This window comes from Pelecanus crispus, chromosome 1, assembly GCF_030463565.1.
Source record: "Pelecanus crispus isolate bPelCri1 chromosome 1, bPelCri1.pri, whole genome shotgun sequence".
Classification (NCBI taxonomy): domain Eukaryota; kingdom Metazoa; phylum Chordata; class Aves; order Pelecaniformes; family Pelecanidae; genus Pelecanus; species Pelecanus crispus.
Genome location: NC_134643.1, coordinates 83816673 through 83877620, shown reverse-complemented (window position 1 = coordinate 83877620; position 60948 = coordinate 83816673). Strand labels below are relative to the sequence as shown.

The window sequence follows — 60948 nt, the reverse complement described above, 5'->3', positions numbered from 1 at the left end:
AGGAGTAAGAGTGAGAAACACTCCTGGGTTGAGATAAGAACAGATTAATAATTGAAATAAAGTAAAATAGTAATGATAATAGTAACAGTATAATAATGATAATAATAATAATGATATATGAAGCAAGTGATGCACAATGCAGTTGCTCACCACCTGCCGACCAATAACCAGACAGCTCCCAAGCAGCGATCGCTGCTCCCCGGCCAACCCCCCCCAGTTTCTATACTGAGCATGATGTCATGTGGTATGGAATAGCCCTTTGGTCAGTTTGGATCAACTATTCTGGCTGTTCCCCCTCCCAGTTTCTTGTGCACCTGGCAGAGCATGGGAAGCTGAAAAGTCCTTGACTAGCATAAGCAGTACTCAGCAACAACTAAAAACATCAGCGTGTTATCAACATTCTTCTCCTACTAAATCCAAAACACAGCACTATGCCTGCTATTAGGAAGAAAATTAACTCTATCCCAGCTGAAACCAGGACACACAGTTTTGATCCTGCATTCAGGGTAGCTATTGCTGTCTTGGAACTCTTTCCTTATTTCCCCCCTTCTCAAAAAAACAACAAAAAAAATCAGCTGGCCTTTCAGTTACCAACAATAGTCTCTCCCTTCTTGCTGCTGCTCTCTACTTCCTCTCTTTCAGCATGCGATGTCAACTCTGGCTCTGTTTGGTGGTTCTGGTATGAACTCTGGTCTGGTGGTGTAACTCCCTTTTGTTTTCCAGTATGTGGCATAGATCCCAGTGTTGTTCCCAGTGTTGTTCCATTGGGCACTTGAAGAAAATATGGAGAGGAGGGCAGGCAAGGCGGCTGAGTGTAGGAAATCTGCTCTGTGAAGTACTGTCCTCCTGCTGTGCTAGAAAGTGGCATGCACGAGCGCAACTGATTTGAGACTGCAACTCCCTGCATGTAGAAATCATTCCAGGGGACAGCCTGATAGGCAGTGACACCTGTTGAGGAAAAAGCAAGCAAGAAAGGACAGAACAATGAAAATAAGGAAAGGAGGATTCAAAGCATGCGTATGTAACAATGTGCATGTTGTGCTTAAGAGAGCATGCTCAGTGCAAATACAGTATTACAGTTATGCCTTAATGGTTACTGTAATACAGCACACATCACACACATATGAAGGTTAACTTTGTTGTTTACATTGCAGGGTATTTATCCAGAACATAGTTATTAGGAGGAAAAACGTAAGAAGTACATAGCATTGTTATAATCTAAAAAACATGATGTCACTTCAGCAAAGATCCTGAGTGTATGTAATGATATTGGACATACACGCCCTCCCCCAATTTTTTTTCCTCCATTCCTATTTTCCAAGTTAGCTCTGCAGAGCATAAATGAAAGTGAAGATTAAGCATCCAGCTTATTAAAGCTGCAATACAGGAAGCAGGAATGTTTTTTAATTAATATCTATAATTCAACTAAACTGCTCACTTGCTTACATGCTGAAGTAAGAATTATGGGTGTCTATACTGACAGATTGACTCCCTCCCCGTTGCATTTCTGGAAGCCTAGGCCCTGGTCGTCCACACTGTGTAACAGCCATAGGACCCCTTCCTTGAACAGAAGTATGGAACAAGAGACCGTCAACTCTGCCTCTGTTCCTTCAACAATCCTCCAACTTTATCAGTCCCAACAAGGCTTGCACCTTTACACTTCCCTTTATGCTTGCATGACGTGCCCCAAGGCATGCAACACACACTGCTGGCATCATGCTATAAAAACTTTAGTTTGGTGTGCTGGGATACAGCCCTCTCATTACTTCTGGCACTTCAAACTGAAAAACCACAGAAAGTAATAATTAAGCCTTACAACCAGAGAGGAGAACCAGGCCAAGGGTGCTAGATAGCATGGGCACTGCCAACCTGTTCTGGAGAATGTTAGCCACGAACAGTGTGAACATGAGCCAGCTTGCACCCATCAGCCTATGAGTCAGACTTCTCTCCCTGACAAGGTCCACAAAAATGGTACAAAACCAGGAGCAGCATCTGTGGTCTGAAAACTCTATTCTCTTATGTGATAAGAACAGAGATGTGTTTTTTAGACTATGACCTTAATTCAACAAACCTGACAGTCCAAAGAATTAAACTGCAATAGTTTATCTTTTGGTTGTACTTGGGCTTGAACAACTTCAAAATACAAATCCCTGACACAAACCAAGAAGATTGACAATGCCATTTTTACCTAGTTACTTTTTAGAAAATTATGCTGAAGTGCTTTAATCTAAGTAGTGTTGCAAATTTACATCAGAGGAAGAAAAAGAAAGAAGCTATATCCATACTCTGTTGGTCTCTCACTCTAATTCTCTTCTTTTGCATTACCCTAAGACACATAACATTCTTTCAGAATGGTTTCTGCAGAAGCCCAGCAGAGTTAGAAGCCTGCTTTTCTTGCTGTCTCCAACTATTCCATTGGCTGTAGCACCTTTTTCACTTCACACCCTTGACCACCACCCACATACACTGAAGGCATGTTAGTTTGCACAACACCACACTCCTGAAAAAGAAAAGTTAGCTCTCCATTCCAAACCATTGCACTACCTGACATATTCACATAGTAACACTCTCTCTGACATGCAGCCTACGTAGTAACTTTCAATTCAGATTAATGGGTTAAATTAACTCATGGGTCAATTAAATTAACAATGGGTCAAATTAACTCAGCACTTTAAAAAACAGCATACAAGGAAATTACAAAAAAGATGGGCAGCATATATATATATGTATATTTGTGCTTGTATATGCACATTTCTTCTTTCTGTCCCAGTTACCAGTAAAACCACTGCTCACCCTGAATGTTTCAGGGTATGTAGTTACTCCAGAGGAGTGGGATGTCAGAAGATTTCAGAAATTTACCTGAGTTTTCACTTGGCTGCTGTAACAAGAGCTGTCCCCCCATGTGGTTTTGTACGTAGCCTTGCGTGGCTGCTGCTGCCCCATAGGTTACGACTCCAGTGTTGCCAGGTAAGGATAGGAAAGCTGTATGGGACTCAGCGGGTGGTGTAGGAGTGAGGCGGACACTGGAGAGCACATTGCTGGCCAGGTGACCTGGCAGATGGTGGAACTGGGAGAGCTGGTGCTGCTGGGGATATTGGGGCAGCTGGTAAATTCCAACCTGGCTGCTGTACTGACAGTACGTGGTCTCTAGGTTGCCTGCTGACTCTAGCTGCTCAGGGTAATCAGAGGAAACTGGTGAACTGAAACTGCAGAGATCAAGGAGGCAATTCAGAGATTAAAGTAGGGTCAACAGCTGCAGCAATGTGTACAATAAACAACTGGTTTATCTTCCCCTTGACAGCTGCTCCAACCCTGATCTGACTCCAACCCTTCCGTCCAAATGCCAGGCACAGGACAAGAGCAACAGAAACCACTTGAGCCAAGCGCTTTCACAGCAGGTTTCTTTAACAATGCGTGGTAGTAGGGATTACCTTTCCTTCAGTTCTTCCCACTCTCTGAATCACACCCATCCTCTCTCAATGATTCCTTTTCACTGTGCTTCTGAACCCCACTTCCACTTGACAGGCATGCAATTCTGAAAGCACTCTGACTGAAGGTATCACTTCTCTGATAGCAGATGCCCTGTCCTACTACGCACATTATACACTTCTCCGTGCTCCATTTAAAGGACATTCTCACTCCCACATCTAACTTCTCATTTATGCTCCCACCTATTTCCTTGTCCCATGTCCCACCTTCACCCTCCCAAGGCTTCTCCCAGGGTTCACTTTTTTCATCTCACTCAAAGACAATCTCATCTGTTCCTACCCTTGATTCTGGATGCTGTAAGTAAAGGCCTCCCTGCAGCCATTTTCCTGACTGGACAAGCTGCATTCACTGTTGGGAGTGTCCAGCATCAAGGGAACAATATGACTGTGGGTGTGGAATGACAGAGTGAGAGGTAGGCTGGCCCTGCGGATGGGTGGAGGGCTGGGAAGACTAGGGAAGCACTCCGTTCTGCTGGAACTGAAGTTGAGCTGCGGTAACATCTTTGTCTGAACTGCTTCACAAGATGCCACCATTCCTGCCACTGAAGAGACTGTGAATAAAAAGAGAGACTGTCATAGTATGCTGTCATACCGAAAATTAAAAGGAGCAAGCAGAGGGAATGACAAGAGCGGCAGAACAAAAAAAGCAAGATGCCAGTGAAAGAGTGGAGGTTAACTGATGGGAATAAAAAGTAAACAAGTACCAGCATTGCTGCTGGGAAGCAAAAGGGAGTAGTAGCAAGCTCTCTGGAACAGAGGATTATGTTTACTGGTTAAATAATATTACCTTCATGATTTCAGTCTCTGCATACTGGATTTATTCAGCTCTCAAGGCGGCAGCCAAATGAAGCAAAGTACTTCCTGGAAAAAAGCCAGGAACAATCCCCCAGCCATCTTCCATCTCTACCATCCTCTGGGAAGAGTGTGCTGCACAGATTACCCTTTTGAAAAATTTAACTGTGGTTTGAAAGAAACAAAAACGTGCCTTTAAAGATCCACTGTCTAGGCCATTTTTTAACCAAATTTTCATTCCTGGTTTGGCCTCTGATGAGTCATGCCAAAAAAAAAAAAAAAAAAAAAAGCAGAGATGTCAGCTGAAGGGCCTTGGGAAAAAGAAGCTGGGAGATGGAAAAGGAAACCAACACCATTTGGTTGCTAGAATCTTGTTTGGTGACCTGTCTCCTCAGTCACTGCTGGAAAAGGAGAGAGGAACAGTTTCCTACAGAACAGCCTCTGTGGAAAGAGGACAATATAGGAAATGAAAAGGTCAGAATCATGTATGCTGGTGATCCAGAGTACCAAGTATACACAGAAGTTCAAGATGCTTGCACATGGTGCAAGAGAACAAAATTCTCTTTTATTATGACAAACAGCAAATTATTTCTCTCTTGCAAACTGTAACCATCAGGTGTGCATGACACAATTTGAAATTATTTTTCAAGTCTAGGTAGGCTGAACCGGCACAAGGATGAGGCAGATAAGAGAACATATCACTGACTGTTCAGGTAAAGTTGGTCTACTCCCACACATCATAAAGTATCCAGGGAAAGCTAGGAGCATGGATAGTTTACAGCTGTACTTCACCCTTGCAGGCATCCAGTGTAACATCAAATGCACTCTACCAGGTGTGAATCAAAAGCCTTAAACATAAAACCTAAACATAAAGGTGCCACAGCAAACATTAGAGAATTTTGGTATGCATGCCCAGAGAGCTGATAAGGAGATTCCATTTCAACACCTTGCAGCACCATATCTCAGATTCCCCTGTGTGCTGTGCAATTGTGCCTATCATTACATCTTCCCACATTCAATTTTTTTCAACCTCTGCAACTGTGGAAAGAGGGAGTCCTGATGTTTCAATGAAAACTTGCATAGCCCCTATTTTGGGCTCATTTAGAAAACTAGAGCAAAATCTAGGATGGCATCTCTAAAGCATTCACATGCCCAGGCAATTCTCAGTGGTTTATTTTTTCTATTTGAACATACTACTTCTACATGTCAGGCAGCATCTGTGATGTACCTGTCACATTCCTGGGTTTTGACACAGCACAGATCTAGTCCCACATAAGAAAGCACTAGTCAAGACATTTAGTTTCCTCGCAAGTCAAAATGTCTTAGCCAGAAACAAAGCTGAAGATCTCTTCTGATCTTTTAATACCTTCATTTGCACTGGTTCTCCTAACCATTCTGTCCCAGAATGTAGCAGTTCACACAAACATTATGAAACAGCAGCCATGTGGGGCACAACTTACCTGAAAAACAGTCTACATTCTGATAAAGCTTCAGCTCAATAATGACAGTAGGATTAGCTATTCTGCAGATGGCTTTAGTCTTGCTAAGGATGAATACAAGCAGTGTTAACAACAAAGCCCAGGAAATCACTTCTAAACCCACTTTCACACCTACTAAGAATTGAGTTCTGTTTTCTGAAATATTTGCAACACTTAGAATCATAGAATGCTTTGGGTTGGAAGGGACCTTTAGAGGTCATCTAGCCCAACCCCCCCGCACTGAGCAGGGACAGCTTCAACTAGATAAGGTTGCTCAGAGCCCTGTCCAACCTGACCTGGAATGTTTCCAGGGATGGGGCCTCCACTGCCTCTCTGGGCAACCTGTTCCAGTGCTTCACCACCCTCATTGTAAAAAATTTCTTCCTTGTATCTAGTCTAAATCTATTCTTCTTTAGTTTAAAACCATTATTCCTTGACCTGTCACAACAGGCCTTGCTAAAAAGATTGTCCCCATCCTTCCTATAGGCCCCCTTTAAGTACTGAAAGGCTGCAATAAGGTGTCCCCGCAGCCTTCTCTTCTCCAGGCTGAACAACCCCAACTCCCTCAGCCTGGCCTTGTAGGAGAGGTGCTCCAGCCCTCGGATCATTTTTGTGGCCCTCCTCTGGACCCTCTCCAGCAGGTCCATGTCCTTCTTGTGCTGAGGGCTCCAGAGCTGGACGCAGTACTGCAGGTGAGGTCTCACCAGAGCAGAGCAGAGGGGCAGAATCACCTCCCTCGACCTGCTGGCCACACTTCTTTTGATGCAACTTAGTGCAGAAAATCTTAGGGGATCATGGCAACAGGACCCACAGGCAATGAGATCATGAATACAGCACACTCGGCCTCCAAAGAGTTGGTTCAGCCTTTTCTAAGATTTCCTCTATTTCTTAGTCCTTTCAAAGAAAGACACTGAATTTCTATCTTCTGAATAAAGCTACAAATGCAGTAAGAATAAACAATTCCTAAAGAAGTAATATCTGCTAAATCTGATACTATATTTATAGAAGATTACAGCATCTTGTTCAATGACGAATTCTGATCACTGGCTTGAGATAATACTTACATTTTACAATTCTGTTGCTTTTCCTGATATTGATGTAGAAATAAGATATCCTCAGAAGGCTTTCCAGTGAACACGGGAATGTAACAGTAGGATTTTTTGTTTATCACTTCCACTATTTCTGGGTTTTCAGTCCATAAGACAACCTTGGGAATTTTTGGAGAGCAATTTAATAATTTGCAGCTTCAGATCTCTGAACCGGTCCTGGCCCTGGCGCTACACTTGTTTTAACTCAAGAATAGTTATTCTAAGTCTTCAGCTACACAGCTGTCTTCTCCCTAATGTAGCTGCTGCTTCCTCAACATCCTAGCAGAGTTGAGACCCATTCTTTAATGCAAATAGCTTCCAGTGAATAGGACAGTCTTAAATTAACAAAAATGGATGTGTATATTTCTGTCGGGATGACTGTGATTTCAGTCTTGAAGGAGACTGAGGCCTATTCTGGAGAGGTGCCCATGAACTTACAACAGGGCATGGTTTCAACTGTGGTTTCAACTGTGAAAACATGGGTTTCAAATGTTCTGGGAAGCTGCTTTCACTGTTGTTAACAGACCAGATAACATGCACAAGATTTGTTACCCGAGTGACACCTATTTGCATTGGAGCCCTTCGTTTTGACATCAGCCATTACATGACTTTCTTAGTCAAGCACTTATTATGTTGACTCCAAAAGGCCTTGGCATGAGACGCCTGCAATGATTCAGGCGGTAACTATGCAGCTGCTTGCAGACTGTTTGGAAGGCCGGAGACCATGATTATAACTGTTTAACAAGCCCAGTGTTGGGCACAATGCAGCTGATGTTGTTTACAGGCTGAGCAATCAGTCTAACCTCAGATGGTCTACTTGCTAGTGCTGCTTTCTCAAGCATCAAATCAAGAGCTCAGCAAAAGGCTCTATAACTATGAGTCTCTATGTCATACACTATCTGATCTAGTTTCTTTTAACGAAACATGCCTGTGTAATTGCAGGATTTACTGGAACACTAAGGGCCACACAAAGCTTTTCACAGATACATCCTCTTCTTGAAATTATGAGAAAACACATCTCTCTTGTAAATGACATTTTGAAAGTAGATAAAATATTCACCAAACTTCAGAGCAACGGCATTCTTCATTTAATGGACTGAAGATCAGTAAACCAACTTCAGTCTCTAACTGCATTGCTTTGTGAAGTGTGTCAGTCTGATCCGCTTCTGGATTTTCAGTAGGCCAGAACCTACCATTTGTTTAAAGGTATGACTCTTGCTTGCCATGTCAGCTACACATCATCAGCTTTGAAGTAATTTGTTCGAAACCCAGAATCCTATAAGTGAAATCATTAGAGCCTGTTGTTTATTTACCATTCTTTGACAGGTTGTGTCCAATGTCATCCAGTTGCTCCCAAGACTTCCATTACAATCCCATCTCTGCCACTGAATAATTCTCTTGCTATCTGCATAAGCCATACCAGCATAGGCTGGGCTCCTGACATGTGTCCTCTGCAAGACAGCCACATGAAACAAAGTATTTCCTGCAAAAGCACCAGTGGGGCAGAAAAATCTCCTCCCACAAACCAGAAGTGTAGAAAGTAACTTTTATTTCTAAAGGGTCAACTCTAAAGAAAACATAAGCCAATGTTTTATGTCAATGAATCACAGATATGTATCTGTAAGAAATCTTAGACAAACAAGAAAAACTTCAAATAACTGCAAATGTCAAAAAAACCCGCCATTAATTTAAAGCAAGCTATCTGTCTAGCAAAAGTAGTAAGAAAACAATTCTAAGATCAAAGCGAGCTCAAGACTGAATTTTTGAAGCACAAAAGGCTCTTATGGCAAGTAGTGTGGCTAATACCAAAACCAGAAGCCATAACTGCCAGCAAGGTTACATCTCAAATACAACTTGCTGGCATTTTTAATCAGCTGCTTTGGAGAACTGTACAAAACAGTGGGATGCAAAAAGAAAAAAAACAAACCACAAACCAACAGACAGTCAGAACTACTGGCTAGAGCAAGTAAAAACAATGGCAAAGGCGGCACTGAACACTCTCCAAAGGTGTCAGGTAACAGATCGTACTGTTCTCATGCACTTAAGTCATTTGCTTGTCCTGCTGGAAGTGGTTAAACACACTGCTAACAAGGAAAGCACCTGGAATAGCCACACAATTAGGCCACAATCTCTGGGTACAAGTGCACAGGTCACAGATTATTTTGCTGAAACCCATCATAAGCTGTTTCCACAAGGACCACTTTTACTAAGCAATTGGTTTTGCCTTATAAATTTATGACCTTTTTATTCATTTGTTCCTTCTTTTATTTTGCTTCCGCTACTTTCGATTTTATCCTATCCAGGTTTTATGTCCTTAATTTTCTGAGATATTCTAATAAAGAAAACCGGTGGACCCTGGATGGCCCTATTTATTGATAAGCTTTTTTTCTGAACAAGGAGGCTGAATGAATTTGAAAGTCACACTTTCATTTTTCTTCTTTTTCTGCTTTCATTCTTAAATAGAAAAGTCTGCCTACGCAATGCTAAACAACAAAAAAAAAAAAAAAAAAGCAAGTTTCATTCCCCATGGCAGTGTTATCCCGCATCTAGTAAGGCAAAACTGTGACTGAAGTTCTTCCTGCGACTGTGCCATGCAGATCTCTCTCCCATGAGGACTCACACCTCAAGCCTAGGACTACACCTAGTAACAGTCTTTTCCCTCAGAGGGAGCACTAACTTAGGTCTCTACTCTGTCCAGGCATCAATTTTCCCATGACTTGTAGGAATGTAATTTTTTAAGACTTCCACCTTCTGTCAAATTTTATTAAACAAATTTGGAGGGCAGGGTGGGTTTCATAAACAAAGAGAGCACGTGGCTCATTACACACACCATATTCCTCCCTTCCCTCAGGAAACCAGGTAAAAACCAATCATCAAACATCACGGTTTGTGTGAGTTAGCAAAGCATGCCTCTTCTCTGCAGAGTGATTTACAAAAGATACTTTTTTTTCCAAACAGATCTGTGTCTGGAAAGTATTTACCAGCCTTAGATGACACAGATTTCATTACTTCTTGCCCAGCATGATTTAAAGAGAATGAGGGGAAACTTGTTCCCTCACATAGATGTAGCAGAATGAAGTACATTCTCATCTTCACACATCCTTAACGCTGAAGATACAGGGATTTCAGACAAGCAAAGGAAGCATGTGTTTCATAAAAGCTAGATGCATACACAGTAAATGCAACAGGTGGCAGTCAGCACCAAGTTCAAAGGATTCAAGCAGTAAAAACCCAGCTATCTTTTATCACTCATTTTCTCACATGCGCAGTCCACTCTCAGGGACATTCACTTGCCCTTTTTCTTCCTTACACATTGTACAAAGAAATCAGAGAGCACATTTCCTTCCTATCAGGAAGATTGATTGTGTTTTCCACATGGAGAATTGCATCCCAGTGTGCAGATTCCCCAGAAAGAAATTGCTCAATACAGACAGATGACAAGATCACATCCCTGATGAAACTTTATTTCTCTAACAAATATATTATCTCTTGACTAGATAGCATGCCTGCAGATGTACTTTAGGAACCAGGAGAGTTCTGAATACAAGTGTAAAAATATGAGGATGTTTGGTTTGTTTCTTTTAAATGAATCATTTTGCAAAATATTGGTCTTTATCTAATTAAATACAGGACTCGGACTGCACCACTTCATCATTCTGTGAAACAGTGAATTATTCAAACACTTTGACCATATTCATTCTACTGGAAGTGGAAAAACTGGAATTAACTGAACTACAGTCATGTTGGTTAAACAGCTCATAGAATTGACTAAAGTAGTCCTTGCCTTGAGACTATGACAGGCACATTCAAATGGCAGAAGTGCTAAATTACGGTATCAAGAAAGTATCTCAATTAAATACTTTTCTTAAATACATATCTATTTATTAGCATTCTAAGCTTACGGATACAATCTTATAATTGCTTTCTATAGTACCAAAATACTTTTAAGGTATCAGCACTACTAAAAATACATTAAAGTCTTCAGGCCATTATTAGAAAATGATTTGCACAGAACTGCCCTTAATACTGATAACCCTGTATATTTAGAATACAATGAGGAAGCAGAAATGATGGCATGAAGTTCAAAAGAATGAATTACACAGGGAAGCTGGAAAATACACACAACTGTACCACATGTCAGCACATCTATTGCTTGGGATATCCGTCCCTAAGGAAGTGGTGAAGTCCTCATCACTTTGGAAATATTTTCAAGTCGTGCCAACTTGGAAACGTAAAAATGTATAGGAAATGCTTTAGGGAACATTCCTGACTCTTGGGAACGCTCTGATACTCCACACCTGAATACACAACTGAACAAATCCTCTCTTTTTGGTTGCCAGGTAGAAAACTGGTCCAACAGCACACCCCATCGACTTTCAACAACACTGCAGCAGCAATTAAATTAAGCTACATGCTTAAGAACTCAGCTAGTCTCACTCCCTCAAGGTCTTGCACAAAATGGAAAATTACACTGGCCGGAGAAGTCAAGGAACCTCCTTTGCAGATTTAAAGGTATGGAGTACCTGAGGGAGGCTCTACAACCCCAATAGTTTATACAGTGCACCTTCCTCACACAGCTCATTTGACTACACGTTGTAGCTAGAACGTTACAGTCTAAACCAGAATATGAGATGTGTGTATCTGCCATGAAGAGCATAATAACCAGAATAATACTTTCATCATCATTCAGAGAAGCAGTACCAGTGTCAAACAGCTATTATGGAAGAATGCCCCAATCACATATACTTATGAAGTCATATTCAGAATTCCTTGCTGGCTTGTGCCAGGACATGAATAAGGACTGCAAATTTGGCTCTAGTGTTAGCACAGAGGCACCACCATGCTGGTACATACTTGATTAGCAGAGAGCTGTTAAACCTGGTGTCACTTTTTGGACTGATGGCATAGGACTCTCAAATGACCTTCCCTAAAGTGTTTGGGAACCTACCAGCACCACCAGCTAATGCTGCAGCTATGCAAAATACTTGCGCTGATAGGGATCTCACCTGAGGAGGAGGCAAGCGGTGCAGGATGTCCACTGAGCAGGCTAGAGTAGTTCCCAGCTGTAGTGTCTACACCCAGTGTGGCAGACTGGTCATGAGCAATGTCAGGCAATGGAGGCATGGGCAGAAGAGGTGCCCTGGAGGTACATACAAAGGGTATGAGCATGGACCAGAAACAAGACATTACAACAAAGTATACACTCTTCTAACTATGCTACAATGGGCAAATCCTACATCACTAGCAGGTGGAAAGGGAAAGTACTTGCTCACTTATAAGCGCAAGGAGAAACAGTGCAAGGGACACTGTATCAACAGTATTTGGGGAAGCAGCCCCAGGTCACTAGCGTGGAAAGGACAGGCAGCAGGGACAGTGCAATGAAATCAGTCAGGTGGTCTCCAATCTTTCACTTAATTTTTCTCTTCTCATTCTGTTTTCTTCACATGAAGACTCTCGCTCCAGATTGTCATAAATATCTCTCTGTGGACACTAACTTCCTCCCTCCCGCACTCACCCACCCACTCCCCCTTGCAAGACCATCTATCCTCTCACATACTCCCTTCCCCCACCCCCCAATAAATGTCCCCTGCTCACCTATGAAAGGCACTAGCTTGCATTTCTTCAAAGAAGCCCATGACTTTGTAAGACTGATCTAAGCAAGCAGCATTTCCATCGCCAAGTGAAAATCCATGGAAATGGAAAGCAATTGTGGACTGGGATAAGAAAATTCCCAAGTGCACACAAAGCACCTGGCCAACACATTCACAGAAACTAAAAATGAAGGGGTGATTCCACAGACCTTTCTATCTCATCCCTTGCTCTCTACCTGACTTCAGCCCGAGCAATTTCAACAGTTTTATTTCAAAACAGTGCTACAGGTTAATCAAAAGTGCTTTTAAGAGGGTCTACTACAATTTGCCCAGAAATCTGACAGGCTACTGAGGTCCCACTCAATGGCCAGCTCTCCATAGCTTAACTGTAAAGGGGAAATGGCAAAGGAAAATATTTAATTCATTAGATATCTATTGTGGAGAAATAAGAAAACAGAGTAAGTCCCTCACCCATAACCATCTGACCCAAAGGGGACTGACAGAGCTGATGATGTTGGATACTTTTTGTTGCCTTTTACACTCAACTTCTCTGATTTCCGCCACTTTGCCCTGCGATTCTGAAACCAGACCTGATAAATGGAAAGAAAGGATGCATTCAGAGAGGAAACCATCTACACGTGGGGACACAGGCAATGAATCAGCAATGACTGCCTCTACTCATCACCAGGTGAGGCCAGAAACCTTTCTTCCAGAGAAAGGAACCTCAAGAAAACTTTCTTCCAGAGAATCTGCAAGATTCATTGCAAACAGAAAGAGAAGAATGACAGCAGAAAGATACCCCCAAACACCAGTTTCCTTTGTTGCCCATGATCTTCAAGATAAAAGAGATTAACTCCAATCTCCTTAGCCTCTTCTACCTACCCATTACGTGTCTCATCTTAGGAAACAGGAAGAGACGGAGTACACAACCGCAGACTCCACTGCCATTTTGGGTGGTGTAGTTGGTTGTGCAATGTCCATCACTTTTCTTGTCACCAGTGGCAGGTGCAGTCTCTATCCCGTTACTCATGAGCTCCTCTCTCCTTCCTACTCAAGCTCCTCATCCCTGCCCCAGTCCCTCTCCACCAATTTTCTGCACAGAACCCACAGTCAGCACTCCCACCCACACAGGCGTTACCATGATACGCTGTGGTGTTACACCAACCACAGCCGCGATCTCCCTCCTCTTCTCATTGTCAGGGTAGTGGTCTTCCTGAAACATCTTCTCCAACTCTTCTAGCTGCTCTAGAAATGATGCATTGTTGAAAGAGAGAGAGATGGGGAGTATATGATAAGAAAACAAACCAAAAAAACCCCCAAATAAACAAGATGGGAAAAACAGAACTTTTTTTTTACTATACTTAGAAATACATGAAAAACATAACTGATTTTTTTAAAAAGTAAACCACAAAAATAAACAAAAATCTTCTTCCACAGTAAGAAAAAGAGCATCGCTAGCAATGCTTCAAACATAAGGCACTCAGCAACCTTTGTTTGAAGAAGTCTTCACACATAGTGTAGAATGCATTGCAATACCAGTTAGGGCAGTTCAGCACCTCTATGCTGTGCCTTCAGTATGGTGAAGGAAACATCAGTGCCATTGGCACTACAAGTGTCACTGTCTGCCAGTGGGTTCCCTGGTATCTACCTGCACTATAGAAGGTGCGTGACTTCTTCCTGACCGGTGGTAGAATTTCTGGATTCTCAAGTAACTCTTTTTTTCCCTTGGTCCCATCATGGCTACTTCTGGATTCCAGAACTGAAGACACCTTGTAGGATTGCTGAGCTGCAGCATTGGCTGAAGCGCATTTGGATGATCGGCGAGTAGCTGGGCCACACATATGCTGCCTGCAGAGGTCTCCAGGGATTCTACTAGATGCTTTCTCAGCACACATTTCACTTCTGTTGTTACTTTTTTTCTTCTTTGCCTCCTTTTCAATCCCATCAGAGTAATAGCTCTCACACTGTTCATGTGACCCTGACTGACCTGTGGGCTCCTGTGCAAATTCAACCACAGAAAGTGGGGGTACAGCCCTCACGTCACTGAGGAAATTTGACAGCCGCCCACACACTGAGGCAAGGTCGAGCTGGCCATCAAGGGCCGCTGAGTCATGGGAAGTTGACCCAGTTGCCTGCAGGGTGCAGTATCTTCCATCTTCCTCCACCTTCTTTACAGGGCTGATCCTATCTTCTGTTCCCAAGGTATCCTCAACTTCTTCCGTTCTAGCTGTGCTTTGGAATGCAGATAGCACGCTGCTCCCTGTACCGTGCCCACCAACAGCATCAGCATCTACCACAAAGTGCTCAGTATTCAGTGATGTGCCCTCCTCCTTGTCCTCGCACTCTACAGGGAAAAAATGAAAAACAACACCCCCCACCCCACCCCACATGCACATTGTCTAAGCCAGATGTGCCTGGATGGCATGAGAAAAAAGGTGTGCCTGGATAGGAAGTTTCAGTTATGGGAGAAGGAAAACACTACGCAATGAAACCCAACAGTGAAAAGAACTAGGGATCTCAAAATAAAGACTGTCACCAGGACAGAGTGCTGCTAGGAAGGCAACAGCAAAGAATGTGATATGGTCAAGATGAAGATATTCAAACATCTGAGATAAGAAAAACCTCATTTTGAGAGTGAAGATGTCTGCAAAACCAGCCAACTGTAAACTACAGGAAGAATTAATTCCAGATACAGAGAATAAAGGGAAGATTGCATATTACAAATACAGTAGTGGAAAAACAGCACTGGGGATAACAGAGGTCTTTGGAATAAGGAACAGGACAAAAATCAATGACTTACCAAGACACTGTCACCTTATTAAAATGAGCAAAAGAAAAACAGAAGCAAAATTCTGGTCTACTGTGTCAGCAGTGATTATCTGACAAACGACATCACTTTTTGATTTATAGAGGTTTCTATCATATTCAAGCTGACCAAGCAAAAAAACAATTAACTGTACAAACTTCTAGTAACTGCCTTAAATTAGTTTTCTGCAGCTTCAGCCACAATGCTTACAAATAACAGACTTAACAAGATAGGTAAAAATAGGTGAAGAAGTCTGACCAAGTTTAACAAAAAGCACAAACTGCATTACAGTAAGAGAGGCTGAATAGTAGAAGACAGGTCAGAAAGAACACAGCAAGAGAAATAATTAAAATAGGCAACAGAATAATAAAGAAGCATTATACTTTCCCAGCTGGCATAGATATTTCCAAAAGAAGAAAACCCACTGATTGTCTCAGAATGTGTGAGTCTGTGTGATTTCTGCTACTTAAAAAAAAAAGTTACTATTTCTTAAGAATAGACCAAAACCATATAGCTGCCTCTGTCTAGGAAGAGGAAAGTTTGAGCAGATTGTTGGCAGCATTTCAGTTGTATGTGCCTACAGAGAAATGCGGTGGTTTAATTTGGCAGGAAAATGATCTAAAATAATTTCATTTCACTCTGTCCTGTTTTTGATATATATGAGTGCAATGCCAAAATAAAGGACTTGCTTTCTGCCTCAATGTTTCTTTCTTACACAATTGTTAATCAAGGAGGAACCCCACACCACCAGTCAGATGCAGGAATCTTCATGGAAGTACAAGGGGACACCAGGCTGCTTCCAAGACCTTCTAATTTGCTTTTTACAGGATTAAGAGAACTGAATTACTTGCAGGGGAAGGAGACAGAAGCAGGAAACTATGCAACTATAATAATTTGATCTTGTTAAGCAGCGACAGTTTCCACTGCTATTAAATGAGATGAAATAGCCTGATAGGAGGGGTCAAGAATTGAGCAAGGCAGAAGCTGGCTGTTTTCTGTATAATTCCTTTTTCTACCAACCCCCTCACTGCCTCTCAGCTTGTCTCATGCATTATGTGAAAAAGCTAATATTTTCACACGTCATCCATTCTGTCACTCACTCTCTGCCTCAAATCAGGAATAGCATTTTCAGCTTAGTGCTTTGATTAGAGAAGGCTTTTTACTTATTTTTATGTAAACACCAGTATGTGCTTACATCACAAAATACCTTTCAAAGTCTTGTGTCATCTGCAGCAGAGAAAGAGATTGACACCTGAGAGTTTTAGATCATCTACAGGAGTATTCCTCCAAGAGAAAGTAAATTGCTGTCTCTATTTCTAAAACATAGAGCAAAGGCCTGGCAACAACTTGGGATTGCCAAAGAAAAGACCTGAAATGAAAATAAAGATGGAGAGAAAGACAGGCCTTCATGGCAACAAATAGGGAGTTATCAAACCACTCCTTTCTCCCATCATTCGTATGACAAGACACCAGTCTGAACATCACTTTGTCCCACTTTTAGATAAACATAACCTTAAGTAGAAGGGATTTTAACTGACTAGGAACATCATACATATAGAGTCTGGAACGCCTGAGCTGCTGAAGGTGCATGAGCAGGAAGCAAAGTCCTCTTTTTCTTCTCACAACCACCTCCTTAGACGTTCCTTGGAACCAGGTAACCACTTGCACAGCGACACCAAGAATTTTAAGGTTGTTTTGGAGCATTTGGTACAAAGCAAACGAACACACGCACAGGGAGAAACATCAACTTCACAAGTCCACTCGCGCAACCTCAGACAAGGAGGAGGAAAAGCAGACAGTGGGTGAAGGCGCCAAGTGCCAGCAGCCTAGAAACCCAGAGGCAGCAGGAATGCCTCGGCATGATACAAAGAGAAGACCGCCTGCCCCCGACCCTCACGCCGGCTTGCCAGGCGTTTTTAGGAGCCAGGTGACACGAGGGCCACGCAGGCACCGGACCGGGCCCAGCAGCAGCCCATTGCCCCAAATCCCCCAAGGCGCTCCGCGCAAAATGGCGGCTTTCCCTGCAGGGCCAGGGGACCGCGGGGCCGCCTGCTCAAGGCGACGAGGGGAGGCAGGGGCTAATGGCTGCCGGCCCTCACCGCCACAGGTAACAGCCTGGCGGAGGCGACAGGGTCGTTATCCTTCACCCGGGCTGCTCATTAGGCTCATTGCCGGGTGCCTCCCCACGGTCATTAATGAGAGCCGGCGCCCCTGCCCCGCGGCCCGGCCCTTACCCAGCCCTTTGGGCGCCCGCTCCTCCTCCGCGCCCGCCCCGTCCATGCCGGCTCGGCGGCGGCGGCGGCGCGTCCGGCCCGGTTAATGCCCCGCCCGGCGGCGAGCCCCGCACGGACTGCGGCCGCCGGCCACGGCCAGCTCATCAAGGCCACCTGGGCGGCCAGCGACCCTCAGGGGAGAGCGGGGCCGCGGCTACCCGGCCAACCTACCTCAGCCGCCCGGGCCGGCGGCGAGCGGCAGGGGCGGGCTCCCCCTCCAGCAGCAGCAGCGGGGCCGCAGCCCCCACCGCCGGGGCGGGGTCGGGCCGGGGGGCTCTCGCCGCCCGCCTTCCTTCTGCCCCCCTCAGGGCGTCCCGGCCGGGGGAGCCCCCTCCCGCGGGCCGCCGTGCGGGGAGGGGACCGCCCGCCCTCGCAGCCTGCGTGCGGGGCCCCGGGAGCCGCTCTCCCAGGGCGGGGGAGGAAACCCGGCTCCTGCACGCCGGGCACAGAAATGTTTCTGGCACGGCTGAGGGCGCCTCAAAGACCGCGCTCCGTGAGCTCCCGTGAGGAGCGGGCTTAAATACCGCTAATAGCACGCCTTGGAAACCCAGATGTTACAAAATTGGGTCATGTAATATGAATGAGGTGAACCTCATTATCTTTCCGTGTGGGCTGGCGGGAAGACGGATTCATTTTTTCACGTGCTCCGGCTGCCGTTGTTTAAGCAGCGCTTCTGATTCTCCATAAACTACTGGTTGCAAGAAATAAATGGCACTTCTTGACTTCTAGGCGCTATAATTTTGCGTCCTTTCACTACTTAACAACTCTTAGAAAAAACAAGGCTCCTAACAGAGTGGTAGCAGGAAGTCAGTGATCTCACGCTGCTGCAAGTGTTGTCATCTGCTCCGGTAACATTGAAACCAGCTTTGTGCGCTCCTAGGTGTCTACGGGAGATGAAGGGCAGGAGTGAACTGAGCCTGTCTTTTCTGACTTCCTTCTTCCCGCATGCAGCTGATGGAGAGACCTGGGTCGCGATGGATCCAGAAACCAAGCCCTCTGCTGTTGCGTCCTGTGTACGGCTTTCCTAACCACCAAGTGAAGCGCAGCCGGCTGTAAACACAACTTGCATGTCTGCAAGTAGCAAAGACAGTGCTTACTTGAAAAATGTGATTTGCTTAATTGTATTCTGCTGCACCAAGACAGAATATCCTTCATCCTCATCTTCGTTATTGGCTCAGTATCTCATTGCTGGCAGGGCACCATTCTCCTACTGTGCACTTCCCCATACACCCCATCTTTGTTTCAAGGTTTGCTCTAGCATCAAAGGTCCCGCTTCTGCAGATGCTTTCACCTGAGAGTAGTTTCATTATGTTAACTTTGAGTGTAACCTGAAACATGTGCCAGCATTTTGGAGACAGTATAATTAGTCTAATGGTGCACCTGGCTCAGCCATCAAATGCAAGACATGCTGGCTGGAATGTTATTGCAGCTAAAATGGCATTTAATTTGTAGCAGCATTCAGGTGACAAAACACAACTCTGATATTGGAGAGGATGGGACCTCTTCAATATTAGATAAAAGTGCAAAGATAAATCACTAACTGCTTTAGAGGCTCTTGTTTCTGAGCAAGGTTGTGTTTATTTACTGAACTCTGGTCCTAATGTCAGCTTTTTCGAGTATTGTGAAAGGGAATAAGAACTGTGGAGAATGCTTTCATTTATTTTCCTTTAGGAGGGACCAACATAGGTCTCAAGGGCTGTGAGGTTTTTTTTTTTTTAGCACCACATATATATTTTGTACTTTTTTGTACAAAAAAATGACAGTCATGACATTTGATTTTCAGACATAAACCACAAATTTCTCAGATTCTCAACAAAACTTTTAAAATGTAGTTCATGCTTGTATTTCATTGCTGTTCTTACCACGAAAGGAAATGAGTGTAACTGCCCTCTAAAGATTGTCTTTAATTTTTTTTCCATATAGAAATACTTAATTTCTTTTGTCCAGATATGCTATATATCAGCCTCCACGGGTTCCTGTGGAAGATGCTGTTTTCTTCATGCTTCAATTTACAGCCAGCTGTTTAACATATACTGGCATCTCTCATACAGTGTTCCTAGGCTGTGGACCTTCCTTGGGGTTCTTACTGGAAAAGTATAGGGATTTGACTGACAAACTCTACACCTCTATTTCTGTTTAATACTGATTTTCTGGGAAATCAGGTTACCCATATCAGATAATGTAGGGAGAGATCCTGACTCATAATTAAGACTGTAATAGGACGCAGCAGATACTCTGTCAACTTGATTCCTGCTTCCTGAATGTGCAGTTGTAAGTGATACTGTACTAGTTTGATTAAGTTTGTACAAACCAAGGAGATGTTAATCAGTTTCAAAAAGCATGAAGCAAATCAGTGCAGGTTTGTTTATGGATTTTGGTGGCAGGATGATGCTGGGGCTAGAAGTTTAAATAAATAGTGAGAAGTTGAGGCCTATCTGAAATGTAAGAAATCAAAGTAAACCAGGGTATAAGCACTTATTCTTAGAAGCATAAGCTGACCTGTAAATGTTCCTAAACATACAAAAATCTGACAACAGGAAATAAAGGCTGTACGTGTGACAGGGAGAAGTTAACCTTTGATCCAACTAGTTAAATAGTATAGAAGTCCTGTCAGTCACAACAGCGGCCTTGAAGTTTCCTATCTCAAGAATTTTAACAAGAACATATGGAATTTAACATATGGAATTTAACATACCTTGGGAGGCTCTAATGAACAACATGCTTGCTTGTTTTTGAGAGTGGAAGTTGAAAGAGCAAAGAATTCTTGACTTTTAAAATGTTTAACAGATGACTTCTGATTTAGAATGGCAGTATCTGTGGCCTGCCTCCTCATGATACCAGTAGCAAAAGATGAAGTTGACACAGATACAGGATGCCTCAGACTGCCTGCATAAGACAACCTTATATGGGCACATACCGAATTGATCCTGTGGCAGCATTCTGTGTCCTGGTTGAGATGCTGGTGATCCTGATGACTTATGTATTGCATAAATTCATGACAGCTGGGACAAGCAGGTATTTTGAATCTCTGGACATTCACGGGTCTCCTTGAGGCTTATAACTCTTCTTATGTCACTTATTTTAGTTTGAGGTAGGGCTTTGCTTTTGTTCTTAGCTAGGGACCAGCTTCAGTTCTAGGGAAAGAAAGTGGAGGCAGATTGTAGTCTGGACCATAGACCATTTAAAAGACAATCAAGTAATTGCATCCTATAATGCTGGTGTAGTGGACTGGACTCCCATCTTCTGTAGGTCATGCCTTTAGCTTACCTTGATACACTGATGACTAACACCACTATGGAATCTGCAGCAGCAGTTGCTTCAGGGCTGGTGATAACGCTCTGAAGAATCTTAAGGTATGGCTGGTAAAGCAAGCTTTCTTCACTGCCTCTGCCAAATATAGCTATTTGTACTTAATATTCACTTAGAAAGGAGAGTTATATGGAAAAAATAATGAAAAATACTGAATATATATTCAGTAAATACTGAATTACTTATATTTGAGATGAAAACCTAAGTAACAAGGAAAGCATAAAGTTGTTTAACTGGAGAAGTGCATGAGTTTATTAGGACTAAAAGCAACTTTTTTTTTTAAATCCAGCTAAAATTACTGATATAAATAGGCTGTAATAAGCTATACTAGATACAACATAAATGGGAATTAAAGGCAGAATGTTACAGAGACAGAAAGCTGGAGATACGAAGATAACTAATTCTTCAAATATATTAAATGCAAGAAGGCTACACGTTGCTTTCTTTGGTGTATTGATTCTTATACTTGATCTTGCATTGACTGAACGCAAACATTTTAACACAGAAACAGTATTTTACAGTTGAAGGCATGTCCTCAAATAGACAGGTTCTGCACAAAAGCAGGACTGCATGTAAACTGGACTTAAAACCAGAGAGTTCTAAAAAAGAACAAAGTCCCTGGTACATATTTTGACTTTATCTACAGTGGCTAAATATCTCAGTGTTTTCTATAAGTGTGCAAAATGGTGCATGCAATACCACGTCAGCTATCAGATTAAGAGCAGCAGGAAAGTGCCACTTCATTGCATATGCCTAGTCATGGTTATTTTGTACAGGGCATGTACCAACACGTAATAAAAATCCTTGTCAAAAGTCACTGTTCTACTTCGAGTGGGAGGCAGAGTAAAAAAGGGTCATTTCAGATGGCTTACTGGGACATGTGTTCGGAAGAGAGGTGACCTTTGTGAAACAGATTCTTCAGCTTGATACCTCTAAGGCGGAGGAAATCATCACAGTGACTTCTGAAAACTTCACTTAACTCAGGTGGATTTTCTAATGCTGTCAAGGACTCTTAACAGTATGCTGAGACTGAGTTAAATTTAGGTACGATGAAATATTGGCCTATCTAAAAAACAGTAGACTTGCACAATCAAATAGATAAATTGTTCTAATTGGAAATTACACTATGGAGATCAATACCATCAAGATATCAAGAGGATATTCAAATGGAAAACTCTCCTCAATTATACTGTGCTTTGCACTTAGCACCTTCCTTCTCAGGAACCCGAAGCTCTTAGTATGCTAATACTAGTGAATTTAGCCTCACAACATCCAGTGAGGTAGGTAAGTTTACCCCCATTTCACATGGGAAAACTGAGGCAGAATTCCGAAGCGACTTGCCCAAAGTCCTGCAACTCGTCAGTGGCAAAACCAGGAATATATTTTCAGAAGTCCAGATCCCAGACCTCTGTCCGATTAAAGTCCCTCCCTACTACCACGAAGCAAGCAATACATGCAACTTTTTTTCCTCCTACTGCTGCTGTAGTCCTGGTGACACAGAGGAAGTTAATTATTTTTCCTGATTGAATTCCCGCTTTCTTTGGCAAAAAGCACCTGGTTCTGTCAAAGTGCTGTATTATGCTCTTTGCAGAGGTGTTTCTTCTGAGGCACAATAGAAAAAAAGATGGTTTCCCCATGGCAGGGAGACTGTACAGGTCCAAACAAAGTAGAGTCTTATTTCTTGCAGAAGACCTGCTGCTTGGCATTCTTTACACGTTGTTCCTCCTTCAGGTTCTTCTGCCGCGCATGTTTGCTGGAGATGAGTTCCACGTGTTCTGAGGGGAACCAGCCTCTCTCCCGGTCTGAAAGTTTTACTCCTTCCATCCATCCTGGGGTGTGGGGAGAAACACAACATGAGGCAAAATAGTCAAACATTTTTTCATTCTTCCCAAAAAGCCCCCTCCAAGGGGCTCAAAGAAAAAGATCCCCTTTCAGCTTCCAAATAATGTGTCTTAATGAAGATGAAGAGTCTCTTCATCCTCTCAATCCAACAATCAGGAATGAGAGGTTCCTTCTGAAGCCTGATTGTGTTGTTAAAGCTTTACACTACTACAGTAACTTCCTACCCATAATTTAAGATAGCCATTGTTCATTCTGCTTACCATCATTGCTGTACTGCATAACCATGATGATATCTGCTTTCTCCAAAGCCAGCTCATCATTTTCCCGAGCCTTGTAAGTCTTTATGCATTGAACCTGTGGTGCATCTAAAGGGGAGGAAAGATCATAATGGTATACTAGAAAGCAAGAGTAAACCTGTGTGCATCAACCCCAGAGGAGGCAGGGTATAAGGGACTGCCCAACACTAAAGAGCAGAGAACTGGAAGGAAGACTACAGGTCTTCCACCTAATATGAGGAGTACAAATAAGTAAAATAATGGGCAGAAACTGGCACTAAGGGAAAGCCCATGAATCTCTTCTTTATTTACAAAAAGGCAAGTATTCTGCCTTGGAGTAATTTCTGGGATATTCCACTTCACAGTGACTCCAACTCCTCTGAGCCAGACCATACCCATTGCTGTACTAGCAGAGCAGTCTCACCAGGGCATTCCAGTAGGTCCAGTTCTCCTCGCGGAGGAGCCAAAGCAGAGATCCACCTCAGCTTCTCACTGCTGGAAAACATCACCAGACAGGTGTCAGGATTCAATGCGAGGGATAGCAGTCTGATGATGGGAATGGGGGGGTGTGTGTACAGGTTTGCTCACAGGAGGGGTCAGGGAGGGAGTACTTGGGGGAAGCAGAGAAGGTGGAAGTGGAGAAAGGGGATGGGAAAAGGCAAAACCTCCCATTTTTGGAGGCTGATGGTATGCCATAACACGGTAGTATTATATGAGCAGCTACAATGAGAGAGAGGCAAGGTGGTTCATTAGGGGCTTGTTACGGCAAGAGGATGTTTTTCATGTCCTCTGCTCAGCCAGCTGCAGTTGGTATTTCAGCATTTGGGTAGCTGAGGGACAACCATCAGGCTCCTAGGAGGTGTCTGGCTATGGTAATGGGATATAGTGAGGGTAACCTTGAGCTCTTACTGTGTCTCTGTACGAAACAAGAACTCCACTCTCTTTCCCTGGTAATTCTGAAGTAGAAAGAGACGGAAAACATTTTTGTTTGTTCCGTGCAGTTTCATCTCGCACTTCTCCCCGCGCACATCTGAGAAAGCGGCATGATCAAACACAACAAAACGTCCACCCCTGCAGGTAGAGAGGAGGAACAAAATAAGTTGTAAGTTAAGGTGATGAGGGTTACAAAGTAAGTCCATGTTGTTTTCTGATGTCAGGAAAGCAAAAAGCTTTTAATGAGTCTTCATCTGCTTCAGGCACCTTAAGCTTTGCTCTTCCTAGGAGTCTCAGAAGGCCAGAGAAGAGAGTGAAACCCCTTAATGAAAAGGGTAGAAATACCAAGCTGTGTCCTGTCAGAATTTTATTTGATAGCTTACAGCTTAATAACAAAACCACACGCCCCCCTCCCAAAACCCCAACACAACCAACCAACAACTCTCAGTTTCTTGACAAACCAGTGATTTGCACATTAACTAATCTTCATACTGTCCTTCAGGAAGAAATTATTTACCAAGCAAAACTAGAATAAATGGTTATTATTAAAGTGTTTCACATTATAGAGATGGAGAGGCAGAATAGAAGTGTTGCACTAGGGACCAGAAGATATCTTGTTATATAATCATATGTTGTAATTAAGAGTTGAGACTATCAGATTCCACATACGTGCATGATACTCACATAATGTAGGGTTAGGAGAGTGACTTGACAAATGCTGCCACTTGCTGGCAGGCAGAGGGAAAGGACTCTTTCACCAAAGCACAGACCCAGAAAGAGACAGGTATTTTAGAAGGGGCAGCAAGAATTGTGTTGAAGCACTCACTCCTTTGGCCGCGACAGGAGCAGACAGTCATTGAAAAGATGTAGGTAGATGGGACGGGTGGTGACTTTCCATTTTGGACTCAGGGTGTTGAAGTCCAGTGCTGTCAACTCACCACACTTCACAAGTCGCCTCGACTGTGAGATGAGTGGGAATATCTGCAAGACAGAAACAAACATTTGGGTCAAGTGTGTACAGGGAAATCGGTATCCGTGAGTTTTGGATTTGCATTTTTGCCTTTCTGTAGAGGAAGTGTGCTTTCATCTCTCCAGCTGGACAGGAGTAAGTCATGATAGGCACCTTCAACTGAAGGCTGACATGAATGATTGGGCAAGGGAAGCACTGAGGAAGAGCTGACTTGTGTATGATACTCTGGTTCAACAGTTCTGTGTATATTGGAGGGGAAAACAAAAAGTAAGCGCAAGTGACTTTGTGAGGAAAGAGAAAATACATTAGGCTAGAGCAAAGGAATGGATGAGCTCACCTTGCACTCAAATTCAATCTTCTGGCTGAGGTAGATCAGCTCTTCGGTGCTCTTCATGCGCTGGACATTTTCATTGCAATCCTTGATGAGCTACAGAGGAAAACAGACGATCAGTGAGGTGGGAGCAGAACTGCCTGGTGGGATCAGTGCTACTCCCAGGAGCCCCTCAAAAGTCAGTGTAAGTGACAATTCCTTAGGCATCCTGCAAAAAAAGTATTTTTCCAGGTGAGCATACTAAACTTCTCCATAGCTACAGTGATCATCATTCTTTCTTAAGGAGGTATTCTTTAGATGAAGTCTCTGTGGGTAAGTATTGTTTTAACTTTGGGATATCAGGGGGCGGGGAGGGATACTGGAGACATCTCTCTCCTTTCAGGTGACAGAGGTTGAATTGCTGGTCATTTCGAAGTAGCTCTTGTTAGATGCTCCACTGTAAACACAGGAGGCTGATTAGATAAACATCAATGCCAGTTTTCCCCCAACCCAGAGCTTGCTGCTAGTAACTGTGAGGACTGGACACAATGAAACAGGTACTTCAGCCTGTAAGCTGCCTAAGGTAATACAGGGCAGCTGGGTAACAGTGTCACAGAGTTAATGCTGGCTTGAACACAGCTGGAGTGTAAGGATTTCAGTGAATGACATCTTGCCCACCCACCTCAGACTGCCATGCCTTGGGAGCTGTGCAGCAAGCAGGTGCAATCCTACGAGTTTTAAGGAGGTACGCATCATGCTGAACTGGTCTTTAGGTAGAGAATAGGGGAGGGATTGTAAGAAAGAGAGTGATGCTCCAAGAAGGTCAAATGAGTGCTACAAAGAGCAGGAGCTAGCTAGGACAGGTCTAGCTTATGCTGCTGTACAAATTCCAGATAACAAGTTGTCCCAGGAGACTTTAAATCTTGCCTCTGTAATAAGTAAGATAGAGGAAGGGATGCAATAGAGTAATGTCTTGCCAATATTTTTAGCAATATTTTCTTGTGGGGGTGGGGGTAGTAGTTGATCACTACTTAAGAGACTAAGATAAGGAACACAAAGTGGGGTTGGTGGTTAGGAGACTGGAAAGAGTGCGTCCTGAGAAAAGTAGTTCGATATCTTTGGTGCAGGTTCAGTCACATCGCAACTGGCTCCTGCTTCAGTGTTTTCTGCTCACAGCTTCCACTGCACATGCAGGAGAGTCACAGGAACACACTAATTTGTTGCTGGTGAGGATCAATGACAAGGGCCCTCACCAAGGGTGAGGATCAGTAAAAAAGGACAGGGCCACTTAGGTGCCCTGCAGCTGTGTGATGCAGCATGGATGTGGAGAATCACAGAATAGCCTGAGTCGGAAGGGACCCATGAGGATCCACACAGGGCAACCTGAACGTTAAACCATATACTTCTTGAACACAGTCAGGTTTGGGGCCATGACCACTTTCCTGGGGAGCTTGTTCCAGTGCTTGACCACCCTCTCAGTGAAGAACTTTTTCCTAATATCCAATCTGAATTTTCCCAGATGCAGCTTTAAACTATTCCCTCGCATCCTATCACTGGACAGCAGAGAGAAGAGCACCACCCTCTCTGCTTCCCCTCATGAGGAAGCTGTAGACAGCAATGAGGTCACCCCCTCAGTCTGCTCTCCTCTAAGATGAGCAAACCTAGTATCTTTAGCTGCTCATCATAAATCACACCCTCTAGTCCTTTCACCATCTTTATTGCTGTCCTTTGGACACATTCTTGTATTTTTACATCCTTCTTATACTGCAGAGCCCAAAACTGCACACAGTGCTCGAGGTGAGGCCACACCAATGCTGAGTATAGTGGGACAATCACTTCTTTCAGCTGGTTAGCTATGCTGTGCTTAATGCATCCCAGGATACAGTTGTCCCTTTTGGCTGCCAGGGCACATTGTTGACTCACATTGAGCTTACCATCAACCAAAACTCCCAGATCCCTTTCTGCAGGGCTGCAGAATGGGTTGACGGCCTTACCTTTTCAAGTGCATCGTAGGCCTGTGTTGCTTGCACCTCCTCCTCAGACCCTGGCCGAGTTCTCTTCAGAATATTCTGCATGAGAGAAGATGTTTTTCATAATGCAGACAGGGAAAGCTGGACATATGTATCTGGGAGGGGTAGGAGAAACAAGGAGACACCAAGATGCTAGCCACAAGGGAGACTAAAGCAGTAGTAGGTGATGAGATGTGGAGACAACAAGACCAGAAATTTGAGATGCAGAATGTCGCTGATAAATTGCATTGAAAAGGGCATCCCTGAAAATCTAACCAGATTAACTATCATGTACAAGTTACATGGCATAGGAAGCAACCACTAATCCAAGCACGAACAGCCTTACGTACAGAATTGTTCTTTGCCTGATACTCTTTTTCTCCTGTTCAAAAAAAGGCTCAAATAATCAAAAAGAAGAATTTCATAGAAAGAGCTCAAAATTAATTCATTAGGGACCTGCTGGTTCCCTGTTTGGAAGGCTCCTATTGGTCAATGTTGCAGGCAAAGAACAGAGACAGGCTGCCTTCCAGAGGGCAGCCAAGAACCCTGGCTTTGTTGTCCTAGCAGGAAGCCAAAAAAGTTCAATAAAATGTAAATCAACATGTTCTGATAAAAGTCCATAAATTATTTACTGGAGTACAACTGAGGTAGTGTTGCAACAAAGTCCTAACCAGTATATAAACTGCACTGCCTCACAGAGGCTATCACATCCAATTCCTGATGCTGGTCTAATGCACAGCAGTCATTTGCACAATGACAAACGGGTTCGTTTTTGCAAAGCCATATTCACAATATATGCAACAGAATGGCTTTAAAGCACCTTGCCAAACTTGTTACAGATGCAACACGAAGTAGGCAGTCCTTACACCTAGTAAGTGTGTGTAAGTCCCTACACCCAGAGTGCTTGAAGCTAGCTCATATTTGTATGACTTTCAGACTTGAAGAAGGGTCAGCTTGAGAGAAACTGTAGGAAAGCAGAGAATCACTACAGTTACCTGTAGGAGGAGTTTGAGTCGAGTGATGCGCTGGAAAGGGAGGATGAGGAAGGATTTAAGTGAGAGGCGCTGGCATACTGGATCACTTTCCAGTCTCTCCAGGACTTGCTGGAACCCTGCATTTCCATTTCTGTGGGAGTGGTAAAGAAAGAAGACATCCAGGCATCAGGGTAAATAAATACCCTCCCTAATATCAGATTTCAGTGAGTATTGGAGTACTCCCAACAGTCAGGTTTTGTCCCTGGGGCAAGAGATATCATGAAACTGCGTCACTGCTGAGGAAGAGCACGTATGGGTTTCTAACAGCTATAGAAGGACAGCAGTACAACTGTTACTATATCTTTCCTCTTTCTGCCACAGCCCTCTGAAATAAAAGCCAGAAGCCACATCTACATTTTGATCCCCTCCATCAGTAGGGCACCTTTCACAGAGACAGTGGTGGTTTGTATTCTTTCCTTACACTGCATGGTCCGGCTCCAGAGGCTGTGTCCAGGGTCTGGAAACAGCTGCCTGCCCTCTCTTGCTACTCCTGAGAGGAGCTGCCTTCCCCTCTAATGTCTCTCTCACCCTCTTAGACACAGCCATTGCCATCCAGTTTTCCACATTGGGCAGTAGCAGATAAAAGACCAATGGTATTAAAGTAGCACTGGCCACCAGAATAGCCAATCCCATATCCCTGAAGAGATGGGGAAGAAGGTTGTAGGCCCAGTAGATGTTGCCCTACACAATATCCTGGAGGTCCTTTTTGTGTGGAACTGAGCCTTCCCTGAAGGAAATCAATTACAAGACTAGATCTCTCCCAGTCAGCAGCACCCAGACACAGTGCCTGAATAGCCTGCTGGGAGCAGTGTCTTCTCCTGGAATCACTGTAGCTTTACTGGAATTGGGTTGTTACCAAGGGAAGCAGTGCAGAAGTGGCAAGCAAACCTTGCTCAGGACTGGGCCCATGCCTAAACAATGCTTGGTTATGCCACCAAGTACAGAAAAGGACAGCAAGAGATGTTCCACTCCACCACCCAGAGCAAGAGAGACCAACGGTGTTCTCTGACCCCAAGATTTTCAATCCATTTTAAAGACTCCTGGATAGCCAGTTTAAGCTTACTGACAGCAGCCATATTTTTCTTAATTACAGAATCAAAGAATGGTTGCAGTTGGAAGTTTCACTTGAAATTATCACTTTCAGGTTCTTAGTAGTCTGAAAACCACAGACTGAAAACCCCTATCCAGGCCAGTCATTTTTGCTCTCTTCAGTAGAGAGCAGACAGAGAGAACAGCCTGGAATAGAATCAGGTATTAATTATTATTTCCCTTTCCAGTGCTATGGGAGAGGAGCCTCCAGTAGCTCTGTCCTGCTTTCCCAAATGCCACTGAATTGAAGTAGGTTCCTGCCTGTTCTTCTGGGGGCGTAGTGTGAGCAATGGCCAAAAGCCTGTACTTGCTGCACTCCCCATCATTTGAAAGCATGAATATTTGAGGTGCAGCAAGGAAGTAAGGGGGGAGAAGGGTACAACAAATGAAAAAAACTTACAGTAACCGCTGGAAGGTTTGCTCCTGATATGTCTGGTTTGTTACATACGGTAGATACACCCTGCGGAACTCAGGGGCATGTTTCAGAGCCACATCGCACACGTGGAAGGTGAACATGTCCTCCTCAAATTTCTCCTCCAAGTCAAAGAGGAAACTGCAGCACGTGGTTGCGGTGCCATAAAAGGAGAGGGAAATACCAATGCCATTTAGTAAAGCAGGAACGTCCTCAGTCCTCTAAAATCCTGACAGCCCACATACAAGCATATGACAGCTCTTTCCTTCTAGAGAGAGCAAAATGCCTGTACAATGACAATTTAGGGCTAGGTATCAGCAAGCAAGAAGCAGAGGCAAAAGACCTCTGTTCTTGAGAAGTCATACTTCTAAAGGCACGGTCAGGAAACAACAGAAAATTAAGACATCACCAAAATAATCCCACTAGTAGAAATGGAAAAGGTAGCAGCAAACCTTACTAGCTTAGCGATATATGTAGCCAAGTCTTGCAGGAGAAAAGCAGAACAGAATCCTACAACATACAGGATTCCTTGCATGTGGGGTCATGTCTACATTTTATGACTTATGCTCAACTGATTCACATTAGGTTCTGTCAAGTGATGGCTGTAACTTACTTTTTTTTTCCCCCATCTCTTTTTTCCCCCTTTTTTTTTTTTGGTCAGGGCTCGTGCAGCTGCTTCTTTTGTCTTGTATTTGGCAGGAGCTGCATTTGGTTTGGGCTGAGGTCTAGTTAGTCAAGTTTAGTTGTAGTTGAAGCCAATAGGGCATGGCTACAGTAGGATTTCAAACATTTTGATCTCCTGCATTGAGCTCTGTGCACAATTGCACCACAATATCTGGGATTTAACACCAGGATTTACATTGCCCTGTCACCTAAAAAAGCAAATGTTCCTTTTGGGGCAGTGTTGGTGTGCAATCACCAAGTGCTACATGAGTGTATCTACCCTGAAGATCAGTGAACAAGCAGAACAGGAGTGAGAGATGTTATTGATGGAAATGATCGCCTGTGTCTTGTGCTTCATGGAGGGTGTTAGTCCTGGAAGCAAAAGGCCATATCTCACCTGGCGCTGACATCGCGTACATCATGAAGGCGGGAGAAAAGCCACTGACGCTCTTGATTGGTGAGCATTGCCTGGAGCTCAGCTGATCGCTGGAAGTGATCCACTGCCACATTTAAACTGCGCAGGTACGAAGCCTCAGACATTATCAACTCAAACTTGGCCTTGAGAGATGAAATAAGAGAGCACAGCATCAGTAGACTAGGCAAGTCTGTGAGGAATCTTACGGAGAGGAGACAGAGGCAAAGCATGAAAACCTCCCAGTACATGATGTAAGTAGTGTGTAATTACAGAAGAGAGGCTTTAGGAATGAAGGGCAAGCATGCCATTACATATAGTCTTTCTTTCTTTCTTTCAAAGACAGACTTGTGGTATGACTTAAAAGAAAAACAGCTACCTGCTCTCATTTTACTTTTTATTCCCCCTCAACTCCACTTTCGCTAGGTTCCCTGTTTAACATGCTCCCATAAACTTTCCAGCATCCACATCACCCACTGTTTTTTCCTTCATCGTGTTTCCCACGCAGTTGTTTTTGCCACTTTCTCTGGGTCCTTCCATCCACTTCTCAGTTCCTCTCATTTTCCTTACACAGTTTCTCTATGGACCATTTTGCTGAACCCATATGTCTTCCTGTTTCCTCTCAGCCCTGCAGCTCACACAGGTCAATTTGGTAAAATCACACTCTACCACAGGAACTACAATTCACTGTGGTTTTATTAGCATCTTTCATAAGCTTATGTGTGGGAGAATGCTGGAATTCTTCCACTTGAATATTCTCTTTTGCATTGAACGTGCTCAAAATTCCTTGTTTTATCTCGCTCCAATTTCCCCATGTCTGTTTTCATGAAGTTACTGAGATGGTCCAGAGTCCATCCTTCAGTGCTCCTTTTCTCTACAATTCTGAACTTCCGCACGGTACTACTTCACAAGCACTGGTACCACATCCCCATACTGCTTACGTGGGTAGAGGTGACTTCTGCATTCAACCACCTGCATTCCCACATCAGAATTTTTGCTCTCCACTTTAACCACTCCTTCTTGACTACAGACCACCCGTCTACCCTGTTACCTCTGTCCATTACCTCTTGCAGCTTCTGCTCATCACGGGACATGTTGAGTAGTATTCTGCTGCCTCGTATCATGGGGATGTCCTGCCAGAGGGACGCATTAGATGAAACTGACAGACGTTGCAAATATGAGTCCTGGGGAGACAGCACTTTCCTCCGTAGCCTTGGGGAGCTTGGGAAACTCGACTCTATATCCTCTGAGAAAGAATCCACTCTCTTCTGGCTTTGAATGGCCTTGTTCAGAACCACATCACTGTACTCCTGATACAGCAATCTTGCTGCAAACAGAAGCATATACATTTATACTTTCTATAGCAGCTACTTGCCCTCTGCTTCAATCTGGAGAAAACTCTCTTACTGTCTCAGACTAGGATAACTGAATACAATAGACCACATGCACCTGCTAGAAGCAAAGCTCACCAGCTGCCTTGCCTAAGTATACTCCAGGACTCTGGTTTCACTGCCTCCACTGAACACTGCTCTCTAATGCTCCCTCCTTGCTACCATGTGGCAGGAGCCCCTCTCCTTTGTGCTCACTGCAAGAGATACGATGGAGGAGAGGGGTCTGCCACAGCACTTCGGGTAGAAGGTACTTACAGGAGTTGATCAGTTTGGAGTGCCGGCGTTTGAAGTTCTCCATTGCGTCTGCAGGTTTCTTCTCTCTGTCAGGGAATAAAGATTTGGAAACAAAGAGTGAATGACGAGCATAGCACCAGAGATGGCTTATCCAAATCTTAGTAACAAATCTGTCACAGCAAGGACCTCTCTTTCCAACAAGCTCAAGCTCCACATGCTTTACTAAACAAAGAACAAATTTTGGCTTAATGGAAATGCTGTCCTAAAGGGACAGAAATACTTCTGTTGCAATGGGGCCCTCTCCCAGAGGGCACAGACTGAAACACAGGCCTAAGTCATTTTACTATAGTTTTTTTACTCATTATCATCATCTTTGGTCCCTCAGGAACAACGGAGAGCATCAAGTGTCTGCTACACAGGGATGGAGGCAAATTCTAAGGGGCCTTTGAGAGACTTACCGCAATACAACTGTTTCTGAACTGACTGGTGGTTCCCTGTGTGCCTTGGGAGCTTCTTCCTCTGAAGGAACAGAAGGAATTTCTGCATATAAGACAATTAGAAAGTAAACACGTAAGTCTGTTTTTAGAGTCAAGCTACAATCCAAATGATACACAGATACCACTTACCTATACCCCACCTAAGTGGTGGTCTTGGGTTGGAGTACAGGTGCCCTCCTGACCTTTATTTCTGGGTCAGAAACATTCTGGTTTTAATAATCCTTGACATTATTTACACTTTACATCTGTTACTTAGCCATGTTTGCTTTTCATACAAAGAAAAAAGCTGACACTTTCAGCGATGACAGTAACTCTAAGAGCTTCCCTCTCCAGTTGCCCAAGCAAAGATACTGCCTGTGGGCCCTGTTCGGTGCTGCCTTTCCCCTTTCAGCAACTTGGGCCAGGCATCGCAGGATCAATGGACCCAAAGTCACTCATCATGTCTGAAAGTCCTAGACTTTCTGTTGTGGACACTGAGCCCCAAAAGACTCTCAGTGACTTCTGGGGCAGAAATGCTGGACATCTAACAAAGTCACTCCTGTGAAGAGTCTTAGAAGGGATGCGGCCTGAGAATGAATGCTGTAATCCAGTTATCACATTTATCTACTATGTGAGCATTCACAAACTGCTGCTTGAGTCATCTTCTGTTTATGTAAAATGGGGAAAGTGTGGACTTCTCTTTTGTTTTATGAGCGATTTAAATAAATAAGGTGTGAAGAAATTCTATATAAAATTCATTGGAAGCAGGAGGAGGAAGAAAGCCCAAAGACTGAACTGCAAGCATGGGTCAAGGGAAAGACAGTACTGTTGCCTTGAATGTTTTAAAATTTGGAACCAAGAATTTACAGGTCAAACACATGAACAAATCTTGATTCAAGTGCTGCCAAACCTTTTACGCCCCTCCACGCTCCCCTCCTTTTCCTCTATGCCAAAAATCTAGCATGTTGTGGAGTCTGGAAAATAAACTAAGAGCTGAAAAGAAGCAAGTATGTTTAAAGATCATGTCAGATATAATAAAGAACAGACATGCATCTTGACAGTAAGTAGTGTCTGAATGAGCTGCATTACAGAAGATGCATGTTTTCCATTCGTGACATTAGTGATTTGGCTTCTGTGCAAGTTGGGACCTTGGATTTGACAAATTCGCATTCTTATCTGTAATCTCACATCCTACGTTCTTAGGAGGATCATCTCTTTCAGAAGGTCAAATTCGAACCTAAAGGTGTCAGTTGCGAAATAAAGGGGGGTAGCAAATAAACACAGAACTGAAACACAGGGTAACAGATACAGGCTACTGAGGGCGTGTGCATGCATTTTCCTTACTGCTTGGAAACGGGCTGCTACAAGTGCAGCAAAACGCAACGGCCATGTGATGGCAGCAGAGGTGATGAGCAGAAGCTCTGAACTGAGCCCCACCAAGAAACCCATTCCTGCGGGTAGGCCAAAATAGCCTGTGTTACTGAGTTAGGATGACAAATCATTAAACATGGAGAAGGGACAAGAAGAGAAAGTGGATGCGAAGTCCAAGGGGTGAGGGATCCGTGAAGCGAGGTTAGCTCTCTGCTGCAGGTGTTAGTATGAAATGACGGGACTGAGCCCCAGAGTGCAGCCCTGCTCAAGGATGCGCTGGTTACAGGGCAGCAGAAAGGAGCTAGGAGAGAGCTGGGAGGGGGGAGCTAAGGGCAGGACAGCAAGGGGGCTACAGGGCTGGAGTGAGGACTAGTACCAGAAAGGCACAAGAGCAATGCCAAGCTCTCAGCTCTCATGCCTCTCTATCATACTGCCTATTTAATTTAATCCCGTGTTTTTGGTATCTGCCATAAGTTTTCAGGGGGTAGGGAAATGAATGAAAGGACTTACCCTGCAAGATGTCTGGTGGTACTGACATCCTCTTCAGGCCCTGACGGTGCCAGTCCTTGCTTTTTACACGGCGTTTAACTGGGTTCTCTTGATTGGCTGCTGGCTCCTGTGCAACTAACCTGACTGGGTTTTTGTCTGGCCAACTTGATGATTTTTCCAAGGGTGAGTGTTTGGGCATTTCCTCCTTTGGCTGAGCTACCAAATGGTGGTGTCCTCCTCCTTCCAGCCTTTGCTTGACCCTCCTCTCACCTTCTGTTTTCTCTATGATTGCTTGTGGAGCTTGGATGTTCTTTGTGTCCACACCAAAGATCCCTGCCTGTTGCTCCCATCGCAGCTCCCCTGAGACCTCCTCCTCTTGGAAGGTTGTTCTGGTGGTTGGCGGTGATGGAGGGCTGAGCTGGAGGAAGTGGATTGGATTGGTGAATGCTAGCATTGGAAGTGGCTGTGCAGAGTCTCTGCTCTTGGAGTCTGTGGATGTTATCAGGCCTTCCAGTGAGGGCCAAGAAGGGTGGTCAGGTGAGGATCTTCCACACTGTATATCCATGTGCTGGTCTGCTGTTTCAAGGCTGGTATCAGAGCAGCCAGCTAATGCTTCATTTCCAACAGCAGAAAAGCTTTTGGCCAACAAACTGACCCCTGAGTCATCAGAAGTCTCTGTATCATGGGTACCTGAGTCACTGAGATCCCACTCTCTAGTTACTTGAACAAGGTCATATTTCTCTGCTACATCTTCTCCATCAGAAGCAGAGGCCACAGTGTTAGAATCAGACACAGAGGTGGCAGTCCGGAGAGGATGGCTTATAGTACGGTGAATGGCTAGTAACTTATTATTGTCCATACCACAGTTGAAATGTGGCCTGGAGTAGGGTACAGGAGCCAGTGGCTCGTAACTTTCAAGGGCTGGAGGTTGAGCAAGACGATTTGCATTAAGTGCAGGGGCCTGAGCTTGACTGGGGCTTTGGACATGGGAAGGAGGATGAGGAAGCTGTTTGGCATCAGGCTCAGACACCAGAGGTAGGCTTGAGTGCGACACAGGGGACAGAGGTTGTTCTTGTTGGTTCACGGCAACGACCACATCTTCTTCAGAGGGCCAAGTTAGGGTGCTCAGGACACTGGAGATTCTGGATCCAGGCTCTTTTTGGTTTAAACTGCAGTCAGACTGATCAAGTAAAGGCATTAGTTGTGCTTCGTGATCCACATTTGCTCCCATTTCTTTTCCTTTGATAATGGCACTTTTTTCTGGGGGGGTTTGCTGAATTGTCTCTGGGTGGTTCAGGGGAGTGGAAGTCCTGGCTGCTGTTTGGGGTGGTTCCAGAGGCCCTGCAACGATAGCCACAGTCCTCCTATCTTCAGGAAGGCTCCTCTCTACAGGAAGACAGCTCGTGTATATTCCAGAGAAAGAAGACGGGGCACTAAAGTCTTTATGAAAGCCTTCCTCAGAAGTAAGGAGTTCATGAGAAGCATTGTCCTCCCCTGGATAAGTACTTACAACAGCAGCTCCCCCTGATGTTGGGTCCCACCCTTGTACATAAGCAGCTCGGTTGGCTGGCTTCTCTGCAGAGCCTAGCAGTTTGTTCAGGCTGGTGCCAGGACAGTCCTTGGGGGTCACCAAGGCTGTTCCACTAGCACCTTCTTCCTGTGGACCAGACATTAAAGCCACAGAAGTGAGCTCTGAGGGTAAATCTGGAATGAAGTCCTGAAGCTCAGCTTTTCCCAAATCTTCTGTAATGGAATGAGGATCTATGGGATCAGGTGTCTCCAAGTTCTTGGTGCCAGAGGAAGGGCATACTGGAACAGAAGCCTCTGGGTTCTCTGCTCTAGAAGGTGCTGCCACTCTTCCATGGAGTGATGCATCTCTTTTACCAAACCTCTGGACAGCATTTCCTTGCCCATCACTATGCTCATCCTCCCTGCCCAGTCTTGTCCTGTCATCCCAATCAGCTTCTCCAATATCCTGACCACTGATGGAAAAGCGGCCAGAGTCTTCTAGGTCTTCTGCCTGGTCAGATATATGGCATGTGTGTGGAGGTGCCACTGGAGTTTCACCCACTGGGTTCAGGTTATTGGAGGACAGAGGGCTGACAGTGGGTGGCTGACATCCAGAACCTGCCTCTGTGACATGAGTTTTCAGCAGTACATCCTCACCAGGATGCTGATCCACAGAGACAGGTTCCCCAGGAAGAAATACTGATGCTGTTTGCTTAGCCAAAAAAACATTCTCCAAACCACACAAGTCCACATTGTGCCTAGGAACAGAAGATATCTCTGATCCGAAAGCTGATGATAGAGCCTCCAGTTTGAGCTCTTCCCTCTGCAGTTGTTGTTCCCGCTCATTTCGTTCCTTGTTTTTCTGATCTTTGGGCTCCAAAGATTTTCCTTCTTCTGACACATTCTGCTCTTTGCACTCTTTCTTCTCCTCTTCCTGCAGTTCAGACGCTGCCTCCTCCTGTGCTGGTTTCTTATGCTGTGAAGTATTCACTTCTTCAATTTTTTTAGCAGTGTCTTTTACTTGGAAGGCACCGTCTGCTGGAGAGGCAGGTCTGGCCTCTGTTCTTCTACAGTCATCTTCAAGATGAAGGCATTTGGAAGTGGATGAGTTTTCTTTAGGAACTATTAATGTTCCCTGGTCTTTGACCATGCTGCTATGCCTTGTTTCACCAGCTGAGATGTTTCCTTCTGCTTGTAGTGAACTGATTTGGCTGTCATCTGTTAAGGTGGAAGACAATTGATGGAAAGAGGAAGACTCTGTATTCTCTTCCAAACCCTGGAGTGCTCTTATGCTTTCCTTAGCATCTTCAGAAGTGCAAGGTTTAGCCAGTGCTTCCTCTGAGGTAGGTTGCTCATCAGTTGCTGGTGCCACTTCTTTGCTACTTTGCTTCTGCTCTGCACCAGTATCAACCTCCTGCAAAGAATCTGTGGAGATCTTATCCAGAAATGGCTCAGCCTTATAATGCCCCTCTGAAATGGTTTTACATACCAAGAAGCATTTAGGTGTCTCTCTCTGAGAGGAAATGGTGTCAGCCAGAGGAGATTTTGGATGCTGGGCCTGAGGGTCTGAGCCATGAAAAGCCAGTTCTGCCTGGCACTGAGGAAACTCAGTGCTGAGGTCCACAGCCTGCAGGATGGCGTTGCCAGGGGCTGGCCCATCTTGGACTGTGCTGAGAGAGGAAAAGTCCTGGCTGCTTTCTGGGTCAACCAGCTCTACTTGCTTAAGCTTCAGAGAACAATCCAGTCCACCCTCCTCTAAAAGCATTTCTCCTTCTAATTCTGAGGGTCCTTTTCGAGGCTCTGCATCACCTTGCTCTTGTTCCAGTCCTGCTGGCACTTTTTGCACAGGGTTAGAAGGTCTGCCCAGCATCTCTGCTGCCTTCCCTGGAGCAGAAAGGCAGTCCTTGGGAGTGCTGAGCTCTGCTCCCTTTGCAGAGTCTGATGGGCTGGTGCTCATTTCGGCTGACACGTGAGGGGCATGATGCTCTCTTTTGACTGCTCTAGAATCTGAAGCTTCCCCAGTGGCGCTGCTGGCTTCTGGGGGAGTGGTACCTCCCTCACTGGTTTCTTCAGACTCCATCAGTGACACATCCTGCTAAAGAAAAATGCATTTTTCTGTTACTACTACAGAATGATACAGTGGATCTAATTGGCTTAAGAGACTTCTAAAACAGGTACCAATGCAGCTGAGGAGAAAAACCCCAAAAATACATACTTAGTGGGTGATAAGGGTTGGGAAACAAATACCAAGACTGAGAGTAGGCAAACACCCAATGTAAGCTTGGACTATGAGAGTAATGTCAAAATAAATCTACTAGGGTCTTTTTAGTTTTACATGCAAAACCAGAAAGTGACTTTGGTCAAAGAGCAGAGATGCTGATCTCTCTGTAATGGCTTCAGTGCAACTTATGAAAAGTGTTGGCCATGGCTATCTATCTCAAACCCAAAAGGGGATACCAGAAGGCATTCAGAGAACAAGAAAATTATCAAAATCTCCATTAATTTTTGTGGGGTATGGTGGACCAATACTCATGACCTCTTCTAGTGGCTAGCTGAGTCTTAAAGATCTCTTTGATTTCAACAGGGAAAGGCCTGGACTTTGGAGCTGAATTTTTTTTACAGAACTCTTGTAATATGTATGTGCAACACAGGGCCTTACTGCAGCTGATCACAGGAATTGATTAACAAGACACAGGAATGTAAGAATTTGATTAATAGATAACTAGGACATGACACAAGACACAAGATATTTTAAGGCTGTAAACCACATGGGCTGAGAGGAGCACCTCTGGTGCGTTTGGACATATCTACAGACTACAAAGAGAAACTACATCATCATTTAGTCTACTCTCCTAGGGAGGGGGGGAAAAAAAAAGTCATCTCAGGATTGTTGGACAGTTTCCCAAAGGATACAGTGGAATTTCCCATCCATTATTGCATTTGAAGTTCAGACATGACAAACCACTAGGGAATGTACATTTGGGAAATGTCTGTGAAAAGCATAGTAGAATCTGATTCACCGCTTTTATTCTTCTGGCTTCTACCTACCCCGTGACCCACAATACCTACCTTAAGAGACATAAAAAAGAGGCAAAGTTTATTGGCTCCCCTCCCTTTTCTTCTGCCTTTGGGACACTTTCTCTAGTGTTCCAGCCTGTCTCCTCTATTCCTTATACCCTCCTTATCAGAAATGGCTTATAAATTGCTGCTTCAGGCTGCTTCACGTACGCTGGGTACCCTTGCAGTCATACCAGAGCTTGTAATTTAGCCCTGAAGGAACTGCTGCAATGTGCAGCCACAGTCAGACTTCCCCCTGAATAAAGCTTCAGTGCTCTCCTTCTTCATCCCATCTTACAGATGTCGAAGCTTCCAGACACGAATGCGTAGTCCTGCATCTTTTGGTCACAGAAACCATTCCACATTTCTTCAGGTAAAAGCCTGCTAGCTGTTTAGTGGCAAAAAAAGCCCCAAGGCTTCGCTCCAGCCTGTTTGCAAAGCTCATGCAAAACCCATTCCTTTTCTTGCTCAAAACACACACCCAAATCTATATGCTTTTTCTTTCTCTCGCATTCCTAATTTCCCTATAATTTTAACAATAGCATTTTTTCCAGAATTTCAAGTGCTGTTGTGGGGTATGTGTGACAATTTCAACTTGGAAGACTCACAACCAGAGAAAGGAAGTCTCTGCATGGAAAGGGAAGCCTTTTAGATCAGTGGTGATTTCCTTGTGCTGGAGTGGCTCTATAGTCACAAGTAACTTTTTCTGATCCCACACAGAAAAAGCAGTAAGGGCATGATTACATCCGGACTAATTGACCCAGTTAACTCTGATGGCCGGGGCATGCCTGACCTGAAAGCTGGTTTAGCTTATATTTTCCCTTATGTCAAGTGAAAGAGAACACCTGCTCTGCAAGCAATGAGCCCATGGTCTGGTGTTAGAACTGAAGCATTATATACACCTTAATCATAGGGATTGTCACCTTCTTATAGATTTTTTTAAAAATGGGGAAAAAATTGAGGTAACTGAGTTAACTAATTGAGTTAACTCATCAGTTAACTTTGTTCCTGCGTATTTTTTCTCATGTAATCTTCACTTTTTGTTTATATTGAAAAGATAATCTTTCTTACAAATCAAGGCCAAAACTGGGATTACTCAGCAATTTGGATTTCCCCCCGCCCACCTGCAAGTAGCGAGTAGTTGTAAATAGTTATCATTTCAACAGAGAGATGTGTCCTTTCAGAAAGTTCCCGCGGGGCTTCTACCACATCTTACTGCTGTCAGCTAACAGTAAACTACTTTAGTGCTGCCAAACCGTCTTTGGAAACTGTTGCACACGGGAAGGTATAAGACTGTCAAGAAGAAGCTCCAGCACAGAAACAAGAGAGCTTGACAGAGCACAGAAAGTAGCAGGGTCATAAAATTGTAAGCAGCCACGTTGTCCAAGACAGGATCAACTTTACCTGTGTTGTCCCCAATAGGTACGTCCACCCTTCCTTTAACAAAGGTTCCATGATCACATCAGATCACTCTTGTGCTACACTGCTCTTAGCTCTTCTTGCTACCTAACTTGAGTCTCCCTTGCTACATGACTAGAAAAGTACTGCTTATCACACCTAATACAGACAGTTTTCAAAAACAGGCTCCCCAGGAGCAGAGAAACTGTTCAGGGAGACAGGTGGTCTTGGACACAAGCTGATGGCTAAGGAAGGTTTACTACTAATAAAGGCAGGATGGCCTACAAAGGTCTGAATAGCAAGATCCTCAACTCAAGGGCACACTCTGTGAGGGGAAAAACCTTTGCTCACTGTGCTGTTACAGATGTACACAACACTGAATTTCCTCTTATTAAGCTCAAAGACCCAGTTTCCACTTCCCTGGCTGTGTTGCAAGGGATTTGGACAGGTGAAAGGACAAGTTTAAAGCTGCATTTGGAGCAGTTCCATGATGATACTGGGAGGCAGGGTAGAGGGAGGTACACAGCAGATCAACACTGGAAGCTGCCAAGTGAGATTTGTCTCATCATATTACTGCCAGGTGTTTTGCACACCTCAGGGAGAGCAAAAGAGAAGCTTTGGGAAGTGAGGCAGGAGAAGGGACAGGCAAGCTTTCTGCAGAGACAGTGGGGGAGAACTTAAGCATCTAGTCAGGAAAACAGTTAAGCTCCTGCTTGAAGGCTGGTTCACCGTAGTGAAAGACGCAGATGCCTCTGCAATAAGGATTTCATGGAGATGGGAGAGAAAGCAATAAAACAAGCCTGACTACACCTGTAACCTTCACATACGGAAGAGCTACATACAAAAGCCTAGCAGTTACTGGAAGAGGTTGCCTGTGGAGCACTGCTGTGTTATGCTCCCACTACAGGTCAGCTTCTCCCTCCACCGGAGGAGGGTCCAGGAGACCCCCAGGAGCTGGGTGAGCCAAAGCAAAATTTCAATTAGCATTTGGAGTCAGGCCAACAACATGACAGACAAGCATACAGGAGCCTATCTGGCAACTGCCAACTTCTAGCAGGCTACACAAACTCTCCCAGAAACCTCACCATTACTGCTGCTGGGGCTTACCAGTCTTTCACATCTCTCCGGATCAGATGTTGAGCATGCTGCCTCTCCCTCTGCTCTAACAGTACTTCTCAAGTGAGGTGGTCTGATGGCCCCTGTTCAGATAAAGCTAGCCACACTCTTCTGCCAAGAGGGCCTGGAAATCCAGGACCTCAGCTCACGTACACACAGCAGTGCCAAGCAGCTACCGCCTAACTCATAAATGATTCTGGATGCAGAAACTCACTGCGAGCTGGCACCGTGAGAGAGTGCAGCTGGCTTCACGTCAGCATGCAAACAAAGGGGTAATGCTTGGTCATACTGCAGCAGGGAGCACAAAATTTGAGAGAGGAAGGGCGAGGAAGGTGGCCAACTAAGCAAAAGGGGACACCAGTGAAAGTACTAGTGGACAAAGCAATTCCTGCGATGATGCATGCATGCATCCACACCTTTCCCAGATTACAAAAGGCAATGTGAATGTCATACTTCCTTCCAGTGTGGGTTAATTCACCTGGATGGAGATGACAAACACTTCTGGATTTAAATAAAAAGTACCTCACCTTCCCTCCCCTCCTCCTCCAACACACAAGAAAGGAGAAATAACAAGTGCTATCAAGCACAGACAAGCCCTTCAGCTAGCCAGGAAACAAGGCAACACAGAATTAAGTGAAGCCCCAAGATCCTCCTCCTCCAAAACTGGGGAGAAACCTAGCTTCTCAGTGTTCCCCCTGCACCCTCCCCACATGGTGCTGGCCTTGACTCCCGCGGCGGGGCAAGCCGCGCTCCCTATCCCGCTCCCCCTGCCGCGGGTGCAGGGGCAGCCCACACGCCCAGGCTGCTGCAAACACACTCCCAGCAGAGAAAGCCCTGCCCTGCAACGGCGGGCTGGGCCTGGCCGCCCTGCCAGAGCTGCACCGGCAGCCAGAGACGCTCCGCAGCCTGCCGGGCTGCCGGCGGGCGCACCAGGGGCTCCTCTCCCCAGTTCTCTGCCTTTTCACCAACGCAGTAGCAAGAGCGTGGACAAGGACAGCAAATTTCTTATTAAAACAAAGGCTTTCCCAAGCAATCCATCGCTTGGGCGCATCCTGGGTGTAAAAATGCCAAAGCCAGCTTTAAGCACTGCAGCGCAGGCAGGAAAGAGCTCCGTGTAGGCTGTAACGCCCACGCGAAGGGCAACAAGGATGCCCTGAGCCCCTTCCTGCTATTTCAGCTCAGTTTAATCATCTCCATCACACAGTCCAGATACACTTTAAAGGGAGTTGGGTTGGTGGGGGCTAGCTCGGAGCCTGCCTTTCTCCATACAAAATCCAGAGCTCACCGTGCACGAGAATTGCCGCCAGTTACCATCTCCCCCGGAAGGCCACGCCTTCTTTCAGTTCAGTGAGACACTCAGGAAAGGGCTCAGTGCAACTGCTCGAACACAAAGCCTGCCCTACCACAAGTCTCAATTTTTATTTTGATACAGCTACGCATGCCGTGCTTAGGCCTGCTTTCTCAGCTGGATGCCTCCTCCACGTGAGAGATGCCCACTGCACGTATTCCTCTGCAAAAAGATGGTTACCGATTTTCATCCACCACCCCTGGGCTGCTCTATCACTGTACAGCCCATCGAGAGAGGTGAAGGAGTGGGGTCAAAACTCTTGAGCTCAGGAAGAGATTACACAGGGCACTAGAGATAAGAATGAAGGAGGGAAATAACATTACGTGGAGACAGCTTTGAGGGTATGAGAGCAGATGGGGCTTGCTGAAGGAAAGAACATATAGAATAAGAAAAGCAATCTAAAAAGGTATGAGCTGAAATAACATAGAGTCTACTGCTGTGCTGAACGGTCTATATGCTGTTAGTGTTCTGGGAACTAGGATATGCTTCAAGTGTTTTGGGCAGAGGGAAGAAACCCAAACCTGTCGATAGTACCTCATCTCCTGGAAATTGCATCTGAGCTGCTACAGAAGCTTGGGAAAAGTGAGTGAGGCCTCCTGGTCATACCTGTGCTGACACTCAGCCGGAGTTTTAACACTCTCAGTAGCATTTCACTAGCTTTCACTCATGATAGGCACACTCAAGATATAGCCAATCTATTAATTATCTAATGATTCACTAACTGAGAAAAGCAATAAGGATACCTTTCCTACATTTGTTTCCATTTAAGTGGATTATAACACTTAATGCTAACTTTTTTTTTTTTTAAAAAGGCCAAAGAAACATTTTGGGTTGAACAAAATTTCACCTTGGAAGTTGCTACTGATCATTTGCCAAACAGCAAGTGTAGACCATGGCTTGGATTGAATATTGTACTTCCCAGAGATGCAATAAAAATCATTCAGTCTTAAGATAAAATGGGGCCACCCATATATCAAAAAAAATGGTTCACTTTAAGCAGAGGTTAAGTTTTATAGTCATAAAAGCACTGGATAATCCTTGATATTCTGCAGTCTTCTGATACGGGAACAAATAAGAATGGTGTGTAGTTCTCACTGCTGTAGCTTAGTAGAAAGACTACTGACACTACTGTGCGGACAGAGGAAGAATTCCCTCAGTGAAAGCAATGTACAGTGTTGCTGCAAGTTGCTCCATGCAGGTGTCTCTACAAACTTTGGGGATGGAGAGATGACTGACAAAAACATCTGGGGCACACAAGGAGGCAAAGACTTCCCAGACATAAGCTATGATGTGCAGTCTTGGCTGCTAGCAGCATGCTATATACATTCCTAGACAGCAGGTTTGCTATAAACCAGAAGAGTTCTCACTTTCTCTTAAAACAGAGTGATTCAGGACCTGGATGGGAAAGATTTCCATTTACCAGCAGAAATTTCATAGTCTCTTACTATGCTACAGAAGCATGAGCCAGAATCCCACGCTGCTGTTTTTAAGTCTCAGATTAAAGAATGCTAATGTTTGCACCAAACCATTTTGACAGATGCAAATGCCATTAAAACATCAAAGGGCTTGGAAACACACTTGAAAGCTTGGCTTTGCCCAGACTGCACAGTGGAACCATTGCTGAGCACAGTTGTTGTCACGTTACCTGTACCAGTCCCGAGCACAGTTAAGCTATGGACAGATAAGGATGAACAATATTCAGCAAACTAAACTGGGACAAACTGTCCTCCCCTGCAGAAAGGGCCTCTGAAGTTATCCTGTCTGATGTTCTTGGCAAACACGTAATATAAGCTCTTTCACAGCCAGATCAAGTTTCACCTTGAAAACTGTAAGATTTCTTGCTGCCATTACCAATAGCTGTCAGAGCCCTACAGGACAGAAGATACAACGTTGGAACATTTTAGCAGTATGGGACGACTCATAAGCTATACAGCAAAATACACCCAGCCATAAATATACTGGCAAAATGCCGCTTTCGTATCAATAGGTAAAGCACATCCCATGCAACCAAAGCAATTCCTAAAATACCAACAAAACTGCACTTGTATGTCATACCACGCCAATGACTTCTACCAGCACAACTTCATCAGCTTAACAGCTATACCTACAGCAGAAACCTGTACCACGTGTCTGGCTTCAATACTGTTAGTACCATCAACTGGAGACAACAATAAAAAATTGTTGGTATCAACGTACCACAAGATAGCAACAACAACAAAAAAAAATTTAAACATTTTGAACAAGTTTGTCCTCATTTTGTGCTTTTAGAATGCATGTTTTCAGCCCTAGCTCCCCATAGCATTTTTAATTATCTTATGCCTCCAGTAATGAGATTTATTAAAAAAAAAAGTGAAAAATATGTTATGAGACTTGTATCATAATCAAAAATACTTGGCAATACTGTAACAGTGATGCAGCTTTATACTGAAAACTGCAGCTAAAGGGTCGGGGGCGGGGGGGAAGTCCATCCAAAAAGGATGTAGGGATGTGTGTAGGGAAAACAGATTTTGGTACAACCCTCCCCTAACCCAGCTTTTCAGGGAACAAACCATTCTTCCTCGGAAATTTAACTGATGTACTTAGATCGAAGAAGCTAACAAGCGCAATGAGACATGTTTGCTATTGGGAGCAAAAAGTATTAGATATAAATAAAATGTTACAAGAAATGTAAATGTGGGAAAGCACCAGCGAGGACCCCTTCCCTCTCCCCGTGGAAAAATAGCTTCACACACCCAAAGCCACAGGAATTGTGTGGGTGCTGAATAGGAAGGTACTAATGCAAACACATGGAAAACTTGTTACTCACAGTGTAACGCCTGCATGGCCAACTGGCATAGGTTTATTGTGCGCATCACAATATTTTCTGTTTTTCATATAGTCCCACTTCCTAGAATCATGTGGTTAAGTGAGAATTTTGGCTTACAATTAAGAAACATGCATGTCTGGCCTTTAATGGGTGTGGAAAAGGCCCGAAAAACAAAGTATGGCTCAAAAATTAGATCTTGCTGTCTGGGTTTATCTTAATTTTTTAAGCCAAAATGTTAAGCCTTAACTTGTGACTAATGAGAGCAACGGCAACTCCCCCTTCCCCCTCTACCTGATTACTGTTTTTCAGCAGCTGGGACTAATGACACTGAACTTGTTTGCACAGTATTTAGACCTGATCCAGTGAACTACATGAGCTACCAGAAACTAAAACATTGGCAGAGAAATATGCTGTGGTATAACTGGGTTAATGAAGATGAATAATCAAATTCGTCAGGCCCAATTTAGGCATTTCCAGATACTCTGCTAAGTTCATCTGCACCATTTATGGTGCAGTCCTAAAAAGATGTAGAGCTCCTTCAATTCCTTCCGCCACTGCTGACTGTACCAACCATCCAACACCACCTGGAATCAGGTCCTAATAAATTTCAGTTGAGACTTGACGTGACAGCCTGAAATCCAGAACAGATTAAGGCAATACACATCCAGGTTGCTGCCATCTTCTCCCACGTGCCAGTGTGCACATGACCATACGTGAGCCAGCTCAGGGAGTTGTCTAGCCAAAAAACCAACCCAGAAGCAGAGCGACGTGAGCAGCCATAAAGGTGTGACACAGGAGGGGAAAAAAAAAAAAAAAACAACACCCAAACCGATAAATAAAGGTAAATATGACAGCTCCCTGCAGCAGTTGTACATGCAGATGTGCAAGCCACAGCAGCAACTGCAAGAGGTGGACAGGAACAAGAGGGTGGGTGACAGGCCGGCGAGCGGGAAAGCAGAAACCTGGACTTGGACCTAAGTTACGGTGAAACCACACCCAGGATCTACAAGCAAGTCCGTGACGCTCCAGCGTAGGTGTCTTGCCGCCTGTGACTGCCAAGCGCTTCAAACGCAGAAGCAGGTGCACCCTCGCCAGCCCATGCAGAGCAGGAGCAGCAGAGCAGGGAAATTTTACATTTTCAGTACTGACCCTCTGCTAGTAACATTTTTTTTTGCTACCCTTCTAGGTTAGGAGCAGGCAGTATGAGAAGCAGGATATTCTAATTGGATTTACAACCATTTCTAAAGGAGCTATTATTTTAGGGTTTAACATTTCCTCGTCTTGTTGTTGCCACCGTCTCTACTGTTCCCGTGAACCCAAACACAGCTTTCTCTCCTCAGCAAAGGACTAGGTACAAAAGGACATTGCATGGCAGCCAGCTTAACTCAAAGGAGCCAACCCCCTGTGAGCAACTCTGAAAACAAGTAACAACATGAAGGAGATTCTAGGAAAAGCCCTGGAAACCTCCTCAAACCCTCTGCAAAGTCTAGCATGGAAATAGTGCAAACAGAAGGGGAGAGGAAGGCATTTTTGTGACCTTGTCTTTCAGAACAAGCGGTGAAAAGTTGTATAAATCAGGATTTTTAAATGGTGTAACTGATACACATCAATCTTATGAAATGCTTTTTATAACTAGCTTCACCAATTACCACTACCTTATTTCAAAGTTTATAGTAGTAATTACAGCTCATAGATGTTGTAGTTAAGATTTAGCATTAGTTCCTAATACTGTAATTAACACAGCATATTATAAAAATTAAAAAAAAAAAAAAAAAAAGTAGAGCCCTACAGGTACAACCTTAAAAAAAAAATTAAGAAATAGCACAGCCAGATCAACAATGCTGATATTCTCTATTTCAGCAATATTTCCCCTTATTTGTCAATGGGCAAAAATTATGCCCACATACTTTCACGTGCAGTACAGCTCCAAGTCTGTATTAATTTAAAGCATAGATTTTATACCAGCTTAGAAATATCACTAGCATTTCTAGGATGTACTACTTACAATATTTTTCCCATTTTAATAATTGCGTTTCAATGAATAATATCTGAATAACAGATATTTAATCTTTCCTCCCTCCATTTTAATGTTTCTGCATATGAACGAGGAGGCAGTCTACTTCCTACCACCACCCTTCAAGATTTCCTAAAATAGTACATCTTTATGGCTCCATGGCTCTTCAGATATTAGCTGAGCAATTAAAATCCTGAGATTGCCCTTTAGCAGTCTTTGAAGACATCGACTCCGACTCTTGACTGGCCTATGGCTTCCTTTTCCTCAACCCTGTGGCATGTAAAACTACCTCTCTCTTTCCCCTCCCAGGTCCCACCCTACCAGATGGAGATGCAGAGGAGTAAAATCAAGTCTGCGTGCCTTAAATTCACCTCAAGCTCATGACTTCACTGTGCTAGTGAGAAATTAGAGCATGAGACAATTTAATTCCTAACAGTCACCGTGACTAATAGTGTAATACAGACCCAATACAATTTCCTTTACCTCTTTTATGACATGATCACAAAATAATGCCAGCTCCAGACGAGGAATGCAAAGCCCTTGGTACACTCGCATCCACCAACCTACACAAGTGTGCATGCTATATTCTAATTGAAGTTGTGCATACTTTAGCATGAATGAGAAACTTCCCCTGGGAAGCTATAGGCACCAGTTAAATGAAATCTAAGACTTGGTCGCTGTCTTTCCCATTACCTGCAACACGCTTTGATCAGTGGAGCATAAACAAACACATAAACTTCCCATCTCTCCCAAGTTCAATGAGATACAGCAGAGTTCCTCCAGTTCAGCCTCATAGGCAGCTCTCAGTTGTAGCTTCTGACACTGCCCATCAAACTCACCTAAACAAGTTTATCAGACCTGGCACACAGCAAACTGCTTCACTGCGCTTACAAAAAAAATCACTACAGGCAACAGCAAAGAGTACAATCTGGTACGATCATTGTAGCTTGGGAAAGCTAAAAGCAACAGAGGTGCTTGAAGAGGAAAGGACTGGGAGGGTACCAGGAACAGGGGTAGGGATGTCAGTGGACTGTGCCCAAGGGGGGGGGAAGAGTCAGAGCTCTCCTCCTTCGAGTCTTCTTCCCAAACACCCTCCTGTACGGAAGACGGGTCGTCAGTCTCTCCTCCGCCAGACTGATGCACTTGGGGAACCCAGCTTTCAGCACCAATGTTTGCTGACTGTTACTTAACCCAGCACCTCGCCTCTGCCATGTGTGACAGCCAGCTGGTCAGCACATTAGTGGACAGGCAGGGGCACAAAGTGAGCGACTTTTGCAAGTCTCGGGCTCAACAGGACAGAAGAACTGCAGGTGAGGCAGAGAGCCGAGGACACGGCGAGAAGACAAGCGAGGTCCCACCCTCGCAAGCAGGCTGAGCGAGAGACCGAGGCAGCAGCGGTCCTTGCCTAGGAGGGGCAGCAAAGCAGGAGGGCTTAACCACCCGAGTCCAGCTACTGTTTTATGAGCAGTGGTTCTGCCTTTGCTCAGTGGCAGATCCTGCAGCGCCGACAGTTGTATCTGGCCACGACTCACTGCCAAGAGGCTGCTGAAGTGAAGAACGGCGACACACGTCTTGCGGTGACAAATCTACTCTGTCACCCTTAGCAGCGCTTTACACAGGAGGTATGACACAGATCACGGTAGAACAGCTCCCAAGAAGCAATCGCATTAAAGAAGGTGCGATTACAGCTATACCCACAGCAGGAGATACCAGCGTTACTGCCTTTGTTGCACACATGGGAAACACCCTGCACTCCGACCTTTTGGCTATTCGTGCTCTATTAGCACTTACCCTAACAGAAGGTGATGAAGATGCACCCATAGGACTGCTGTTTCCAGTCTTGCCTCTACTAACAGCTACAGCTTATGAACAGTTAGACACAACTGCGGTCACCTAGAAATTTCAAGCTAGTGAGTCCACAAAGGATAACTGTTAATCATCAGGAACATAATACATGCTGAAACGGAAACATGCACGCTAGGATACTAGGAGCTCTTCCTCCTTCAATTCCCCACTGCAGTCATTTGTCAAAAGAAAGATCTACAGAAGGCTTAGATTATAACTAGTTTTTTTTCAAGGCAACCAAGCCTTCATCCCTAGACCTCATCCAGCAGAATTGCCAGTTCCTAATTCTGGCAGTTTCCAGCAGTTTCTGCCTGTCTGAGGGTCATCTGTGCAACTGAGGTAACGCTAACCCCTCCTACCTCACAGACATACTCTGAGGGTTAGTCAGGGAGTGGCTGCTCAGTGCACTGAATATGCAAAGCCCTGTTATAAACTCTGTATCTGATTGCAACCGTAAGCAAAGTCTTATTTAAGCAACTCCTTCACCAACAAAAATATATTGACTGCCCATTCTGTTCCTTCATTCTGTGTCTTTTGCCTCCAAGCTCTTCGAGATACACGTTACTAAGATATTTTCCTTCTGTGCTGCAGAGGTGACTAGTACCAACAACAGATGCATTTTTCACACAAACTAGTGTCCATAATTAGTTGTTTCAACTCATTCTGGATTACTGTTACTCTGGTATCATACTTGTTGTACTGTAGGAATCTCACTCTCCAGGCAATGAAAGCCCCTGCCCCATAATCTCACATACATCAGATACTCACAGTTGCCTGTTTTTCACTGTGTCCACATTCAGGTGAGACCCCTTCTGCAATCCCACCAATTTTATGAGCTTAGGACATACTGCATCGGCTATTTCTTGCTACCTCTAAGTAAAAACTATCTTTCCACCTAACAGTTCTTTAAAACCAAGTTGGTGTTTTTGCACATGCTTACCTCAACATTTCTGCATTTGGCTCCTGCATCTGTTAATACTTCTTTTTTTTTTTCCTTTAAATGCATTTTGTTCACTCTTTTCCATTGGCACAACCAAACTGTGTACAATGCTATCTTTTAAATTAACTTGTCAGAGGAAACATGCTAGTAAAACATACTACATTTCAGGGCAGATTTGCTTTCATACTGCCTTGCTGAACTTGAGATTTCTGTGCATGCCAGTTTTCATTGCACATGCAATCCAGGAGATCTCATTTTTTCTTGTTCTGTTCTTTTTTAAAGTCATTTTGCTATGACTATCAGAGTTAGAGTTAATCCATTTTTCCTCTTTTACACTCAGATGCCTATTTTCATGCCTTTGATATCACTATTATTACACACTCAGCAGCTGAATAGGTAAAAATGATGCTGCCTACAGAACGAAGGAAAAATGGCTGTGGTATGCCTGGTAACACCCACTGGGCAACTCAGCTGTCATGATTTTTCTATACATGCAGCCACAATTTTAGGCTGTTTTTTATGGCTCTGACCCTCCCTTGTGACTGGTCAGAGCACACACTACAGTGACATAACTGGCATGCCTGGCCTTGCTCTTCCAGCATAAGGCACATTTCATTGCTCCAGCGTATGTCCAAATTGCTCATCTTGTTTCTCTGCACCTCTCTGAAATGAACCAGCTCAGTTTACTCATTGTGCAGGGGCTGAAAGATAAGGTGGACTGCACGAGCAATGTCAGAGGAAGACTGCCTTCCCAGATGGCACAGGACTCTGACTGAAAAGAGCAGCGTCGACCCTGTGCCTACAGGAACACCTCATAGCTTCCCTTTCAGTCCCCCCATGTGCACTAAGAGAACAGCCCCTCTTCCCAGAGGTGCCCAGGGATGAGGAAGAGAGCAACAGTGCAGTAATGTATTCCCCATCCTTCAAAACAGCACCAGATGTTGTTAAGAAATTACTGGGTGACTTGAGGAGTAAACCCATCTCTCTCAATCACTTGCACACTTAGGAAAACACACCATGACCCATAATTTGCTACAAAAACAAGGATACTTCCACTTCTGTTTGCCTGTCTCCCCACAGCATCCTCTCTCTGCCCAGAGGTTTGTCACAGCACAGAGTCTTGCCAGGGTTGTGTGCTGTATTACAGCCTTCTCAGCGCTAGCCCCACCACCCATCCTGAGCCTCTTCTTGCCCATACCTGAAACATACCTTTCCAGGAGAAAACACCTGAGGAAGGGTAGAGAAGGGAGAGAAAAGTGCATCATTCTAAAAACACCTGTAAGATCCATTAGCTGTATTGTACTCAGACTCAAGCCTGAAATACCTCTATGCACAAACTGAATTACAGAAAAAGAAGAGAGATGCAGAGAAGCAACAGACAACGGGAAGAGTTATTTGAGCCATCTGCAATACCAACAATCAGGACTAAATCCTCACCGTTCCAAATACCGCGCAGTGAGACACTGTCCCTGTCCTGCAGGGCTGGCAGTATACTCGGAACATCTCTTCTCCTACAAAACCAGTAACAGAGGGGAAAGAGATACACACCACAGCTTCTCAACATAGCTATACAACCTGACAGTCCTCACCTTTAAAAACAGATAGTTATCTCAGAGTACTTCAGAAAGGAGATCAACTCAAATGTTGCAGCTAGATTACATTTCACAGGTCTAGAGTTACCCTTGGATGGCTGCACTATGGAATACCTACAGTAAAATTTCTGCGTCTAAACAGAAGCTCAGGCTTAATCCATGCCAAAAGGATTTTGCCTAGAGACCAGACCCACTGAAGACACACCTACAGTATCAGAGCTTTTCTAGGAACCAGTATGGCTATGGCATCCTTCCTTCTCCTATGAAATGAAGTATACCAGCAAAGCTATACTGCTACTGGTGTACTCTTACAAAGTTTCCACTAGCACTCCCTCACAGGACAGGAATCTAATAAAGATGTAAGGGCCCAGTTAAGATTTACCCTATTCAAAGAATATTTCCAGGCACTTTTGATGGTTACACCTGTAAATTTTTGTGAGTATAAAGCATACATACCATAAAGATTACACATGCCTATTTTTTGTAGCTGCCCAGCAACCCTGTGGGCAAAGCATCTTCTTGCCACCCCTCCTCCCACTAGTGGTGTACAAGTTAGTTTAACACTGATGTGGACACCTATTTCTATTAGTAAGTGAATATGCAAGTGTAGCCATTGCAGCCACCTTGTGGCAGCTGTGAACAACGACCATGTCCGACAGGTTACAGGTCTACTTGTAACCCAGACTCAGGCCTTGCACCACATGTCCCCTGATTACCTCAGGGCTTCTGCCATCTGAACAGATCGTGCCCTGACATGACCAGGATCCTAATCCCCTCCCCTCTAGAGGGGTGTATTTTGGATCCTTAAACTCTACCGTTGGATTTGTTGATGAAGCGGCAGCCGTTCCTCACCTCTCCTCCTCCGGTCACACCCTGTGCAAGGCTGGGTCTGCCCACCAGCGTATGACACTGCTCTGCCCACGGGTGGCACATGCAGGGGACCACCCACTTGTGGATCCCACTGGGCACCACCTCAGCCTGATCCAGGTAGGGATTTGGGAAGTTTTGCATATGATCGGCAGCAGGAACTCCAGTGCCAAATGCACTCGCAGCACCAGCAAGGCCAGGGGCAGCAGACCTCACTCGCTGAGCCCCTGCATCCAGCTAGATGCTCAGTTTGAGACTACAAAGAAGCAGTTTGACATCTGAATGTCATCACCCTTCTACGTGACTTACTGCAAATAGGATACATTCACAGGAAGCTAATTTATGGCCATGGCCAGTTCTGCTTTAATGCAGTATTCTTTGAGCAGCAGGTTCACACACTTCCTCCCACTCCAGCTCACTTCTCGTATCCAATTGCAGTTTCTATAGCCACTCCTCCTCAACCTCTTGTAGCATCAGAACACCCTCTATTTTGTATACATTTACATATGTATGTCTATTTACATACGTACATTTGTACACATGTCATGGTAATCACCCTCCCCCCTTCTAAATTTTGCCCACTATCAAAACCAATAGCCCTCCCCCGACCTTGCACTGAACTTGTATTAAAGCCATGGGAATTTCTTCTTTGACTTCATCGAGCTGTAATCCAGCCCCACACCGTGAGCTCAAAACTAGTCTCCACCACAGGCTTGGTTCCACATCTCCTGCAGTGTTCAGCATTGCAGTCGAAGGAATGGCATTTAAAACAATAGATGGGGAAAGGGTTTTGTGCCAGCAAACTAATTCCACTAGAAGAGCAAGAAAGCTGGAGTCACTTGTTAATGGAGGAGACAAGAATAACGAAGCTCTCCCAAAAGGGTACCCCAGCTGGCTTAGGCACTGAAAACCACCAAGAACCTCACATCAAGAACATACAAAATACATCAGCTTGCAACTTCTCTGCACTGATGAACCTTTCATAGGCATCAATACGTCACAGCCAAGACACAGACCTTCTTGTTTGTACTTTAAATGCTCTTTCCCACACAAAGTCTAACTCCAACACACACTTATTGACCAAAGACATAAATGCAGCTGACCTAAACCCCGTCTTGGCTAAACCCAGTTCTCCCAAGTGACGCAATGGAGTTAACCTGGGCTACTGAGCAAATCAGGGCAGCTATTCTCATACATGTGCTGCAAAGGGAAGGTGAAAAAATGCACTAGCTTCCACTAAGATTTAAGGTAAGGTGTGCTTGTGACAATTCCTGTATCTCAAGCCTTAGTTTCACAAGCTCTTCAGCATGTCAAAAGGAGTCCTATCCTCTGCCCTCCTTATTCCCACCCCCACACTGCCCTTTCTCTTTTGGCAGTACAGGCATGCGTGTGGTCTCACAATGAACCAGAGCAGGGAACCGACGTGGATCACAACAGGTAGGCATGACAGCTTCTTTCAACAGCAGTGCCAGCTGAGAGGATTTGTGCAACCACAGCCTGTTTATCCGAGTGCAGAAATATAGGAACTAAACGTACGATTACTTCTTGCAGCTAATCCGGCACAGGCACAGAGCTGCCATTGAAAGAGGTAGTCCCTCTCCACATTTCTCATGCCCAGTGGCATGCTACCCTTCTGCATCAGACCTAGCAACATCTGGCCACAGAGTGAGCTGATCCAACTTCCATATCCAACAGTCATATTTTTTCTTTAGGGAAGGGGGTTAATTTCCAGTTGGAGCAGTGATTGAACTGATTTGAGGCCACTGGGTCACTAGATCCGATCCAAGGAAAGCAGCAGGAGCTTGCAGTCAGGACTAGATGACAACTGGATTGTTCCTTCAGCAGTAGCCTGTAGTTATGCTGGATTAACCATCACGTGAAGCTGTACTCCAAGCAACGTAAGTTATTCAATTACATTTCTCTGAAAGCCCTGTCTGCGCACAGACACCACAGCCAGGCACACTTAGCCGCTGTTCTAAATCATACCAGTCACCCTGTGACTACAGCTCCACAATTGCCTCTTCCCAGAAGCAAGAGGCTTGCACGGACAACAGCTGTGAGCTTACGGTACAATAAGCCATCTTTTTGCTGGAATGTGTCATCCTGGCAGCAACAGGCTCTGTAATCTGGCATGAAAATTTATAGCAAGACTTTGTGGTTAAGAATCAGGCTGGACAGATTGAGATAAGAAATTAGCGAGCATAATCAGCTGTTGGAATAATTTACCTGGGGAACCAGTGCAGTCTATCACTTGATATCTTGAAATCAAGACTGGGTACTTTTCTAATAGAATTTTGGATTTGATGCAGTGATAACCAGCTGGAAATGCAAATACCTGCTGAGGGTCAGAATAAGGCATCTGTCCCCAAATGGCTGATACTATGAACATCAACTGCGTGATCACCTCACAGAAGAGAGCAACAATTTCTCTCTGTACGGCCCAAGTGCTGAAACAATAGAGCACAACTACACTTGCACTGAAGTCACTTCTAAGTACTTCATTAAAAGATATAACAGGAGTTCAGTGAGGAGCTGCAAAGCTGAAAGGAATTACAAAACTTACCAGGCATGACTACTGAAATAAGCTAGCTATGCATAATTTAGCTGAACAGTAACTAAGCAGCCAACATCAAACTGGAAAGATACCAGATGACAGAAAGCAGAGTAACTCTTAGAATCAAATATTCTTGGAAAAAGAAGTGATTCCAATTATGAATCTGAAATCCCTTGCAGGCTGTTTCTTAACTTTTGCCTGGAATAACCATGGAGAGTGAATGTAATTTACATGAATACAAACTAATTAAATACAACAGCCCACTTTAAAACAGACTCCGAAGTAGAGTATGTTAAAAAAAACAAAAACCAAAAAAAAAAACCCAACCAAAAACCTAGAGCAAAATTTCGCTGTTTACCTCTAGAAAGCACTTGAAACAAGTGAACCGTAAGAAAGGATAAGACTCAATAGAACAAGAGCAAGAACATCTATCTAAAGTTAACAGGATGAAATTAAAAAAAAAAGTCCCAGGGAACAGACTCTTACCGGCAAAATCTATCAGGATGCACAAGAGGTTCCCAGAGGAAGCACTCCTACTGTTCCAGACAGCAGGAACAGGGGGCTTCAGCAAGAGCACCAACCTCAAGCCTAGTCACCTGTTGTCACTAGCAATTAGGTCGTATAACCCTGCTCACAGATTTATCAAGATTGCTAGGCTGCTGTACAGACAGTACAGTACAAATGGTACCCTCAAGCACGAGTTGGCAAAAGGAGGTTCTACATGGAAGCCAACTGAGCTGTTCCAAATATTAACAATAACTGAGAATTAAGAAGAATTCAGATTCGGTACAACTTCAAGTCTGATTTACAGATGCCTCCTCCTCACCCAATTCAGTCGCAGCTCTGAAATCTGGGTCACCCATACATAATTCCTCCAAACCAAGCCACCTCCCTCCCGTGCAACCCTTTAAAAGGACTCTGCCCTCATCCAAGCCATCTCCAACAAACCATTTCGGTTACGGGAAACTCCGAAACACCAGAGAATCATGTCACAAAACTGCAACATGTTACAGATGTGGCTTGGTCAGAGAGGAACAGGCACGCAGCTCAAGAAGCCAATGGCATCCACATCCAGCAGCTCCTTGCCAAAGTCTGCAACACATCAACACGGACGCAATGAGCTCCAGTCTCCTTCCCTGACCCTGTATTCCCTACCAGGTTTGATCCAGGTCTTATCCAACCTCTGGGAATAAACGGAGCATCAAGCGCAAGGGTAACATGGGTGCTGGGGGGAGGATGGGCCAGGCCGGAGCTGTGGGAGCTCAGAAGCTCCCCGGCAGGTTGTTTGAGGCGCTGAGGTTGCCATCAGAGCTGCTGCAGCGGCTGGGGCTCCGAAGTGGCTGCGGGAAGGAGACGGGAAGCCAGCAGCAGGCAGGTATCTCGCCTTTTCGTTCCTCTGCCTTCCCTCCGTGACAGGCCATAAAAGTCACGAGGCGCCAGCCCAGCAGAGCAAGGAAAAAAAAACAACAAGGTGTCCAGAGTTCAAGCACAGCCCCGAGACTGCCGGGCCCCGGCCACGGGCGGCCCGGCTGGAGCTGAAAACCCAGCGAACACCGTGGGATCTCGCTCCTGCGTGGGAGGCACCATTTCTGCGGGAAGAGGCTCCGGCTGCTGGCAGCTGAGCCTGGGACCGGGCCTGCGCTCCGGGCCCTACCTGCTGCCGGCAGCAGGAGGAGGAGCGGGGCGCGGTGGGGAGGGGGGGGGGGGGGACGGACACACACGAGACGGGCGCTGCTGGCGGGCCGCGGAGCCGCGCAGGCCGCCGCGAAGGCTGCGGCCCCCCCGGGGCCTGCGCCGGGGCCGGCGGGGAGGCGCCCCCCCCGCCGCCCCCCCTGCGGAGGCCCGGCCCGCCGGGCTCAGGCAGCGGCCCCCCGGCGGGAGCGGCTCCCCGGGGCCGCGGGCCCCGACGGCGGCCCCCCCCCCGCCCCGCGCACCCACACCTGTGCGCCGCGGGCCCGGCCCCGCGGAGGAGCGCAGCAGGCCCGCCTCGGGAGGGGCGAGCGCTCCCTTCCCCGGAGATCCCTCCTCCCCGTCCCCCTCGGGTCCTAAAATGGTGGAGCCCTCCCTCCCCTTCCTTCTCCCCCCCACCCGCTCCCCGAGCCTGCCCGCCGCCCCGGCCCCGGGGTTGGAGGGGGGAGCCGCCCCGCCGCCCCGGCCCGGGCTCCGCGGGGATCCGGCGCCAGGCCCGCGCCTCACCCCGCCGCTCTCTCCCGGGAGCTCGGCAACGCCGCTCCCGCCGGGCCGGGGCCGCGCCGCCCCCGCCGGCCGCCCTTACCTGCGCCGGCCTCACATCGCCGGGCCGGGGCCAGGCGCTGCCCCCTCCGCGGGCGCCGCCGCGGCCCCCCGCCCTCTGCAGCCGGCCGCCGTCTCCCCGCCGCCCGCGGGCCGCAGGTATGTCATGAGTGCCGCGGCTCCCAGGTGAGCCGGGCACACCTACAGGAAGGCAGGCGGGACGCCCTGATTGGCGTGCGGGCAAAGCCCGGCCGGCAGCGGGGCTGCGCTCCGACGGCGCGGGGCAGGGCGCAGCCGCCGCCGAAGGGGCCGGGGCCGGGGCCGGGGCCGGTGCGGGACGCGGCTGCGGCTCCGGGCCCCGGCCCCTCCGGGCCCCGGCTCCTCTGCCCGCCCGGCCCCCCGCGCCCCCCGTCCGTCCGAGCGTGAGGTATTTTTCTTTTTTTTTTTTTTTTTTTTTAACTTTTTTTTTTTTTTTAAATTGCAACGGGGGCAATAACCGCGTCTCCCCGGGGTTTGGGGGTGAAAAGGCGCTTGGTTGCTTTGCCTCCAGGGCAGCAGCAGAGCGGCTACACCTGACCCCACTGATCCCAGCTACCCGGACTGGCTCAAGAAACAGAAGAGCTTTTTTATTTTTTTTTTATTATTATTATTTTTCTTCATTACCTGAGTCTCTTCCCGTTCCTTAAGGTCACTCCTTAACTTTGCGTGCGGGAACCCTCCTGCTTTGTATTTCCTCCCAACAGGCAGCCGGGGTTTTAAGGAAGAGCGCCGGGTGTCGGGAGTCGTCCTCGCTACACGTGGCGGGGCTTTGCCTCTGCAGCAGCAGACCTCGGAGATCTCAAGATTACCTCCGAGATCGTCAAATGAATGTAAATGAATCAAACACCTGGATTCAGAAGAAATTGAGCGGGATGTGGGTAGAAAAGCTCTGTAGGTTGTGTCAATAATCGGAATCCGCAGCTACCATTCTCGGGCATCCTGTCTCTCCTAGGTACACAGGTAAATATCCTGAGGAGCCCTACCTGTGTCAAAGCGCTCTCTGGTTGCTGTGCTCAGCTGTGGACTGAAAGGGGACAGCATATCAGTTCCAAATAAAGGATAATTCTGTCCCTGCCTGCCAGCTTGACTGTAGCGATAGGGGCGCACAGACTGTAGGAAGACTTCCCGCACATGGGAGAGTGGAACAGAGCCTGGCAGAGAAAAGGCATAAATAAAGGGAAAGAAGAAAAGTGGAGGACGACTAGATACGAGACAATGTGCATTTGGGAGTGGCAGGAAAAAGGGAAACTGACACAGCTGATTATTGTGCTCATTAAAAAAAAAAAAGGGGGGGGGGGCAAATTCAGGCGCTTTGGGGTTTTCATTCCATGGCAAAAATAAAGAGAGTATGTTGCTTGGTTCTCCGCTGCCCCAGTCTTATTATTTGCGGTGTAGATGCCTGGATATGCTTAAAGGAGCACAGGAGAGTTATGTGAGAATGCACTTTACCACAGGATAGAGTTTTGCTCACAAAAAATGCAAGGTGAGCAAAGAATTATGCGAGACAGGTGACTGAGGAAGGAATTACCTATATTATATTTTCTGTCTCCTCAAATTGATATCCAATGCCCTCTCACTGCTGAGTCTTTTTTTCCTAATCATTTAATGATGCTTGCAGGTGTGTGTCCTCCAGGACATGCTCCAAAGAGTTCAGCAAAAGAGAAGGGGGAGCTTGTCCCAACCACTGGAGAAATCCTGTGCCCCACACCCAGGCAATCCTCAACCCTCCCTTCCCTGCATGACCTGTGCGGGGTCTCCCAGGCAGAAAGGCTCCCCCCAGAAGTGGCACACTGAAAGCTCTATCCAGCCAGCAACAAAATTGTACTCGTGCTTGCTACTGCTTTCTGATTCAGTTAATACTTTCATTCATTTCTGTGGATGAATTATATCATCATAGTGTGTCAGCTTCTGCAGCTGAGATTCCTACTCCACATCACTGCATTTACAGTCAACGGAGAGGAAAAGGGATGCTTCAAATTCCCACAAGCCAAGAAACTGGGGAAATCAACTCTGGATCATATCTTTCTTGGGTCAGTGCTCAAACCTCTGGGACATCACATAAATAGGCGATGCCTCTTCCTACTGTGTTTTGTACGTTCCTAGCAGCTGGCAGCGGGCTGGAGTTGGACATCCTGACTGGAAAATAGCACCTCTGTCATCCACAAAAGGACAACTTACTGTCTAAGGAGGGCTTAACCTTTACCCCTCTCGTTGGCACCTCCAGCAACTGCAGAGGCAGTCTTCTATTTGCTTTTGTGAATCATATCCTGAGGTACCTTGCTTCCCCTGCGCCTCACACAGAGACTTTTCAGTGTCTAACTTTTCTTCATGCATTACATAGAGTGAAGAAGTGCCTGAAGTCATAATGTGCAGCTCTCAGTCACAATATCTATATCCTTCTGTGGGCCAAGCTCTCAAACTCGGGGGGAACTCCAGTTCTTCTAACTCCTAACTTCTGTATGGACCCATGCAAAATTATTGTAGTGGCATTAAGGTACTTCTTCTGCCAGTGGCATGGAGGGGAGGTCAGTGAAGAATAGGTGTGCTATAGAATCGCTGAGGCTGACCGGCACTTCTGGAGATCATCTAGCCCACCCCTGGCTCAGAGCAGGTTCAGCTGGAGCAGGCTGCCCAGGACTGTGTCCAGTCGGGTTTTAATATCTTCATGGATGGAGACTCCGCAATCTCTCTGGGCCACCTGAGCCAGTTTAACCACCCTTGTGGTAAAAGTAAGGATTTTTGTATGTTTAGAACATCTACGCATCTGGAACGCTGCACAGTGTGAGCAGGAGAGGTCCTGTCCCATGCCAGGAGTACTTTCCATTCTTCTTTAGGAAGGTGAGCTGCAGTGAGTCATTGTTTTGTGGCCAGTAGATCCCACAGCGTGGGAGTCCTC

The 60948-nt window shown here is 45.4% G+C and overlaps 2 protein-coding genes across 2 annotated transcripts; both read right to left on the bottom strand.

The window, feature by feature from the left end:
* Positions 1-583: 583 nt before the first annotated feature.
* NOBOX (NOBOX oogenesis homeobox) lies at positions 584-17523 on the bottom strand. Its single transcript, XM_075707770.1, has 8 exons — positions 17478-17523; positions 14086-14781; positions 13576-13682; positions 12909-13027; positions 11853-11986; positions 3769-4039; positions 2860-3206; positions 584-948 (listed from the first exon to the last, which is right to left on the bottom strand). Exons 1-8 carry the CDS (start codon positions 17521-17523, stop codon positions 584-586), a joined length of 2085 nt encoding a protein of 694 aa, XP_075563885.1.
* Positions 17524-22499: 4976 nt separating this feature from the next.
* Positions 22500-38333, bottom strand: LOC104036393 (uncharacterized). Its single transcript, XM_009489981.2, has 14 exons — positions 34757-38333; positions 32858-32939; positions 32421-32485; positions 31839-32101; positions 30760-30920; positions 29688-29840; positions 28160-28289; positions 27150-27224; positions 25183-25272; positions 24702-24856; positions 23852-24013; positions 23367-23437; positions 22928-23032; positions 22500-22654 (listed from the first exon to the last, which is right to left on the bottom strand). The coding sequence occupies exons 1-14, from the start codon at positions 38322-38324 to the stop codon at positions 22500-22502; spliced, it is 5235 nt and encodes a 1744-aa protein (XP_009488256.2). The 5' UTR covers positions 38325-38333.
* Positions 38334-60948: the final 22615 nt, after the last annotated feature.

Bases quoted from the DNA above. Each gene is read 5' to 3' on its own strand.
- LOC104036393 (XM_009489981.2), bottom strand. From the start codon at position 38,324: ATGGAGTCTGAAGAAACCAGTGAGGGAGGTACCACTCCCCCAGAAGCC. The intron at 32,102-32,420 runs GTAAGTACCTTC...TTCTGTTTGCAG, and splicing joins CTCCAAACTGATCAACTCCT to CAAGATTGCTGTATCAGGAG. The intron at 25,273-27,149 runs GTAAGGCCGTCA...TTTCCTCTGTAG, and splicing joins CCTACGATGCACTTGAAAAG to CTCATCAAGGATTGCAATGA.
- NOBOX (XM_075707770.1), bottom strand. From the start codon at position 17,523: ATGGACGGGGCGGGCGCGGAGGAGGAGCGGGCGCCCAAAGGGCTGG. The intron at 13,028-13,575 runs GTAACGCCTGTG...TCCATTTATCAG, and splicing joins TAACACCACAGCGTATCATG to GTCTGGTTTCAGAATCGCAG. The intron at 4,040-11,852 runs GTGAGATCCCTA...TTTTATTCACAG, and splicing joins ACCGCTTGCCTCCTCCTCAG to TCTCTTCAGTGGCAGGAATG.